Source organism: Chamaea fasciata, unplaced genomic scaffold (genome assembly GCF_029207755.1).
Source record: "Chamaea fasciata isolate MVZ Bird 193981 ecotype frontalis unplaced genomic scaffold, bChaFas1.0.hap1 SCAF_1, whole genome shotgun sequence".
NCBI classification, from domain to species: Eukaryota; Metazoa; Chordata; class Aves; order Passeriformes; family Sylviidae; genus Chamaea; species Chamaea fasciata.
The window spans coordinates 33,011,376-33,083,464 of NW_027094086.1; the positions used below are offsets into that span (position 1 = coordinate 33,011,376).

At 39.8% G+C, this 72,089-nt stretch overlaps 1 protein-coding gene across 1 annotated transcript; it reads left to right on the forward strand.

Annotated features, from left to right (window-relative positions):
* The first annotated feature begins 26,590 nt into the window (after nucleotides 1–26,590).
* On the forward strand, nucleotides 26,591–29,298 carry MSC (musculin). Its single transcript, XM_066205004.1, is given in 4 exon segments — nucleotides 26,591–26,653; nucleotides 26,656–26,766; nucleotides 26,768–27,304; nucleotides 28,053–29,298. Coding segments are annotated over 4 exon segments (798 nt in total). The 3' UTR covers nucleotides 28,140–29,298.
* The last annotated feature ends 42,791 nt before the right edge of the window (nucleotides 29,299–72,089 follow it).

Genomic DNA, 72,089 nt, shown 5'->3' on the forward strand with positions numbered 1-72,089 from the left:
CCAGCAGCTCCCTCTTAAAGACCTTCAGCTTCATGAGCCGGCATCATCAGGATAGAGATGCTTCGCTGTCAAGGGAGGAGACTTCAAGGTTTCTAAATTAAAACCGAAGTTCCACCTGGATGCTACAGAGAAGCCAAAGGTATCAATAGCAGGCAGAGTCTAACAGAGTCACAGCATCCCTATTTACCAAACAAGCTGCAGTATTCCAAACTATTCAGAGTACAATGCTGAATTTCAAGTGCCTGGCACCAACCCAAGCCTGTAGGGAAAACTGTGTGGAGAATCATGTTAGGGAGAGCAGCAGTCACTTTGGAGCAGGAGCTTGCCAGTTTTGGGTGGAGATGTGCCATGGTTGCAGCTCATACCAGGGCTTTCTGCAGTACCTGCCCCAGACTGTGTGCCAATGGTGACTGCAGTCACCTTCTTCTCCTGATAATCCTACCTGTGCATTATTTAGATTCTCGTTCTGATTCTGTTTAGCTGACTCTTGCTTCATTCATCCTGAAAGGAGTAGTTTGCTCTACTATGCAGGCCCAGTCAGTCAAGAAAGTGAATTCTTTACTGTGGGGATGGGGAGGCACTGGCACAGGTTGCCCAGAGAGGTTTTGAATGCCCCATCCCTGGCAGTGTTCAGGGCCAGCTTGAATGGGACTTTGAGCAACCTGGTCTAGCAGGCGTCCCTGCCCATGGCAAGGGTGTTGGAACAACATGATCTTTAAGGTCTCTTCCAACCCAAATTATTCTGGGATTTTATGGTGATGGACATAGAAAGGAAAATTATACCAGCAAAATTAATCGACTGAAAACTGACTCTTCTCTAGCCCTCTGGCACGACCATGACAAAACCAATCAAATCAATGGACAAAACAGGTCATTACATAAAAGAGATCCGTGGGTTTTTATAATTTGAAATATCTGAAATTACTTTTATTCAGTTTAACTTATTGAGACAAAACCTCAACATTTTCTCTTGTCATTACTGACATTGGAAAAAAAGAAAATAACCTGCACATACTTTTGGAAATGTGCTCACTGATACAGATCTGATATGACTGAAATAAGTGTAAAGTCAGTTATTTAACCAGTATGCTCAATCCCAAACTATTTCTTAGGGCATAATGTGGCTGAACTATTCAGCTTTGTTCAGCTTGGTTGAAAAGAGCCCTTAGGCTATGTCTATTTTAGTAAATAAAACATTCTAGTGAGTTAATAGCTTTAGAAAGTCTTCCCAAGAAGTCAAACTCAACAGATAATGTGGTTAAAAGGTTACAGGAATTGTTTTAGTCTGGACCAAAGATCACTCCCTGGCATCACTTGGGAAAATTTGCAGGTCATGGGCACTTCCTGGAAAGTAGCTGCATAAGACTAGCCTATTTTGAAGCATGAGTGGGTTTAATAGCATGGGCACAGGTTGCTCTGTGCTAGTTGGCTTCACAGAAAGAACATTTTTGTGTAATTCTCTACGATAAGTAATGTCTTAGAATTCTTTGGTCTTGAAAACATCTAAGTTATTAAAATGCAGATGACTGACAGGGTTTTGATGTCTCCAACAGGTCCATGCCCAGTAACAGCTCAGATCTCTCCTCTTGCCTCTCTTCACCTGTGACAGCAGGAGTGCCAAGTGGAGACTTGCTCTTTTCCCCACAGAATATCCAGTTCCTGGCTTCCTCATTTTATTCTCAGGAGAGGATTCCAACTTGACAGTTTGGAAGCCCATTTTGCCTCTCACAAGTCCCTGACCGAAGAACCTGATGTGTTTATTTCATATCTTGTTTGGTCAAAAGATGTTTTCTGCTAGTGCTTGGCGAAGGTTTCAAGGTGTCTGAGTGCCTGAGCTGCCTTCTACCTGCAGTGGGAAGATCCCCAGGAGTCCTTCCTGCAGTTGCTCAGCTGTTCCTGGCTTAGCTCCTGTAGGTCCTGTTTCAAGTCAGTCTTTTCCCAGCTACTGTTTCCTGGAATCCCCGCGGCTGCAGCAGCTGTTCACTTCTCTTGGTCTCCCTTTTCTGAGAGAGGTTTGTCCTTCCCACCAGCTGCCCTCTCCCGTTCCCTGATCTATCCAAGTCCCAGCCCCACACCCTTATCTTTTCCCAACTTCTCCCACAAACACTTCTCAAGCCCAGCCACTTTCCCTCCACAGCCAGCCAGGAGGGAGCTGGCTCTGCCTTTGCAGCTCACTCACCACCTTTGGAACACCACCATTTCCCTGCCTGTGCAGAGAAGGATCCCATTCATAGTCCTGTGTGATCTTGTCCAACATTACACCCTTGTCCAGAGCATTTTGTGTCAGAAGAAAGTCCAGCTGAGAAAAGGGACAGCTATGCGAGAAATATTGAAAAATATTTTGTCTCTTTTGCATAAAAAGATGAATTTAAAATGCAGATTTTCTGGTCAAAACCCTCTTGGGTGAAATATAAACTGCTCTAATAAGCAATACACCTTTTTTGGCTAGCAGTATTCTGCATACAGAGAGCAGAAGTGTGAAGTTGTGTTAATTTTTATAATTTTTAATAATTATAGCATAATTAACACAGATTCTGCTAAACTGTTATGTTGAAATAACTCCTGCAAACCCAGTCAAAAAATGTAGTAAACCCTAGTTTTTTAGTATAGCTACAGAAGCAAACACATGGGGAATATCTCATAAAGTTGTTTTTAGAAAAACAAAAATATGTTATCCAAGAAGGAATTTATTGAGTACAGCTGTTTCAGGACAGAGTTATGGTTTTAATATGACATGCCTAATTTTATTTTACTAACTTTTATTTTTCACTTGAAGTGTTTGTTTATTTCAATTTTTGCCCCATATCAGAATATTTTTGCTGTAGTGATTTTGTAATTTTAATAAATGAATCATAATAATGGTCAATTAACCTTTCTGCAAAGGCACTGTACCAGGTTTCATAATACTGTGAGAAAAAGCAAACTGCATACAGATCTGAAATCTGTTAAATCTTGTTAAATCACGTTTGCTTAACTCTGGATTTAAACTCTGGATTAAAAAAAAAAAAAAAAAAAAGGTCTTTTAGTCTTCACAGAATATAGGCAACAAAGAACATTTGCATTCCCTTCATAGGTAAATTTTTAGAAGAGGTACAACTTCCTGCTAAGGGCCATTTATAATTGAGGGATTCCTGAAATTAAACAGTTAGATGCAATAACATTTGTTCAAAGTTGAGAAAGAAATGGCAATTTGCCACATTCTTAAGATCATGTAATTGAGTGAAATCTGGAATTTAATACCTCAGCAGATGACAAGTTCAAGGATGACCCTGTTTTACAAAAGCCCAGTTGGAACGCATAAAGCCATCTGATTTTGAGTTTTCATGTGAAACATTTTAGAGCAGCAGGATTAATGAATGTATGAGAATGTGTCCTTGGATTAGAATGCATTCCTTTAGAATGAGAATAAGAAATATGAGAAATATTAAAAAGAAAACAAATGCAGCATTGTTAATTTCTTGCTATGTGACTAAAACACTTGTAACTAAGTGTCTATAATATGACTTCAGTAGTGGCTCATTTTCTCACAATGCACCTGCATGTCTTGGAAACAGTTGTAAACAGTACATGATTCTGCTAAGAGACAGAGCCCATAAACTGCCATTAAACTCTGCTTAGTCTTCTGTAAGTGCTGGTAGATTCCTCTTCTGGAACTAACAAGATAATAAATATAAGTCTTCTCACGTTTCTAGTTTAGACCGCAGCATTTTCTATCTAAGAACAGACCTTTGTGAGGAGACGAAAAATATCATTTAAAGGCATGTGGAATAGTCATGAAACCTTGTATTTAGGGAACAAACTGGAGCTTTGGGTTAAATGAACACTAGCAGCACATTTGCCACACAGATCTTTATCACCACCGTACATTCCTCAGTTCAGCTAATGTAAGAATACCTGATAAGCCCAGGGGTTGGTGAAAAATATTTTAGATAACTGCTACATTTATTAAAAAAAAAAAGAAGAAGAAGAAAAAAACTAAAATAAAAATCTAAGCCAAAGAAAAATTTTCTGAATTGTGAACTTATTTTAAGTTCACAGTTTGCTTCAAAGTGTCCCAGCTGTTCTATTAGATAATTCCTTGGCTAAAGATCACTCTGTTAATAAGAATGAAAATGTTCACACTCTCTAATGACAAAGCATAACTACTGAAGAAAGTGAATTATTGCAAGCATTCAAGATGCCCACGATGCTAACTTTTTCCCATTACTCTATCTGTATCCTGAGCCAGAAAACAAACCATAACATGTTGTTGGGTTCAGTATTTTAGCAGTTTATATGAAAAAGAGGGCAGTGTCCAAAGTAACAGCACAAAAACTTCTGCTGATTCCAGAAAATAGATGTTCTCTAAAGAGTGGAGGGCTGGACACTACGTTCCTCTAAAACTTGCAGGATGTATTTACTGCCTCTTGTAATTGCCATAGGTCTGACCCTTCTGGAGTTTTTTCACTAAAGCAAAGTTCACTTTACTAAAATACTCGATCAAATGGGAAACATCCCGGCTTTTAAAATTCACTTCTTTGGAAAGACACTACAAACACCTACATAGTGGGAAGCACAGGAGGAGTTATGGCATCATTGGCGGCCCATGACAAAAACACAGGTGGGTGTGTTGATAAACATGTTCAAGCTGCAGCTGCTGCTGGTTCTGATGGGAAAAATGCTTTTCTGGGGATTAGGAATATACTGTAATCATGCCAGCCAAAACATGCATGACAGTTGAAAAGGAAAAGAGAGCAGCTATATAAGTGGCCGTGGTAGACTAAGTGCTGTCTTTTAAATTTGCAGAAGAAATACCTTCTTCGAGATTTTGTCTCTTTTTCCTACTGCCAATGTCTTCATAAGAACATGAAGATAATTATAGTAAATTGCAAATGCTTTTTTAGTAACTTGCTGGAAAATTATTTTAGGCCTGCTGGGATTTAATTCATAAAGTAGCCTGAACTCCTGCAGAGCAGAAAACATGTGCCTCTTTTTCCATTAGACTACTCAGGGAGTAAGGGGTGCTCATCCTGAGAAAGGACACCAGAGTCTATTCTGGGGCAATGAGAGATGAAGCATGCACTTGTTATTCTTTTACCACAGAAGACATTTCATACCACATATGATATGCATGGCTGACACAGAGTAATACTATAGCTACATTTTTCAGGCAGACAGAGTAGTTGATGTGTCTTTTTCCAGGGCAGATGTTTTCCAGATATGCTATTGTCACTCATTAAGATAGTAAGTAAGACTTGTATGAGTTATGGTATGGTAAATACTATATATGCCAGCTCATCCGTAAAATACTATGGATTTCTTAGATAATTCTCCTTTTGGCCAGCTTTAATCATTTCAATATGACTGGTTTCCTTATGAACCCAGCACAACTTTTATATATTCCAGTGACAGTACAAGCACTACATGAGAAACAAACTGACTGGATTTTTTTATGGAGTTTTTGAGTTAATGTATTTATTCTATCCTGCTCCTGATCATAGTCTTTCACTTATGTCAGAGGAAATGGAGAAAGCTGCAATATTTTACTACCTTAATTACATTATCAGCAGGGATGGAACAGTGTCCTTCCTTTTGCTTTCTTTGCCACAATAATGGCTGCAGAACCATCTTTTTGGCTTCTTTTTCATTATTTGATTTTATTTTGGGAATATCAACTCTGTTTCTGGATAGATTCTCCAATTTTCTAGGCTGGTGCAAATATGTTTCTGTTCCACAGAAATGTAAAATTGCTGGGGTTTATGATGGTTCTGTTGTCCCAAATGAGGCAAAACTCGAATTTACAAGACACATCATTGAATTTACAACCTCTGTGCTGCATCTAGAGAGCAAAGAGATAAAAGTGGTTATCATCCCTGGGCCTAAGGAAGGCTTGGGGAGCCGGAACACACCAAGTCTTCAGCACAGTTCTGTAGCCCCAGCTCTGAGACTGCACAACAGGATAATCTGTGCATATTACTGGAATGAATTTAAACTCTTTTTCTGTTTTTTCCAGAGGGAGGTCAAAGGATTCAGTCTGTATCAGGGCTGGACAGAATATTAAAACTGCAAGTGCATAACAACTTGTCGCAGATAAAGAAACGTGGAAATACGTCCAGTGCCCCAGGTTGAATGCATTTGCTTCCATCAGACCTGGGGAGTTGGCACTTGAGACAATTTCAAGGAGTGATTCAAGCCTTTCTGCTCCAAATGTCGCCCCTTCTGCAGGACGGCAGTGCATGACTCTGACTCAGAAGCTGAATTGCCAGCATTCCCCTGGAAAGCTGTGAGAGGTGGCTACAGAATATCTCCCTCCCTCCTTCCTCCCTCCCTTTCATCTTGCAGGAGATAACTAGTGGCTCAGGAGACTGCCTGAATTGGCTTCCCTGTCTTGATGTTTCCCTCTTGTCAGAGCTGGTCAGTCTGTTTTTGAAATGGCTGTCCCCCGATTGAAAGGAAGGGTGATCCTTTGTCTGGCAGGTTTTGTAGCTCGATGTTAGATTGCATTCAGACAGAGCTTACTGAATGAAATATGGGGTGCTCTCTATCTCTTCCGAAAATTAAGTGTCTCCAGTGCAGTTACCTCTGCAGTCACCCACCATATCCACGTAGTCACCATCAGATCTTTGTAGAATCAATGAAGACAATACAGCCAATTCAAGTGTCAGTCAGCTTGCCTATTGAAGCTCCATGTTTTAGCAGGAAATTAGTAATCTAAATGCAAGGCAAGGTTTGTTATGCCCAAGAAAATCTGAAAGCACCATAAACTATGTTCTAATTCACTGTTCCTCTCTTTAATTACATCTGTTCTTCAGAAGTCTTGAATTTGTTCCTTCTTCCAATGGTTTTTGCTCCTTCTTTTCTACTTCCTGAGCTTCTGTCCCTATCTGGTACTATCAGCCTTCCTAAAAATTGTCCTTGAGCCCTCCTACTTTGTAGCAATTGCTCCCAAACCCCCATGTATTCATTAGTTCTCTCTCCTTTCCCTTGTCCCAGAGCTCTGGTTTTCACCAAGTCTTTCAACTGCATTTGAACAGACTTTCAGATGCTCCTGCTACCCTTGCAGTGTCAACGGTTAAAAAAATCTCCTCACCATTTCTGAGACTGGGTTCTTTATAATGACATGAAGTATCCCAGAGGCTTCAAATAGTTTCTGGAATTCCTCCTCCACTGAAGGCTGGGTTTCTTGGCTCGGCTTTAGGCACACTTCACTGTTCTTTTTCATGTTAAAATGAATATTCTAGACATGATCACAGGCTGTTCACGAAGCTAAAACATTTCTGCTGATCCAGTTTAGAACACATCCTGCTTTCCCAGTTTTGTCTTGCCCTTGCTGGATACCTTTTCTTCAACAAACAGACAGAAAAAATTGTCATAGTCAAGAATCATTTACTAAATATTACTAATAAGTAGATTTGTGTTCACTTGCTAGCCATGTCTTTAAGCTAATTAGGCAACTTAGGCTTCATTTCATATTTAGTGGCTCACTCCGTGAGAGAGAACAGTATCTTGCCCCATTTGCCAGGCAGCAGAGGCTCATCCTCCCTAAATCCTGTCAGGGAATGAAATATATTAATGCCTTTTTGTGGGTGTTATGTTGTTGTTGTTTTTGTTGTCATTGGTTGGTTGATTGTTTTTGTCAGAAGAAATTATTATCCCTTGTTCCCCTCAGTCAAAGCATTTGGACAGTCCTTACCTTGCTCTGTTTTAATAAGAAGTGAAATGTTTTACATGGTCGTGCTGATTTTACACTCTTCTTTAGATCTATGCTTTCATACACCGTCATGGAAGAAACACTGAGCTAGAGCATCTTCCTCCAGTTACTGGGTTGAACCCAGGAGAATACTTGTATGGTCTGGCCATATGCAAGTCTTCAAGGAGTGTCAAAGGAAACATATAAAAAACCAGCTGGTTGGAGTTGTTGGTATAATATTTTTGTCCTCCTGGACAGCCAGCAAATATATTTTTTGCAGCCCTTGATGACTTGATGTTCTTCAGGGGGACCACTAGATCTACCTGTGAGGAGGAGCTCAGTTTGTTAGCAAACTGCACCAGATCTTGGTGAGAAACTACGTTTTTGACTCATAAGCACTCCTATACTCTCTCTCAGTCAGGAGCAGGTGAATCCCCACACAAAATGTGTGATACAGGTGGGGCTTCAAAATCTGCAGCACAAATTATTTTGAAGTTTCTATTTAGAAAATCAGCTGCTAATACAACAGCTCTGAGTAAGGTGCCCTGGCCAGCTGGAGTTCATGAAGTGTTTGTAAGACATTTTTCAATGTGGTCATCTTGTACTGTACAGTGGGCAAATATTATTATGTGGCCATTCCCGCCCCCAAGATCTCACTTCATTAATGAATTTATGGACTCTCTGCTCTAACTTTTACTTCACAGGAGCCTCAGTAATAAAAGTTTCTGCACAATACACGTTCAAACTGATGGCAACTCTTTTAATGTACAATATGTGTCTAATTTGTTAGGGGCTGTACACAACAGATTAAAATATGTTTGTATCACATGTATGCATTTACAAGCGCAATAATCAAGAAGCAAAAGTAACAAAATTTTGGTGAAAAGAAGTTGGGTTTATGAAGAATCAAAATCATGCGTTCACTGTAATTTACATTTTCAAGTCTGAAAACAAAATCTAACCTTAGTTGTCACAGTAGTCTTCCTTCCTCACCCTTGTTGCCATAACACACATCTGGCAGACAGGTGTATGTTCTCAAAATCTGGGTTTTCTTAACATGTCTCAGATCAATCTCTAAGGATTTTTAATCACTGTCAGTGTAGTCAGGCTCCATATCATCCTCAATAAAAAAATGTTAAGCTTATTAACTGGCATTTGTTTTACAGGTCACCTTTGAAGAGTGTTCAATACGCTGAAGTTTGGCAATGCCTCTGTCTCCTGCTGCATCAATAGCATATCTTCAGAGTAAACACTAGATAGTGCAGAGTAGGAAGTATTGCAGATGCCCAAGCACATTAGTTTTCCTCCACATTATTTATTTGTCAAATTAAATTATCATGATAATAGATTTTCTGTGCAAAATTACCACCTGACTCCTCTGGTTCATCCCACAAACTGTTGCTGCTACTTTCATGTACTCTTCAGTGTTAGGCATGCTACGGAGTGAAGTTTTATTGCTGATTTTCAAAATCAGGACATAATTTTTATATGTATACCATTCTAGCAAGCACAAGGAGGAATAGTTCATTCAGTAGAAAAATATATTCTGCCATATTTTCTTCTTGCAGGAGAAATTACTGGAATTCAAATTACTGGAATTTCCATAGGATAAATGTAGTAGGGTGAAAAAGTAGGTCCATAATAATAATGATAGAAAGAAGCTACATTGTAGAAAAAATTTAAATGTAGGACTTCTTACTCAGTTATATTATTCTAGCTTCTTCTAAAGAGGTTGCTCAAAATGCAGGAGAGATTTTATCCATGTAATCATTGGATACCTTCTTTGCATGTGACTTATGCATGGATAATACTGACAGCCGCAAGCATAATAATTTGCCTGTAGGAGGAGATATCAGTGTCCAGAAGATTTTAATGAAGTGGGTTTGTGTGGAAATCCAGCACATATGGAGGCTCAGTGAAAATCATGTGCAGCTTGAAGTTTAATTGAGCTCATTAAAACTCTTTAGTAATCTTCAGCACTTTCAGCTGTTTACAGTGCTCAGCTCAGGTGTATCAAAGAGCTAAACATCAACTCAACAATCAAGTGTTACCAGAGTGAAATCTGGAAGCTAATGGTACTAAAGAGACAAGTCACACACAGTCAGGCTTTGTACCACACAGCACCAGTGATAAAACTTACATCAGACTCATTGACATTATGCATATAGTAATATAGTCATTACTATACAAGAATTTTCCATATAAGAATTAACAAACTATACTAACCTTTAAAGATCTCTATATGGTTGGTCAGTCTTTTATCATTATTTTGCTCTACTTACAAACATAGGAGCTACGTCTGAAGCAAGTCTGAGATAAAGTTACCTATAATCTTCTCTCTATATAAACAAAAATGTATTTTATTTCATTACAAAAGAATAACCTTTTGTATTCTTTTTCCCAATTTAACTTCCCCCAAACTGCTAGTAGCAGTTTTTAATCAATTGGTACAGGGGTGTAACTCAACAGATTCCTCTGACTGACAGATCTTGGATCTATCTTAAACTTTTGTTTTTCATTGTCCCATAAATTATTGATATTCCAGACTATTCCTACTGTATGTAAAACTACTATGTCACATCCTCTCTAGCATTAGAATCTAATTCTAATTTCTCATAGAATCTCCTTTTTTACCTTTTCCCAAGCTTAGATCTTAAAAGATACAACTAATAAATTTTCCTTAATGGTAACACAAACAGAGAAGCTCTTGGCTGTCTTCCAAGTTTTTTCCCTGTTGTGCTAATGGTAATATCTGCTTTTATGTCCTTTCCCATTTCTCCATAATAGAAGAAATGGCAGCCTTGTTTTCTAGCTTGATTAAAATTCATTACACAGCCAAGAGATCAAGACTTTTAGGATGGTCTTTCCTCTCTTTTGAGATTCTGTCCTTCTTGCATAATGCTAGGTATTACAAATTGGAAATATAGTCCAAACTGATGTATTAATAAGTCACATGAGTGCTTTAATGCATCATTACAGAATAATTGGCCAACAACTGAAAGTTCTTTTTTTTTTCCTGAGTGCTGAATTTGATAAATTTACAAAAAACTCTAGTTTGTTTTTCATGAACGTAAGCAAAGGACCTACCAGTTCTATGTAATAAATTTCACTGCAGGAGCTGAAACACCTGCTACAGCTGCTGTATTTTACCACTGTAAGAAATAAAAAGGGAGAAAACTCTGATGTTTGTCTACAGCAGCACTGCTGGTCTATACCAGCCTTGTTCCAATACTCTCAGTGCATGGCAGCCAGCAGCAGCCACTGTAATAGAAGCTGCTGTGCTCTCATCTTACTGGGTTGATTTTAAGGAAAGAAAGCTGAGAAAGTGTTTAAAGCACTGACATTTTAGTATAAAAAGGAAGATTAAAGCATTAGGAGACTGAAATGAACTGTGCAACAAAACAGTTTGCAGCCTCTCTCGGCAGTACTTTCTAAGACACTGATGAGCAAATACCAACACTTGAAGAAACAAACTGACATAGGAAACACATGCAGAGATTTGAGGACGATCCATTTCCTGAGGGAAAAAAAAAAGGTTGTATCTGTTTAAGAAATAGTTACTTCTCACACAGAAAAATCTAATGATTTTCACAGAGGATAGAGGAATCATTGCAAATCATTTTGAACTTTATTGAGCCAGGAGAACACTGCTTCAGTGCCATGTGAGGTTGATATTCCGAAAGCTGTCAAGCGCCAAATAAGCAAGACACATCATGAATTAAGAGTAGAGAGTTGTTATACTGGTGTGCAACTTACTTGGCAGAAACACCTCCTAAAGAAGTCAAAACCTTCTTTTTACACCTGCACTAATTAGGTGAAATACTCTGTACAAGCAACAAAGCTTTGTCTCCTGTAATCGATTAATAGGCATTCAAGTATACATAAACTTAAATCCATAATCGTAATTTGCCTCCTGAAACCAATAAGGAATACTTCCAAGCCAAAGAATTTAAGAGCTATGTTTTTATTTTAATAATGTTATTATTCATGTGATCAGTGCATTTTAAACTGCCTATCAACCTCTGCTGCTGTTTTTTTGTCCCTGAGGAAAAGTCATGCAAAGGCGAATACTGCCAACACAAGGTATATGAGTTTGAGGTTGGCCATGTTGCAGTAGATGTACGTGTTGTCCTGACAGCAACATAAGACACCATAAACATTAAAAAGGCTTCTTGCCAAAAGTATAATGAAATAAAAGACCAGCATACAATGTAGGGAACACAATCTCTGTTAGGAACTGTGTGAATTTATATAGAAATCCACAAGAAACAAAGACAGTGGCAGGGACAATAAATTGTCCTATCAGGGAGGATGCTTTTTACCCTGGCATTCAATGAACTTTAAACACACTTGACCGCTGTAGTAGCTGTCAATCAGCTCAGCCACAGATCTTAAGTGAATTTCCTTTGTCTCCTTGATAAATAGTTTTTTGTAATTTTGAATATGGTGAACATTTTTGAACATTTGTCTACCAAACACAAATACTATCAAAGTTCCATAAGTGCTTAGTGATGTTCCCTCATGAGTTTTTATTTACTTGTGAAAATATACAAAATCTTAAGTGAGTCTTGAGGATCCACAGTTATCTGTGGAAGACAAACACAATAACACTGTCTGTAGATAGTGCATTTACACACTAGTACTCAGTAGCTCATTATGGTTGTCTTGTGTAGAAATAGTAGTACATGCAGACGAGTGTGACATTGAGTTTACTCACACTGAGTAACTGCTAGTAATAGTGAAGTCACCATTACCATTGATGTAAATCAATGAATGAGAACTCTCTATCTCTCTGTCAATGAATGAGCCTCTCTTTCTCCCAGAGAGGCTGGGAGAAAGCAGAATGAAAGCAGAAGGCATGCAACAGACTGAAAACACAAGGCTGACAAAAATTACATAGATTTCTTGTCGTCCTTTCATAAAGTTACCCTCTAAAAAGCCAACTATATCTGTTTAACCATGAATTTGAAAGTCATTAGCCATTTTTTTTAAGTCCAGAAATGAAAATGAATGTTCTTTCCAAAAATCCACCCGTTGTCATAGAGTCCTGCTAACTCGGAGAGATCTAAATTATCTCCATGTGAGAACCAGGGAAAGTAAAATATAAAATACAGAAATACAACCACTGTAAAAGTATGAACATATATGGATATGAAGACAGACAACTCCAGGGACTCTTGAAAAGATAGAGGCAACATTGAGGGACTGACCCTCAGTGAGGGTCATTGAGGTTCTGCAAAAGGTGTTCAAGTATTTGTCCAAATTGAAAAAAAAAATGTGTCCTCTTGTAGCAGAGAAGAAAATATAAGCATTAAAAAACAGAGATAGCAGGCCATAAGAACTGTGTCTGCACTGCTCTGAGGGAAAAGACTCAAGAGAAAAGGGAAGATGGGTGTGGTCCCAGATGTGCTGTGTGTTTATATGGCTGTCATGTGGACAACATGCACGCTGTTTGAAGGCAGGCAAGGAGGAGAGTCATGCAAGCACTCAGGCCTGGATGTAATAGATACTTAAGATGCTTTCAGCTACATTTGAGACTATGGCTCTGGAACAGATAATTTGCTGGAACAAACTATTCACTGTCTGAAGAGATAATGTGGTCTTTACAGCAGTCTCAGGATGCTCCCTAATATGTGGCAATTTCATTGAACTGAATTAAGCCAAGTTGGCTTAGTACAGTTTAAAAAAACATGTTAGAATTTACATGAATGGATAATCAAAAATCACAACTTGTTACCAGAACTGCTCTGGAAATGTAATGCATGTCTGGCAAGAAAACCAGGCACAAAGTGTTTCTGGATGATATTTCTACAATCACAAATCCTGTCCTGTTTGAATTTGGAAGTAGGACACCTCTTGAGAAAACAAATGAATGTTAGAAATTTTGTTCTTTCAGCAGTCAGAAAAAGCAATCCAGGATAGCTTCATGAAGCCAGAAAAGAGACAAGGGTTTACTTAACTGTGAAAATTAAAACAGGACAGGCATTTTAAGCTTTGGCTTGACATTTCAATTCAGCACTCTGTACTATTTTATTTTAACTTAGAGATGATTTTGTGTGTTGAAAAGGGTTTCATGTGTCATCACAAATCTTAGTTGATGACAAAGTATTTTGAGGAATAAGACTACTGTTGGGATCCAAACCAGCTTATGAAACCACACTGACAAACAGACGTGCATATGTCAAAGATTTATATTAGGAACAGTAGTTTAGAAAGCTTTCTTCTCAGCCAAGCTCTGTGCAAAAGTATATTACAAAAAAAAAAAAGAAACCCATCTCCAGAAGGAAAGATGCATCCAGTTTAGAGACATTAGTCATCCTGAGGCTCCATTGGAGTCCTGTATAAATGCAACAGCTACTGCTTGGATTTCCTCAAGAGCTGTTTTTGATGTCCATGCTGGCTGGACCTGACATAGGAAATTGATTTTTGGCAAGACACTTGTTTTAACCACAGCTATTCACCCAAGCCAAGCCAAATGTTAATTTTTCCAATCCAACACTTCATTTTTAAATTTTGAAATAACAGAAGGAAAATTCATCTTATGACACTGACAGAGGTGAAGAGAAATATTGACTCTTGATTTCCTCATTTGTTTAGACCACACAAATACAAATGTATTCTACAGCTGTTTAATCACAACTTTCTGTATTTCATATTTCAGTTTTAACATTATCAATTTCACAAAATTATATCTAATTAAATTTATTAATTTCATCCAAAATAGAAATTGTAGATTTTAATTAATAGATCACTGTTAGTAGCCCACAAATCATGCTAGGTTTGTGCCTTCAGTAAAGATATTTACCATCGAGAGAAAAGAGGCAAATGGGTGGAGATAGAGGACATTGCTGTTCAGGTCCCCTCTGCAGATAAAATTCTAAGAAGAGTATGCCATTAATTTTTCTCCTGGGAAGTAACAGAAAAGTCCTTATGGAAGTCATCCCACAAGTGTGGTCCTTCTTTCAAGAAGACTGCATAATTTAATATTGATGTTTTTATCATTTAATGATAATAATAAATTGGTTTTGCTTCTTATAAATTATTCCTATCAAATCCTGAATAAAGGGGTAAAATTAAAAGCACTTTGCACCACCCACTGAGTAACACTTTGAAGTGGTGACTTCTAAAATCTTATTTCTTAGTCTGAATGAGACTATGGACTGCTTTTTAGGACTTCATGAAAGATAACTATAAAAAGTAAGTTCAGACATAGGATGTATCCAGTGATGGCATGAAAGGCTCCTCAACACTTTTTCTTCCTTTTTCACTCCTCCCCTGACTTGCCATGGAAATCTCCTTCACCCTTTCAAGAAATCTTTTTGAGAAGCCTGTAAAGGTCTGCAGATTTACCACTGCCACCCAGTGTAAAAATACCCCCCGCCCGTCTCCGAGGGCTTTAGCTACCTCAGTTATTAGGAGGCTTTGGAGGGAATTATACCAAGGATGAGATAAAGCTATTAGAAGAGGCCCTTTCCCCAGGACCTTTGTCCCAGGCGTTTATTCTCTGAAATTCCAGGGGGGAAAGAGAGAGAACAAGGAAGGGCGAGGCATTATATAGCCCCCTGCTCAGAGGAAAGATAGTTGGACCATAGCCAATGGGGTCAGAGAAGGAAGGAAGGGTCACTCTATGTGGTAAGGAACTCCAGGGGGTCAGAAGGGAGAAACCATTCCCCTAGAAAATTGCAATAACCCAGAAGGCTTTTTCTCAATAATAATTTATATTTTTGAAGCTTTCAAAATTTTCCCTTGGATCAACTAAAAAGTTCTTGTAAATATCTTCAGCGAAGATCTGATTGCAATAAAACAAGCTGCAAGAAGAGCATCTACTTTCCAGCTTGTTTGTCTGTTCACTGGTTTCGGGTTTTTTTCCTTTATTCCTTGTTGTCATCCTCCAGACTTGGCTACTAGCAATTTTACACTAGATGAGAGAATTATCTCTGCTTCCATCTCCAGAACATCCCATTAAATGGAGCAATGAAAAATCGCTGGGCATCAGCTAGAACAGGTCAGGGACTTTTCTGGGTCTTGAAATACAAAGCAATAAGAATATTAGCAAACAGCAGTCCTTTGCTTCCAAAAATAAAGTGCTTTGACTGTTTAGGCAGAACAGAAATAGTGGCAAAACAAAACAAGTCAGGTGGGTGATTCTCCATGCACACTTATCCATTTGGATCTCTATGTGCAATTCCCTGAATTGCAAACCTCAGACTGTGACAGGAAAATTCTTCCTGCCTGCAGGGACAGACATGTTGGTGGCAACACTGAATGAAGAGGAAGCCAAGCAGTCTGGGCCTCTGTATAAGCATTGTGGCTTGCCAAATTCACAGAGTGACTGAAGATGCTCAGAACAAACTTAGATACAGAATGAAGGATAGTTAACTACTTGCTTTGTTTCTAGATGAGTCTGGAGAAGTAAGCTTATTTCCAGCTTACTTGTTTACTAGAAGAATGCTTTTAAAAGGGGGTAGCTAGAGGATTTTTCGTTCTGACATCCCTTGATGGACTACAAAGAAGTGATACACTTTTTGTAGAATACTAGTTGTTGACAGCTTTGTACAAGAAAAATTAGTAAGTGATTGTACATATGGAACTAATCGCTTTTCAACTGTTTTCCTGCAGAGCTACAATGCTTACATGCTTTGGAGTCAAGACTTTGGGTTGTCTGGTGCAGGGCCAGGAGCTGGACTCAATGATCCCGTCGGTCCCTCCCAATTAGGATGTTCTATGATTTTGTGGTTCAATATCATAAAAGAGCGGTAACAGGAAGTTCAGATGTCCCCATTGTATAGAAAAGTATGAGTTTCAAAAATAGACCTTTTTCCCACAAGCTACCCAGACAATAGAGAAAAAATGTTTCTATTTTCGCTTGCTTTAAATAACCCCTTTTATAGCAAAGAAGCACACAGAATATTCCAGTGCTTACTGATGATTGATAAAACTAAAGTCTCTGTGAAGAAACTTTAATTATAGGTGTCTTCAGGGGGAGAAAACTGGAACACTAAATTCTTGAAACCTGTTGTTACCTAGAAACAAGGGGTTAGTCAATGGCAACAAAACTAGTAAAATAAAGGAGTTTTTGTTAAATTTAAATAAATAAATTCTCTGAAGACTGAAGTCCTGCCGCAACAGTAAAAAAAGAAAATGAGTAAACATTTCAGTGATGGAGGGTGGAGTCTTTGATGTATACAGAAAATTCTTGGCTGATACTACTTAAAATGGTGAAACAGATTGTGCAAACCAGCATATGATCTTTCCATGTTTTCAGAGTAAGACATAAATAGTGTTTAGGGAAAATAATCTTTTACAAACAGTTAATGGAGTAATATCCCATGATAAAGACACTACAGGAAAATTATCTAAACTGTTGGTCATCTTGATATTCTGTTGCAGGTCATTCCCTTTGACTGTAGTGTCTTTCTGGAATTTACTTATAGTGCTTTGTGTCGTCCTTGAAAAAGTGGGGAAATCCAGAGGTGGAGGTAATTATAATGCCAATCTAGGCACACAGTGCTGTTCTCTGTTTCTTTTCTGATGAGGAAAAATGTATGCTGCAAAGCTTGGTTTTAGTGGAAAGGGATTAGAACCCAGACAACCGGGTGATCAGACTCAGCCAGCATGGATATATGAAAGGCAAGTCCCGATTGACCAACCAGATCTCCTTCTGTCACAAAGTGACCCAAGTTAGTGAATGAGAAGAAGGCTGTGGATGTCTTTTACCTGGGCTTCAGTAAAGCCTTTGACACCATTTCCCACTGCATTCTCCTGGAGAAGCTGGCAGCCTATGTCTTGGATGAGTACACTTGTTCACTGGGTGAAAAACTGGTTGGATGGACAGGGGAGAGAGAGGTGGGAAATGGAGTTGCATCCAGCTGGTCACCATGGTTCCCCAGGGCTCAGTATTGGGGCCAGCCCTGTTTAATATCTTATCGATGATCCAGATGAGGGAATCAAGGGCACCCTCAGTCAGTTTGCCTATGCAAACGAGTTGGATAAGAGTGCTGATCTGCTGGAGGGCAGGAGGGCTCTACAGAGGGATCTGAATGGATCGATGGACCAATGCCAGTTGCATGAGGTTGACAAGGCCAAGTGCCAGTTCCAGCCTCTGGGTCACAATAACCGCCTGCAACACTACAGGCTTGAGGCAGAGTTCCTGGAAAGCTGCTCAGCAGAAAAGGACATGGGAGTGCTGGTGGACAGCAAGCTGAACATGAGCCAGCTTGTGCCCAGGTGGCCAAGAAGACCAATGGCATCCTGGCCTGGATCAGCAGTAGTGTGGCCAGCTGGACTGGAGTAGTGATTGCCCTCCTGTAGTCAGCATTGGTGAAGCCACACCTCAAATACTGTGTGCAGTTTGGGGTCCCTCACTACATGATGGACATAGAGGCATGGGGGTGTGTCTGGGAGCTGGTGCAGGGTCTGCAGCACAAGTCCTGTGAGGAGCAACTGGGCAGTTTAGCATGGAGAAAAGAAGGGTGAGGGGAGACATTTTCTACCAGAAAGGAGGCTGTAGGGATATGGGGCTCAGTCTCTTTTCCCAAGTAACAAGTGATAAAACAAGAGGAAATGGCCTCAAGTTGCACCAGAGGAGGTTTAGACTGGATATTAGGAAAAATTTCTTCACTTAAAGGGTTAGCAAGCATTAGAACAGGCTTCCCAGGGAAGTGATTGAGTCACCAGCCCTGAAGGTATTTAGAAGAGGTGTAGACATGATGCTTAGTGGTGGACTTGGCAGTGCTAAGTTAATAGCTGAACTTAATGGAAGTATTTTCCAAACTAAATGATCCTATGGCTCCTGTCCCAGATCAAAGCTTGGATGAGGACTCAACGACCAGCTGTCAGTTTGTCTTCTGTCCAGAGCTGGGTGTGACAAACCCACAACCCCAATCCCAACCCAATAATCATAGAAAATACAGCACACAGGATTTACTATATACTCAATGCAGACAACACAGTCTGCACATATGCTTTAGTGTATTCTGCAGTAGTCTGAGTCTCCTATGAGCTTCTTAATCCACCCTTATTTTGTTCTTAAGTTAATAAAATTTGTCACCCAAAGTATTTAATTAAGCTTTGCTGCAGAATACTGGGACAGTAAAAGTGAACAAGGATTCCAAAGTCAGCTCATGGAACAAAAATCTATCAGGGTCCATTACATTTAAGAACTGAATTTTTTGCTTAGAAAATTATTGAAACTCAAATTATTGGCTGTGGAGAGAGTTTTCTGAAAATCACCCTGTTCTTGCTCTTTAAATACGCTCTTCTAGACATTTGCTTTTAGCAACTGAGACAGGACTGGATTGAATCGACCCTACAATTCTATATAATTTTCCCTAATTAATTGTCTTCCTAATTAAAAATAATCTTAATTTTTGATATGCTTAAAAGACAAGACAGAGGGTGGAATGTGTTACCCTATTCCAAGTACTTTATTCTTCCTGAATTTACATTTAAAAGGGAATAATGAATGAAAATGAGCATCGTAGCTGCTTGGAAAGAGTGAACAACACTATCTTGGTCAGATAATATTATTCACCATAGCGAGAATGGGGATAGGAACAGAAAGAAGAATAAAAGTAATGTTTTGTTTTGGTTTTTTGTTACATAGCCTGCTCTACTCCAGTTTTGCTGATCATGATAGCATTATAGAGGCACAACACAAAGAGAGACGTGTCACAAAGCCTAAGCGCTTGCTAATCTTCACCTCCACTGAAAGGCAAAGTTCTCCTAAGAAAGGTCTTTCTAATCATATTTCCTTCCACTTCAGGCATTATCTCTGTTTCTGCCTGAAACTGCCCAAGCACTGACATCTTGTTCATCTAAAGAACACAGAGAAAGAAGTGGATGCCAGTGCAGTATTTCATTAGGCTGCCTTAAGAATGCCTCCCACATTTTGACATTTCATTGATATTTTGACCTACAAACTGTAACCCTTGCCATTCACTCCTATCTGAGTTGTGATATCAAACTTTGAGGTGGCTGAAATCAATTATAACAAGGTTTATGTTAATTTAGCTACATCTCAAATGCTACACATAGCTAAGTGCAAAGACACTAGCTATCTTGAATAAGTGATAATTTTGAGGTAAAGAATGGCAGAACATGCTCCCTTCAGTCTTTCTATCACCCTTAAACCACAGTGATTAAGTAAAAACATGTAAAGGATTGGTCTTATGCATGTTGGACATGACCTTATTCTGCTCACTTTAGCTGGACTTGCTCCAGAGATGAAAACTCTATTTTTTCTTTTAATGTAGGATAAAACTAAAAAGTAAGTTATTTACATATTCTTGAAGTGAAACATCCCTTTGAATAGTTCTGTACTTCTTCCCTGGAAATCATCCATCATTACCACAAGTGAGTACTTCTAATTGCAGGGAATTGCAGCCATCATCTATCTTCACCTACATCTTAGTTTGGCACCAGATGAGCCTTAACTTGTTAAACCTTTCAGATGTTTTTGATAAAAACAATCTGTTGTTTCACTAAAGGCATCATAAAGTGTGGTTGGACCTGACTTCCAACATTTCTGCTTATGCTGAGGATGTAGGCTTTGCTCCACATTATAGTACAACAGATACATTTGTTCCAAATTAATAAATTATTAAATAATGAATTATCCATCCAGGTCCTTCCATTTCTGTTATTATATAAATTTATTAATACAAAGAGGTTTCCAAACACAAATACCAATCTTTTGAGACTACATAAATCTCTGCAGCATTTTCTTTGTAAATCCTGTCTCTGTTTAGGATAAGTCCTTCACAGGATTCCACTGTGAAGCTTTTATTTTTGAAGTCGTAAGAGAAACCATACCAGCATCCTTCCTACTGCTTCTTGGAATGCTCTTTTAGATCAGTTGAACACTTAATTTGTCTTTACAAGATATGATGAATAACAACCCTGTATATAATGGTTACACCTTCAAAGGTCTGTTAGTTGGTCTGGTTGTTCCTTTCTGCTTGTCTGGAATGCAAGAGCCCGATTTTTACCATAAAATGATGTCACAGGTTTTTTAAAACCTTTTTCACTCACAGGATATTCAGTGTTTGAATAACTGATTATAGGCATCTGTTTGAGTGGGGAGGTTTATCCACATCCTTGTACAAGTCTGTAATCTGATGAGCTCACTGAACCTGGTGATCATTCCCCCAAGTACAGCAATAAACATATCTGCTGTATCCATGTCCCACCAGTTCCTCAGATCTGGAGTCACTAATCTTTCACCTTACTCTTTCATTTTCTGCCAATAGCAGCCAAATAGTGCAGCCTTTATTTTATATTGGGTCTGTGTGTCAAGTGCCACAGAGGCAGAATGCACAGCAGTAAGATCAGGATCAAGATTGCATCCTAGAAGAATCACATATATTGAATCTAAAAATCATTGTCAGAACCATGTCTTGTCACATATCTCAGATCCAGAATTAACCCAGCAGTGATTGATGTAATTTTATCAATTTAAAATCTAGGTGTGTTATAGGTCCACCAATTTAGGTAGCTGGAAAACTGAATATTATACCCAGATACCCAGTATTCTGTGAGCGGCAGCAAAGAACAAAGTGATGCTATCTCTTACAAAAGGAAAAGCACCCATTCCACTACGGCCAGCACTTGAAGGCTGAGTGCTGGTCAGGTAAGGTGTGGCAGCTGTCCTGCCTGGTGTTCAGAAGACTGCCTAGCTGCCTTCCATAGAAAAATTTTTCCCTAGAGAAAATACGGAATAATTTCACCAACAACTGTACTTCTGTGACTGCAGCCTGCATGCCTTGTGCGCCCTTCACAGCCTGCCCTCAACACTGTTAATGACGTGATGCCAGAGTGACGGAGCTCTCACTTTGACTCTGGATAACTCTGGGAAGTGATTTTCCTCCTGCTGCCCCCCAAGCTGTCTCACCGGCTGTGTGGCCCCGGCTGAGAGCCCTCACTGCCTTCACCAGCGGTTCCTAGGGCAGCTGCTCTTCTCTGTCTGCTCTGCTGCAGCCCAGCCAAAGCAGCGAGTGTGCTGGAGCATTCAAGTATAATGAAGTGCTGTGCTGGTGTTATCTCTCCCCATCTCTTCCGTCTTGCTCTAGTGGGCTTCCCTCTCAGAGTGAAACACAAGGAGGAGACTAACACAGTGCTTCCTCTTGCCTGATGTTTGCTTGTTATTCCAGTTAATTTGCTCCAAGAGAAGAAATAAACTGGGCTTGAAACAGCACCGTTAATTCAGATCCTTCTTGACCAATTCCATACCTTCTAGCACCACTAAAAAAAATAGAATTAATGAAAAAATACTCTTTTTTTTTTATTATTAAAGAAAACCCCCACCTCCCCCGCCTCAATCACCTTCCTCCCCCTCGGCTGATTGACAAAGTGAGCAGAATCCGTGTTCTCACACCAACGGGTATCTATTACATGAGAACTTTCTTCTGGCGCCAGGAGGTATTTAGAGAGTTTGCCTGGCTATTCCACAGGGGAAATCGCGCTGAAAGTTGGGGATACCTGAGCAAAATCCACTGCTGGCCAAAATCCGGGCAAAGAGCGATCACACTCGATAATGTCTCGTTACGGTTATTGCACTAGAAATGCAGGGAGAAGAGGCAGCTAACAGGGAGCGGTTTCTTTCCTCGGGGAAGATGCGCTCATCTCGAGCTGCGGGGCGGGATCCCCTTTGAGTGAATTAGCGGCTCGAAGGATAAACATGTGAGGGTTTTTGGATTTTTGTTTGTTTGGTGGGAGTTTGCTTGGTTGGTTGGTTGAGTTGGGAGTTGTGACGGTGGAAGAGTTGTTTGTCATTTTGATTTTAAATTTAAAAGCATGTCCCCGCTTACGCTCAGGGTTGCTGAGCGAGAAGTACGAACCCACACACAGCCCAGGCGGTAAAACGACCCCCGCAGCCGCCGACACGGGACACCAGTGACTCGCTTCACTCCTAACGCCCAGCAACCCCCTCCGGCCGGGATTTCCTCCTGCAGACGAGGGTTTCCTCCGCCGGGTCGGGGATCGCCGGAGATCGCGGGAGAGTTCTCCCCGCCCCACCGGCTCTCGGGAGGAGAAACGGGACAGCCTCAGCCCGCAGGGAGCGAGGAGAGGGGCGGAGAGGAGGGGTTTAACCTCGGTTTGTGGTCCCCTCACCAAGTGAATCATCGAGCATGTCCCTTGATGGTAAGGTTTGCTCTCGCTAGGCAAAATAAATTCCAATAAATACTCTTTTTTTGTTTTCCTTCCAGGGGTTCATTTATCATCTCCTGTTTGCTTTATTTGACATGGCTTGACCTCCAGAGTAGTTTTTGATTTTGTTATATGGTGGAAAGCCCCCTTTTAGGGAAATCCATCCTACTCCTAGGACACACACACTCATTTCCAGTAACTGCTCGGTTTCTGCCTTCTCCCGTGATGATTTCGAGACCCCCTGGGCTAGCTCACACGGAAGAGAGGCGGCTGCCAGGGCTCCAGGGCATGGGCACCACGGTGGTTATCACCTTCGTAAAACGACAAAAAGCAAGGGAATCCTTTAATGGTGCCTCGAGCCGTGCTAGAATTCTGCCTAAAGACAGGGTACCCGGGGCACTGGCTGTAGCAAAGACCATCCCAGGTACAGGCGTTTTAAGGGGAGGCAAGACTGTTGGGGGAATGAGGGACAATCACACTTTTCCCTTCATTCGGTGCCCTTACCGGGAAATCTGAGCCAAGCAGAGCCGTCTTTGCTCTAAGTGGTACTAAGCAAAGGTTATAATTCATCCACCTGCTTTTCCTACTAGACCAGCCATCTCCATCATCCATCACTTCGGGGGACGACTTGCACGCGCTTTACACAGCCTGGATGTGTGTTGTAAATGCTTATGAAGAGATGAAGACGAACGCATTTGTCAGACGCTGTCCTCCCCTCCTCCGGACATCCTGCCTTTCTCAACACCGCGGGAAAAAGGAATAAAAAAAGCCCCTGATACATTTAGGTCTTTCTGAGAAAGTGTAGCGCACTTCAGGTGGGGCGAACTCGGTAACCCTGCTGAGTTCGAGGAAAGGACAAACGCCAAAGAAAAGCCGTATTTAAAGCACTTAATAGAGAACACATCATCTCCCTCCTCCACCCTGCTTTGTCGCTGCCAACACCCCAGAAGATGAGGGTGAAAGATAAGGGGCTTTCAGCAGTTCGCCCTGCCATTCTCGGAGATAACCCGCGTTTTACAGACTTGGCCACCGGACTTTTTTTCTCTTTTGTTTTTTGCTATAATTTATTCTGAAACTTAAGGAAGGGAATGAGAGGATTATACCCCCTATGCCTCATCCCAGGCACCCGTCGGGTTGTTAGGGCCGCGCTTTTGCTGGGGGGATGGCGGCTCCCGGTCAGAGGCGCCTCCCGGCCTGTCCGGGAATGTTCTCCGTCCTCGCCTGTCCTCAGCTGCGGCACGGAAAATCCTCACTTGCTGCAAAAAGTTAAGAGATCTGATTTTCGTGGTCTCCTCTTTCTTGGTTGCATTTATTTACCTAAATGCCTGGTGGAAAAGGGTGAGGAAAAAAGCCCACTCCGCCCCAGTGAGCCTCCCCAATTTCGGGAACTCCCTTCAGTGGAGAAAAGCCGGCTTTTGTGTCCTTCAGGGCCGATGGCAGATGAAAAGCACACTGAGAGGGAGTTTCTGCAGCTTTTTCTCATGCAGGAGCTGTTTTAGCTGCTGTTCCAATCCCTTTACACACATCCCCCAGACTTTGCAAACCCAGGCTGCCCCTGCACCTCTCCCAGTGTGCACGGAGAGACCGTGAAACAGGAAAGGATACTGGCCCCGGATTTTGGGCACAGTTCGTGGTTTTATCTTTTAACGGAGAAAGGGGAAAGGGACTGCACCTGATAACGGTAAAGCATAAAATGCTGCCTTGTTACACCAAGGGCTTTCCCTACTCAGCTCACAGAGATCATAAAGGATCAAAGTCTTGACAAATGGAGGCATGATGTAATGCCCTGGTTCCATCAAAGACTTTATGCTGAAAATGATATCTTCGTCAAGGTCGCAGAAATTAGCGGTTTGATAGATGTGACAGGAATCAGATCTGCTCGGTTACATTGGGTGTAAATCCGAAGTTAACCCTGACTTCAGATTTACTTCACTACATTTCCCCTTTACTAACCAAGAAGTAGGTAAAGACGATCTGAGAATTTAGCCCATCTTCCTGCCCCTCAGTCCTTTCATTAAATGAGTCGAGGTGTCCATTATATGTCGCCTTTTTATCCGCCGAGGCAGAGGTAGGCAGGAAAGGTGAGGTTCGGCACTGTGGCTTTTAAGACTGGGTACCATTTTCTTCTCTGCCTAAAGAAATTCAGTACTTTCTTCCATTAATCTTTAGCAGAGAAAGCATTCAGCCCGCACCTGTATAAACAACCCAGATGGGGAGAAAAAGTAAACCTATATCTCTTCCCTTGCAGTATCTTTATGTACTCATACATAAATATATACGGATAATGCAGTCTAATTGGGGAGAAAGAGCAACCCCCAAAGTCCAGCGTGCTGCCCTTTCACCGTGCAGCGTGTGGGACCCAGCCCGAGCATCTATCGTAGTGTCAAACCAAGTTCAAGAGATCCAGTTGCAAGATCAGCTGCCGGTATAGGTGGTTCAAGAAATGTCAAGTTTCACTTGGAAAGGCTGCCATTAAACCCGGCTCTGATGTGGCTCTGGCCCCAGCGGGTGAAGTCGGGGTTTGCGCAGCGCTAAGTGGCCTCAGCGAGCCCGCAGGGCTGGCGGGGAGGGGAGCAAAGCTCTGGGCCCAAAGGCCGATGGTGCCAGGAAAGTTGCGTGGCAGCAGCCGGGAAGGTTCTGCTCGGTCGGGAGGGAAATGAAAAGGAAAAACCGTGAACAAAAATTGCGGGACAAGCTCTTTCCACCTGTTGTAGTCATTAAGTTCTTTTCTGAGAACTGCATTTTTATTCTGGTTAATCGTATCCAAGTTGTGAAAGCCAGCAAGGAACCAAACGGTAGTTCTTCATGTGAAAAAAGGGAGGTTTTGAGGGAGGTGCGAGAGATAAAAGTTGATTTTTTAATATTGTTTGTTTGTTTGTTTAATTTATGCCTCTGTTGGATTTGTATGTCAGCATTTCCATTGGATGCGGGGTCCTCCATTCACCCGCGGACTCTATAATTAAAATTGAACTACGGAATTTGTTTTAAAAAACCTGCAAACAGCTCGAAAAGCAGTCTTTTTTAATTCGCTCTGTGACAGAGAGGTGTACATAGCCCAATTAAATGGGTTTTAATTGATTGCCCTGAGAAGGGAAAAACCCTCGGACAATTTATTCTTACTCGCTACTGTCTGGAGCTTCACCCGAAACTAAGAACGCTATCAAACCACTGTACGCACGTTCCCAGAGGGTTTTTGCATTGCTCCCCACACACCGCACACCCAGATCCCGGTGCCGCGTCTCCCGCTGCCTCCGCCCGGCCCGGCGGGGGCACCGGCACCGCACAGCCGCTTCCAAAAGCTGGGCGGGCAGGGAAGAGCCCAGCGGCTGGGGCCCCGTCCTGCCGCACCACTCGGCTGCACCGGGGCTCATACGTTGGGAAAACCCCATACCCTCGAAGGAAAGGCAAGAGAAAGAGCGGGGTGGGCTGGGAGCAGAGTCCCGGGTCGCGCTTAACCCTTAGACTCAGGGAGCGGTACCCTCCTCCCTGTGCGAACACTGACGGGACCAGCCCTGGAGGTATTCTCCGTTCTCCGAGGAGAGGACAGGGGTCTGTCCAGCGGGAAAGGCGCGACGCCCAAGAGCAAAAACACACACGGAGACATCCCGCGTGTCCGTGTACCCCCATCTGCGTGTGTGTGCCCCCACAGAGGGGTCTGGTTCTGCGCACCGCCGCGGCAGCCCCGCGGAGCTGGGGAGAGGCACCGCCCCCGGCGCGGGGCTCCGCAGGGCCCGACCCCCGCCTCGCGCCCCTCTCCTCCCCTCCGCCCGGCGGATGGTTCGCTCCGCGGACACCCGATATATAGCGCTGTCAAGGGGTGCATCCCCCCTCCGCGCCCCCCCCCGCGCCCCCGCCCCGGCACGGACTCTCCGCGGCGGGGCCGCCCCGCTCTGGACCGACTGGGCTCGGCCGTCCGTCCCCGCCTGCCTGCCGCGCTGCCCGCCTCCCCGCCGCCCGCCCGGGACCATGTCCACGGGCTCCGCCAGCGAGGCGGAGGAGCTGCCCGAGATGGACCTGCGGGCGCTGCAGCTGGACTACCCCCCGCAACCGGCCAAGCGCCAGCCCCGCGGCGAGCTCTACCCCTCGGGGGACAACTCCTCGGCGGCGGAGGAGGAGGAAGAGGAGGAAGAAGAGGAGGAAGAGGACGGAGAGGGCAGCTGCGCGGCAGGGCCGGCGGGCAGCGGCTGCAAGAGAAAACGGGCGAGGGGCGGCGGCCCCGGGGGCAAGAAGGCGGCGTCGGGGCCGCGGGGGCCGCCGCTCGAGGGGAAGCAGTCTCAGCGCAACGCGGCCAACGCGCGGGAGCGGGCGCGGATGCGGGTGCTGAGCAAGGCGTTCTCCCGGCTGAAGACGAGCCTGCCCTGGGTGCCGCCCGACACCAAGCTCTCCAAGCTGGACACGCTGCGCCTGGCGTCCAGCTACATCGCCCACCTCCGGCAGCTCCTGCAGGAGGACCGCTACGAGAACGGCTACGTCCATCCCGTCAACCTGGTACGGCGCGGGGGGCGGGCGGGGGGCGGCGAGGGGCACCGCGGGGAATCCCCGGGCACGGCTCGGTGCAGCCCCGGGGCCGGTGCCCGGGCAGGTCGGCGGCGTTCAGCCCCTGCCCGCCCTGGAAGGAGCGGCGGGGCGGCCCTGGCTGTTCCGCAGATCCCCGGCGGCCCTCGCACCGTGGGCGACTCCGGGGCCGCTCTTGGCCTTCGGTGATGGCGGGTGTGTCAGTCCTGGGGAGTCGGAATAGGGCACCCTAAAGATTACATTCCTCTGACATTAGGCAAGCTTAGCGTCCGAAAAAGGAGTAACTCGGTCGGCGGGCTGGCCTGCAGCACCGGCATAGCGTCATGAGTTCATCGGTACAAAATTAAACGCCCGATGGTTGTCACAGGGTAAAACATTTTCTTATGTACAGCAGAGTTATTGTTTTGGAATAGATTATATGCTTTTCATTTATTAAATGACGCCAAGAGTTTCAAAGCAAGATAAACATTGCAGTTTGGATGTGAACACTGTTGCTGACCATTGGAGACCTTCTGTGGAGCATTTAATTATAATGAAAAATGTAATGAAAATATTTGTTAGAGGAACTCAGCTCTCTCTGTGCTTCCCACAGGGACTAAAACATGATGACGTGTTTGCGACCGAACCAGAGTTAGACATCTATCAGTAATAAAGCTCCAGTTTCATATGAGAATAAACTTTCTTTTAATATGAAATATCTTTTTTTTTTTTTTTCTTACAGACTTGGCCGTTTGTGGTTTCAGGAAGACCTGACTCTGACACCAAAGAAGTTTCTACTGCCAGCAGATTATGTGGAACTACTGCGTAGTCAGACTAAACTGAGGATTTATTATTGTTGATCTTTTTTTTTTTTTTTTTTTTTTTTTTTTAATGGGTTGGATATTTTCAAGAGCTGTGATTTATCAGCTCAGGACTAGAAGATGGGGAAGACCCCCATCTCTAACAGTGTTAAATTTGCATCCCTCATCATTCTTTCCCCTTAGTGTTCTGAGGGTAGATTATTTAAAGCAGTAAAGAATGGAGGTTGTTGAAATTAGAGGTTTTATGAACTGACTGCAGCAGCTGAAGTCTAAGACTTGGCTTCATCATTCTTACCACTGCCTGAGGACCTGCTGTTCTGAGGCTTTTAAACTAATGGAAGAGGAATATAATGATATAGAATTAACAGCATGGACCAAAATACAATTCTACAAACTAACCCCAAACAGTGTTACTTGTATTGTAAAGCAAAACAATATTTTAAAGTAGCTTTGAAAGTCAGATAGATTTATAATATATTTTGATGGCTTTTGTATTCATGGGTCTGGTTTACTGCAACTATGCAATTAGTCATACCTTTTTCCTTTTGATCCCTTTGATCAGAGTTTTCTTAAAAATGTGTAAGTGGACACATTCTGCTACAACCAATTGGAATTAAAGTAATTCCTTTGGTTATGTCTTGAAATGCCACATGTAAGAATGTGGGACTGTCCCTAGAAATGTGGTGGAGTTTCTGTGCATTAATCTGGAAGGGAATTCTGCTTACTGTAAGGCCAGGGTGCATGTGTTGTAAAGATTGTTTGTATGATGCTGCAAAATAACAAGAATTCACAGTGTTTTAAATATTTTTCCTGTACTGTTATGCTTATCATTGAGAAGTTTACTCTCAAATGAGATAGTATGTCATTTCCTTACAGATTCAAAAATTGTAATAAAAGAGGATGCCATCAAATAAGTTGCAAATGTAAATAACTCTATTTTTTTATAAATGACATTAAAAGCTTTGTTACAATGACTTACTGGTACTGTGATAGTGTGTGGCTGCATCCATATTCGAGCGTCTTTGTAATGCATGGTCTTGAAACCCACTTTTGTAAACACACTTATCTTCCCCATCTCTTGAGGGCAGATACATCTCTAGCAACAGAGTCGGATAAGAACACTTTTACCCCAAACAATTCATTCGAGGTGCAGTACTATATCAATCAGCAGGGATGGCCAAGCTTTAACAACTTTCAGAATGCTCTGTAATATTCTCTTCTGTGAAGCAGAAGAATAAATAATTGTAGATTAAGAAAATCAATGTCATATAGTGTGATAGCTCCTTTTCCTGTTCTTTTGCACTTCCGTCTGTAATGTGTTTTGCTTTTCTCTGTATTTTTGTGGTGGGAAAATCAGATGAGTTTTCCTAGTTGAGAACAGAATTTTCCTGTTTTAAGATTAAAACTCCTGAGATAAGATTTTATTTTTTTCATAATATTTTATCAGCAGTTAACTCACAGTAAGGGAGAAAACTGATTTGCTTTACAGAAGAAAAAGCCACCTCTTCCTAATGTAAGCAGTGAGGAGGAAGAAACATTTGTTTAACAAGAAACCATTTAACCTAATTTCTTTTCAAGAAATCCTATGTCTTGGATTTGGTTTGAAATACTGCATGGAAGACTAAGTCTGACTATTGGTAGTATCCTGCAAATAAATAGGTGAACTGCAGAAAATTGGTTTGCTTCTTGTGAAATGTAAAATAATCTAGAGACACTGAAAAATAAAATGAAAGCACAGTCCAGGATCTACTGAAATTGTTGCTTTCAGTGATTTGGGGGAAAGCTGTGCAGAGACCATAATATAATTTAACTTCCATTTTTTTTTTTTCCAGAGAAAGTCTGTGAAGGAAGAAGGCTATCCTAATTTGCAGTTAATGTAACTGAGGTGGGACTCCGCCTCACTTCCTCTAGGAAGCTTTATAAAAAGAAAAGAACATAAACAATAAAACAAAAATGAAGGACCTTTTGGAAGGCATAAGGTATGAGAAAATTCACACAATGTTTATTTGAACCCTGAAAAAACGATTATTCAGCAGTTTAACTAAGGTACCACTTGAGATAATCTCAGTTGTGATACTTAGCTGGTTTTGGCCTTGATCCCAGCTGTAATTGGTTAACGACTCTAGGAGATCAGAAAAACAAGGAAAGCTGGGGAACTTTAAATGGTATAGAAAGGTCTGTGCAGTGTGATGGGAAAAAACATTCAGTGTATATTCCCAAATACGAAGTGGCTATGTTAGGTAAATACAGTTGATCAAAACTGGGGGTGAGGAGTATGACATGAAGAAAAACAGGATTGCTTCCACCCAAGCACCACACTGCATGCTCTCAAGTACATTTTTCTTTGTGGCTGCATAATAAATAGAAATACTTTCTGCATAAAGTAATGAATGCACTTACTGCATTTGTTATGGGAACAGACACATCCATATGGTAGTGGTGTCCCAACAGACTGTCAGTGGTTTTAGAACAGAAGTAAACAGTGGCCAGAGGTGATATTTCAGGTCAAAATCTGACCTGAGAAATGACAAAGAGAAAATGACAGCTTTTAGATACTGAATGTTGTACAAGACTCAGTTTTTTTCTTTTGCATACCTCTATACAGAGATCTTTGTATTAGTTTATACTTATTTCTCTTAATACAGCAATTAAGGATGTTTAGATTTCTCCAGTAAGGATCTGATGTTTTAAATCATTAATTTTAATCCTTGGGTTCATAAATATTGTTTTTAAAAAGTAAATTAATCTTCTTCTCTTCCTGTGAGATGCATTATATGATTAGATGATTAAGAAAAATATTAGGCAATTGAACAGGTTCCCCGTGGGTTTGTCCTGGGATGAAGGCTGCTGTGTTTCCAGGGAAATGCCAGGTAGGTCATATATTCTGACATTCCTCACCTATAAAGACACACCAAAAATACATGCATGCAGTTTTGAAACATTTTTTTATACTCAGATAAAAGTCAGATCAGTTCGTTACATGAATGAGGTGAACAAAGCATTCTAAAATACTATTTTAAAGCATTAATGAAAGATAATAAAGGTCCTTCTCTTTTTTTTAAATTAAGTTTTTGACAACCTGATATAGTAAATTAATTTCATTCATAAAATCTGACTGTTTGGTTTGTCTGGATAGTTACAAAGGTGTGTGGAAGGGAGACTTAAAAAATTACCTCACATATCTACAGTTCATGGGCACAGAAGGTAAGAAATACAAACATTTTTATTAGACTTGACAAGTTTATGCTTGATGATTTTGGGTTATATTAATGTTCCTTGCACAAGGTAAAAGATGAACCCTTCTCGATCCAAAAAGTTATGCAGAATTTGCTGAAGCTGTTTTACAAATAAAATGCCAAATTACCTGCAACTGATATTCAACTAAAACCTGCTTCATGTGAAATCTGACTGGCAGATTATTTCCATTGACTTCCAGGGTAAACAACCCATATATAAAGAGGAATACTTGCCTCCCAACAGTACTTTTATGACTTTAAATTAATACAAATGTTGTGTGGTACTTTGTCTCTATTCTGTGTGGGAATCTGATGGATCATTAGCCATCATTAACCTTTCCTTTCCAATGCATGTGTTTGCTTACACAAAGGAAGTATGTCTCTCATATTGAAAATGTTACAAATTCTGAGCAAAAGAAACATAGTTTGCATATAAAAAATACCTAAGCCATACTTTTCCCTCTTAGTATCTTTATACATGTCGTATTTAAAGGACACTCAGATATGCCAGGGATCTTGAAAAAAAAAAAAAAAGGGTTTTTTTTGCTAAGTAAAGGTGATTATGTAAGCAGTACAGTTGCCATAGGGGTCTCCCATGTGAAAGAGGGAGTTGAATAAATTAAGATCTCAACTGAGTATCTGAAAGTTGCTCTGTCTTTCTTTATTGACTCTAAAAGGACCTTCAGAGGACCAACTACATGATTCAGTTAAATATAGAATATTTTAGTTAAACATCTAATGTTGGGGGGGATATAGGCAGATTTAAATGTCAGAACTTTATATAAGCCAAGAAAGCTAAAAAGAAGGAAGAAGGGGGAAATTAGAGCCACCCAACAATACAAGCCTATAGTAACCTTATAAAGAAATAATACGTACAGTATTTTCATTAAATAACTTGAAAAGCTGTGTAGTGAGCACAACACATATGAATGGTATGGAAAACATCACCTCTATCTTACAGGAATTTTCACGGAAACAAGAATAAGATCAATAGATGGTAATCTGAAAATTATTGGATCACTTTTTAATTTTAATACCAAGTTGCTGTGATGGCAGAGGCTACATTATTAACACCTTACATCCCATAGTCAGTAAAACATAAGAAGTAAATGTAGGTATGACTATTCATAGAAAATTGGGATTGGAGCAGCACAAGCAATTACTGTATTCTTTGAGTTCTGATCCCTTCAAAGGGGACCAAAAAAAATCAAAAAACAAAACAAAAAAAAAACCCCAAAAAAACCCCACCACCACAAAAAAGAGCTACATTGCTATTAACTTTAAAAGGGGGAAAAAATCAAAGAGAAAATTCAACCCTTTTCTATAGGATCCCTAGATTAAAACTAAACTGTCAGATTGGTGAAGTTCTGTTCACAGGAGTAACTGGATACAGAACCTAACCAACCAAAATGTGCAAGTAGACCATTATAAGAAACCACTCCTCAGGAGTAAATTTGTCTTCATTCACTAGAAATGAAGTGTCAGCTGGAGGTACGTGGAGATAAATGTAAGAAATTCAGCTGTCTGTACAGATATTTGGATTACAAGTTTTGTGTTGAACAGCATGACAATGATGTTATGAAGCATGAACTGAAAACTCTCTTGAAAGACAGCCCTGAGCCGTCTTATCCTGGCTGACCTGTATCTATGTGTCATACACAGAATTCCTGAAATACAGTACCCATGTATGCAAAATATGATTTGTACCATAGCCTACATGAAACTTCCCTGTGGTGATGACACAAGTTATAAAGAAATGGTGTCCAGAAGCATTCCTGAGCATTGCATCTTCAGTGTCTATGCTGTTACATTGTTGGAGAGGTCCCTGCATGGTTTGTGGGTTTGGTATGGGACACATGCCTTTCTCCCAAGCACTGCCAAGACATAGTTTGTGAGTCGAGTCAGCAGTGGAAAAGGGTCATTCAAAATATACAATTGAAGTCACAGTATTCTGGAGACTGAGAGTTCACAGTCATAGGCAGCATGCACACAAACTAGCACAGGACAGGTGACCTCAAAGCAAGAGGAGAGTCTTTGTAGAACAGCCCTTCATGCTATTTAGTACTTTAGACATCACCTCTTGTATTTTAAGTGAAGTCTCCAGTTCACAGAACCTCCTGTGTTTTATATTTGGTTTAGATTTTTCTCTATTTTAGATTCCTCTGGACAGAGAAGACCATGCATTCATTCTTATGTATCTATTGCCAAGTCTTACATCTGACCAGGATATTACCAAGCATCGGAGCAAAATGAATGAAAATCCTGACATTACACTGTAGATCCTGCTGCTGAAGCTGAATAGAATCCTTAGGATTGTGAAAGTTCTCTAAGAACATTGAGTGCAACCTCTAACTGGGCATTGCCACGTTCACTACTAAACTGTATCTCCAAGTGCCACATATATATGTTTTTTGAAGACTTACAGGAATGGTGATCCCGCCACTTCCCTTAGCAAAATAGATAGGTGATTTAAGTTTTATGTCCAGCTCCCTTGTAATATATGCCCTGATGTACAAGACAGTGGCAAGTCTAGCAGTGGATTGAAAGACAGCAGATCATTTTTTTCCAGAGTATAGTTTAACACTAAAATGTCATTGTACATGAGGCATCAAAGCAATATAACAATCCCTATTTCCTCTTCCAGGTTTTCTCTGTGTCTCAAGTACTAAATATTAAATAAACCCCACTTTTTTCCCCACTTCTCAGATATTTACACTATCATTATTGTAAAGCCAACAAAAAAGCTCTTTTTTAATCAACATTTAATACACAATGGACAAATTATGATTTACAGAATTTTTCTGACTGCAGCCACTTTGGATACAGACACAGAAAGACACATTTCCCAAACTCTGGTAATCCCGCAAAAATATGCCTCTGAATGAGGGTGAGGAGACAGCCCCGGGTGGCCTTCAGCATCTCTGGCTGGCGCAAGTGTTTCCTCTCTGTCATCGAGGCATGTGCCTGGCTCTCTTCCGAGGCGGCTCCTGGAGAATTGGCAGCTGGCTGGGAGACATGAGCAAGAGGAAAAAATTCAGGTGAAACAAAGAGAAAAACTGATTTGTAAAGAGCCTGCAGATACAACCGACAGGGCTATGATGAGTTCGGAAAAATCTCGGGGTGGGATGAACATACTCACCACTTTAAAAACATTTAAGTACACCTACAGAAAGGACTAGGAGGAGGTTATCTAGTTATGCCATCTTAGAATAATAGAATGATAGAATAATTAAGGCTGGAAAAGACCTTTAATATCACCAAGTCCAACTGTCAGCTTGTGAACTTGTTCACTCATTCCTAAGCATTACTTTATTTAATAAAGGAATATCAGCATCAAATACTAGGAGTCCTCTGCCCCTCGTGCACAGCCGGCACCTCTTTTCTTGGCACTGGGCAGCACCCGCCCTCTTTAAAGGCGTCCTAGAGTGCCGCCTTCTGCCCTCGGCTCCGCAGGCAGGCAGGGCTGCTCCCCGGGCCGCTGCTGCCCCCTCGCTCCTCCTGCGGGAACCCGGCGGCGGGTGCGGTCCGGCCCGGCCGGGCAGCGCCGGGAAAGGGAGCGGCCCCGCAGGCGGGGCATGGGCGCCACCCGCTGGCCTCTGGGTGAAGAAGCTTTCCCTAATATCCGACCTAAACGTCCCCTGGCGCAGCCTCAGGCCGTTCCCTCGGGTCTTGTCACCGCAGAAAAGAGATCAGTGTCTGTCCCTCCTCTACCCCTCACGAGGAACTTGTAATTGCGGTGAGGTCTCCCTTCAGTCTCCTCCAGGCTGAACAGACCAAGTGACATCAGCCGCTCCACACACGGCTTCCCCTCGAGGCCCTTCCCATCTGTTGCCCTCCTTGGGACACTCTCTGATAGTTTAATGTCTTTTTTATATTGAGGAGCCCAAAACTGCCCCAAGCAGTCGAGGTGAGGCCACTCCACTGCAGACCAGAGCAGGACAATCCCCTCCCTTGCCCAGCTGGTGATGCTGTCCCTGATGCCCCCCAGGACACGCTTGGCCCTCATGGCTGCCAGGACTCTGCTGACTCAGATTCAACTTGCCATTGGAGGGGACCATCAGGTCCTTTTCCGTGTTGCTGCTTTTCAGCCTCTCATTCCCCAGTCTGTCTGTACCTCCAGGGTTCCACCACCCCAGGTGCAGAATCCAAAACTTTCTTTTGCCGAGCTTCATATGGTTGGTGATTGCTCAGAGCATTAGGAATGAATGATGTGAGGATCAGCATTAGGAATGGGAGTAGGAATGGTGTTAGGGCCCTTGGCATCAGCGATGGCTCCTTCAATAAGCCCATGGACAGTGAGGCCTGAGGAGCCTCCTGTAGGGGGTCTGTGTGTGCACGGGCTGCCTACCGCTCCAGTGGGCCCCTGAACACCCTGAATGTCCCTGGCACCCTGATTCCCTGCCAATGTGGTCAAGAGGAAACACAGGAACAGGAAGTAGGCACAAAGGTGTTGTATGCATGACTCCATTTAGTGTGTCACCAACTGCACCTTACCCAAAATAAAAGTCATAAAAGAAAATGGAAGGGAGAGGAGCCTCCCAGGATGCAGGGTCCAGCCTGCACATTCAGGCCTGCCCAGCCCAGCGTGGCTCACTCCTGACCAGTTTATAGCCACAGATTTTGTGTCTCCCCGATCAGGGCTGGGACATCTTGTGGTGAAGGACCCTCTACCACCTGCTCATGGTGTATTTTTCCAGCACAGGCTCCTTCGAGGCATTGCCTATTTATATTGGCTGTTTTATTTGGTAAGTAATGAAAGCCTGTAATCCTGTATGAAAGGGTCAGTATGGAACGGGACAGCTACATCTTGTGGTCAGAATGAGAGACAGGGAGTACTCTCATTTCCTGGGCTATGAAATAATATTGAACTTTTCATTTCTCTGTGCCGTGCTTTCATGATGGTGTTCAGGTATGTCTTGGGCTCCAAAAACCATTCAGAACTTCTAGGAGTGAATAATAATAAGTAAAAGAAATGGCAATATTTTATTACTATGACTCTCTTTATATGATTAAAAAGTAACAAATACCTAATTATAGAAGCATAGTCTTAAGTATGACAATCTGTACTGATGTTTTCATAGATAGAGTTGCCCTTTTAGTTCATCTCTCCCTCATTATTTTGCTTTAGATGAAAGAGATTTTCTGTGGCTCCAGTACAAGAGGCCGACTTGATTCAACCCCTTTGCATAAACTTCTGTACTTTCTAATGAAATAAATACAGTATTATGCACTCATTGCCAAATACTGCATTTATACCCAAAGTACTGAAGGAAGAAAGTGAGGCTGACCTGATTTCAGACATTCAAAGCATCCAGTAAGGGGTAATTTCTTAAAGTCAGCTCTGAAAAGCTGGGGCCAGGTGATGACATGGCAGTAGTAATGCAGGGAATGTGCCTGGAGTGGGAGGGACAGGAGTCAAACTCAGTCTTGCACTGTGCACCATAGCTGTTTTCATCTGTATGCTGTGGCAACAGGAGCAAACCTCATACATTCCCAAGGACCTGAAGCTGGCAACTTTCCAGCAATGGCTAGAATTGCAGATGTTCAAGACACTTCATATTTCTTCCCTTTATTGCCTTAAATGCAGGAATGAAAGAAATAAAACTTGTCCCATTGCTTCTTATCTGGTCTGACAGCTCCTCATCCTTGCACAGGCATTAAAGAAATAAAACATCTTCCTATTACAACTTAACCTACCTCACATCTGCTTATATTAGGTAGCGGCTTCAGTCTTATCTCTCCGAACACAGAACAAGGGGTGCAGCCTGAATGAAGAGGACAAGACATACCACTTTGTGAGCCAGAAGATCTCTGTCAGATAAAGAAAAAATGCAGAAGGTTTCTTCCTCTTCTATCCATAGACTGATTCAACAGAGAACTACTGGCTGCAGTTAGGAAGATCTACCCTTATGAGTACCACCCAGTATGAATTGTGGAAATGGCACTATGAGGATACCTAGATTTACTGTGTCCATGTTCTTGTTTATTAAGCAACAATTCCAGAAATCTGAGATGTCTCCTTGTACCTTCACCTTTTCACTTTGACTCTCAGCTGATAAGCTAAAATCTATATTGACTGGAAAATGTAGTAATGAAATACTGACTTGGATGAAAATGTTGACATCAGTGGGATAAGATTCATTCTAAGAATTTAGCACATTCAGATTTTATCTTTTTCCGCTCTTCTAGTTTATGTTAGGAGCAGTGATCCAGCATGAAAAAAAATACTGGTGTGGAAAAAACCCAACATTTTAGTATATCAGAAAAAAAAATTGTTCAGTTCCTGAAGCAAGGCACTTCTACCTCCTTAACCTGTATTTCTTTAAAATTTTAACAAGTAAGCATCTTTAAAGAGGGCTGATTCATCACTCATCTTAGCCTGATATTGCATTGCTTGAAGTCAATCTCTACCCTGTTAAGAATGTATCCCTGATGGTAAAGAGCTAAATTCTGGACAAAAGAAATCCGATAAACCCCTACAAACTGAATTGTGCCCTATTTATCTGTGCTCTCAGTATGCCCAGTTCCTTGCATACTGAGAGGACAGATAAAGTACAGATGAGATGTGATGACTGCCTCTCTGATTTTTTTTGGTTTTCCTTATGATTTTCTGACACTTGTTCCCCAAGCATGAAGTAGTACAGCTTCATTAGCAAGCTCCTTTCATCTTGCCACAGAGGATAGATTTTTACCTTGCTGAAAATGGTCTTCCAAACACGGGAAATTTGTCCAGACAGAGTTTCAGATTTTATCTATAGACAATAGATTTGGACTAAAGATCTTGACAATCTCAGATTGCAACAGACAGTAAAGAGATGGTAGTAGGATCCTTTAGGCAGCCTACTTTGTGTAGTCTATGAAAGAGCTGAAAAGCAAGATTGCCCCATCTGGAAGGTGAATTGAGATGTACAAAACCTTCTTCCCTCATCTGCCTCCTTAAATCTTGTTCACATTGGTCTGCTGATAACTTAGATGTCTGAGAAAATGTGGAATTGTTTTCCTTCCATTTTTCTTAGGTTGTCTCTTGGGGACAGAACAAGGAGACCAACCTTAACCTTGGGAAGGGACAGAGTATACTGCTTCCAAATCAATGTATCACTGCAAAGTGCCACGTCTCTGACACACAGTTCCTCCCAGTTCCAGTCTCTCCATCTCTGTTCTATGTTACCATATACAATGGACCTCAGGGTAAAAACACATTTTATCTCAGATTAAATTTTTATAATTTAGGATGTGAGCTAAACACAGCAGCAAATGTTTACATATCTTGGTATTTAAGTTCGCTTGAAGCAGTCATTCTACCACTGTAATAAATCCTGCTGTAGGATTAAATGCTCATTTGAATCTTTCCGTTTAATTATTTTCAGTTTTAATCCAAGAAAGCAAAAGGCCAAGAAAATCTTCAAATATGACATTCAAAATATAAATTGTGGGATCTCAGCTGAGTTCTTCACACCCTAAAACTATGACTGCTGAAAGTGTCTTGGACCCAGTAGATTTTAGAATAAAAGCCTGTACCAGTGCATAACCAAAGTGATGAAACAATTACAAGAAATTATTATTACAGAATATTTCAGAAGCCCTTTGTGCTTCAGATTATGTATTTCCCACTAAAGTCAGTTGGAATTTAAAAAAACCCAAAACTTATTACTAAAATTTTTATGCTTCTGTGAAAAAAGTAGTCTCTTGAAAGAGCAAATTCTAAATTTACTAAAATTACTATGTGGTTTACCCATTTCCAGTAAACAATGACACCAAGCAATATATTCATTTTTAAAATGATAGGGAATGTACGCACCCTCTAATTTTAGGTATACAATTTAGATAGGAGCTAAGATCACTCGCAGAGAAACTGAAGCCCTCCCTCCAGACCTATTTTTAATGACTTATCATGGTTTCCTTCCTTATATAAGTATATGTTTTGGATGCCTATATTTAAATAAATGGCCTTGCGGATCTGAAGCAGTGATACTGCTAAGCTAAACACCCCCAAAATGGGGTAACATGAAGGTACCTTCAGACAGCAGAGGATAATATGTGCCTGCCTACTGAGAGCTGGACATCCCAGAACCATAGAGGAGGTGTGAGATCCAGCTTCCCTCTGGCTTGGTGGGGCAATGGGAGGAAAGGATGAATTAATAAGCTTCTCCTTGGAGTCAAAAGGTGACACTCAGTGAAATTGCCTACTAGGAACTCCGAGTAGAGTGTGCCAGGCATATGGGTCTGCATGAGCGCATGTAGACAAATGTGCTCAAATCAAACCATATTAGAGCCATTATGCACTGGTCTGACCTTTTTAAGCATAACAATAACTTTGTTTCCACATTCACTGGAACCTAGAGCAATCCTTTATGTCCAGCAGTTCAATATTTATGTCAAAGGGTGCTTAATGGGAAGGCATTTTTCTGAGGAGATTGAATCTGTGATGACAGGAAAAAAAATTATCTTTCAAGAGGATGCATTTAGGCTGTGTGGGAACAAATGGTACAACCAGCATGTGAAATTTAACTGGACGTTCAAGTAATTTGGCCAAGGAATCATTTGTTCTTATTTCATGAAATCTGGAAAAATTCAAGCAAAGAAAGAGATTATAATGCACTCTTTGTAAGGGGCTAGTTCTGAACATTTCAATGTTCATATTTTGTCATTTTATAAAACCTAAGGTAAATAAAGCAAGTTTACTCATTTAGACTAAATCATGTAACTCACTCAGTAAACACTTGATGGTTTGATGTAATGTTTTTCTGCCTGAATTCCAGTAATAGTTTTACATGACTGCACACCACAACTTGCACAGTTTTTGACTCTTATTCAAGAGCACTTAGTTTAGAGTTTTAAAATACAGGCTGAAATTACCCATCATGCAGGAGGGTAAAAACAAATCCAAACAAACCCAGATAAAAATTCCCAAAATAAATTTTAACAAAATTTCCTACTCAAAGCAACACATTTTCAAAATAGGTACTCAAAATGCTGGGGTTAGAAGTTATTAGTGTCTGCACATATCAGCAAAACACACTGAATCCCACTGTACAATGTCCTGTTTCAATACACAGCACTCAATTGCCAGTTTGAACCAGCACAGTTTTCATCCTTTTTATCTGGCCCATAAACTTGGTCAAACATAATAATATACTAAGATATCTTTTCTATTTTTTCCAAATAAGGCATATGTCCAAACATTTTACCACTCTATTTGACATACATGAAAGAATATTTAACATTTATATTGCACAGAAGTTAAAAAAAAAATAAAAAAGATCAAAGCAGATAAAGTGTTCAGCTATCCAGAGATTGCTATCTGGGAGAATTTAGCTTTTCAAATGTTCAAAGGCATAAAAAAAATTTCTTTTATTTGCACATTCCAGGTCTTAATCCATAGTCAGACAACTAGATTTATTTTCCTATAGCTTCCACCCTCTTATGAAGCAATTTTAAGAACAAAAGACTATGAGTTACAGAAATTTAAAGGCTAAGGGTTGGGTTTGTTTTTTTTTTTTTCCTGTTGTGCCTGTAGTACTATTCTGTTACCTGAGCCTTCAGTTCATTTGATGAATAATTGTTTTGACAATTTAGGATTCTCAGAACACCTGTTAACGTGCATCAAAATCCACCATCAGGGAGAGGGATGCAGTTTTATCCATATAGTCTTTGCTAGAAATTTCAGTGACCTTTAATTCTAGTAGTGTCTTCAGAGAGCAGAATGTGCCAGATTCTTGTAGCCCATGGTGAAGTTACAAAGCAAAATGTTTGCTGTTGTAGCTGGAGAAAAAAGTTGTTGCAGTCGAATATCTGTGCCTTTTGCTTAGACTGTTTCTAAGCTTAAACAATTGCTTTTTCTATATGTTCTCACATCTCATTACATATCTGCTTGCAGTTTCTATTTTTTACCTCTGTTATCTTAAGAAACTGCTGAAATTTTTTCTTTGCATCTGAAAACATCTTTCCTTTTTAAAGTAATTTTAGTTTAAAACTAATTAGGTTAAGCTCAGGGAAGAGGAAAATCTCAAAGGGCAGATCAATTTCACTCTCCAAGCTCATGGGTAAATGCTATCTATCTAGACTGTAGTTAGACTGGGTCTGAGTTATGCTGCAGTTTTGTTCACCTTTAAACAGTTTGCATTGACAAAAAACACATTAGCATCTCTCATCTGACTGCATGAATTAAATGGTCCAGTTCCATTTCCAAGAGATTAGTCTGACTGAAGCCTATCTTCCAGAGAAGAATCAGGCTTCATCTCAGTGTAGCAAGAATCTACCACTACCTGTTGCAATTACTGCAGTAGCTGTTTAAAAATATGTGCATTATGCCAAGTCATCCATCCCTGGCTTTTGGGGTGTTTTGTTTTGTTTTGTTTTTGGTTGCTTGCAAGGCTTCTTATTCACCTACCTCTATATGATCTCCAGGAACTTTGTGGTAGGGAAAAATTGGTTGAAAGGAGGGAAACAGAGGTTGAAATTATGTTTTTTTTTTACTGCTCCCAGGGTGCACGGAAGAAGTACCTAAGTCCTCTTCTACTTTCCCAGCTATTTTACTAATCCTCAGCCCACTTACCTCAGGCAGTGATCCCCAGAGCCCCTTGCGGTCTGCCAGGAATAACAAACACAAATTTGATGCTGATCCATCTTCTACCTCTTTCTCCTGCTCTCTTCTGTAGATATAAATCCCAGTCTGTATCATATAATTCAGGAGAAGATGCAGCAGTGACCAGTTGCCCTCATGGTCATCAAATCTTTGATTTGGATCTGACTGTAGGGAGGTAATTATAGCCTGTTTGGGTGGAGAAGAGATATTACTGGGTTTTTGGGGTTTTTTTCTTTTAGAAAAAAAAAAAAAAAAGTATTATGACCAACTTTTGACTGCATAGAGGTAAAAAAATGGGATACATTTTCCCTTCTAAGTAGTGAGCACAGAACATAAATTTGCATCAATCTGTTGTGGTGTCTGAAAATGTTTTATTTTGGCAATGTGTCAAGCAAATTTCCTTCCTTCCTTCCTTCCTTCCTTCCTTCCTTTCTTCCTTCCTTCCTTCCTTCCTTTCTTCCTTCCTTCCTTCCTTCCTTCCTTCCTTCCTTCCTTCCTTCCTTCCTTCCTTCCTTCCTTCCTTCCTTCCTTCCTTCCTTCCTTCCTTCCTTCCTTCCTTCCTTCCTTCCTTCCTCCATTTCCTTTTTCCTTTTCTTTTGTGTTTTTGTGTTTTTGTCTTTTTGTCTTTTTGTCTTTTTGTCTTTTTGTCTTTTTGTCTTTTTGTCTTTTTTTTAGATGTTCTGTAAATATGAATAACTTTGTAGTGCATAGCTCTTTTGTGGAATAAAGCTAATGCTCTTCAGATTGATATGTTGAGACTCAAATAATTTTCATATTTTCTGACTTTGCCATGATTGCTCTTGAAGTCAACAATACCAACTTGAAATAAATTTCTGTGTCTTCCAGTTTCTGACTGAGGCTCCTTGAAAGGGAAGAGAAATAGTTCTATACTGCTACTACAAGAGTGGAATGTATATAAGTGATAGTAATTAATGGAGGTACAACACGTCCTTACTGCTCTAGCAAATGTGTGCCTTTCATTCCCTCTTGGCTATTAGAAACAAAGAAGTTCTCAACATCTATGGGCACACTGAAGAACACTTAACATGAATATTGCTGAAGCTTGGAGAAAAATAAAACTGTCTCTGGATTTTTGTATATGAAGGACAATAGACTTTAAAATAACAAAAATAGACTCATTTGAAATATCCAGATGTAAGCTAAAGAGAAACAAAACAACAACAACTAAAAAAGACTACAGCAAATTCTTTTTCATATAGGGTTTATCTATACCATGGAGGCAGATCTCTTAGTGAAGGGCTAAGTTTTATCAAATTAAGTTGGAGAAAGACTGACTCACTCTTCAGGAAATTTTCAGTCTCTTCCATTCTTTTCTTAGGGACATTTTGCTATATAGTAAATTGCTCTGAGTCTTGTGCATTGAGATAATTTAACTTGCCTAGTTTCTAAACAAACTCAAAAAGCAGACTTGAAACTATAAGAGAACAAGCTGCATAATGAGATACCAAATTGTTAGCACAGTGCTAGTTAGTATCTGTTTCATAAGGTGTCTGTGGTCCTCTGAGTAGAGCGTAGGGGTAAACAGGGTATGGATGGAGTAATTTTGTTCTTAGTGAGTTAGAATCAACTCATTTTCATCTTAAATACAACCCAACACTTCAGAATTACCATAAATGGAGATAATAAGAAGGTATGAAATCCATTTCTGAAATATATAACACAAAGAAAGGGTGGAGACAAAGCTCCTCTGTTTTAATCGTTTGTGTTGCAAAATGAAACTATCAGAACACAAGTCGGTACTGATAATCAAAATTAAATATATATGTGAAAGGCAAAATTCATTTTAAGACTAGCTTTTGAATTGTCATAGAAAATGATGATGGTAGGACATGTGGGATTTGTTCCCATCTATCACTAATCCATAACTTGGCAAAGAATTGAAAAGCCTGCTTTAAGGTGGTAGACACTGACTTATTCAAACTTCTTGCTTTCACTTAAATTACATGTCAACATGTAAGCAATGAGACTTCTCTCTGTTTTCCCCTCTAACCACAGCCTGTGTGTAAAACCAGGTAGCAGAAATTTTAGCCCACATCTCTATTAAACTGGGTAATGACTATTCACCATGCAGTTTTTGGCAAGTACAGACAGGGCAACTGTTCAAGAAAAACAAGAAATTTCCTGCTGTATATGAACTGCTCATAAACACTTGAGCCCTGGCACTTTTTGCTCCAACTCTGCAGGTCTCAGATGCCTAGTATTAATAGAGACTGCTAATTACAAGCAGTGTGGTTAAAGCAAATGCTTAGCCATACAGAACATTAATTGACACTGTTGTTGGGGAGAATGGAGGGCTGTGTGTGTGGGGAACCGTTTTCCCTGTGAGAAGGCTCAAGTCACTGCAGTTTTTGCTGGGTTTATTCATATTTTCCCAAAGCAAGTCTAGATTTAGACTACATTCTCTGCCTTAGAAGACCAAAGAGGGAACTGTGATTCCTTTCTGGCTCCCATGGTTCAAGGTGGGAGGTAGTCTGATAAAGGCTTAATCCCATCAAGTTTCCACAGCCATGCTGGCCAGGCCTTTGGGGGTGTGAAGTCAAGGTTCAGTTCACTGCCTGTTCTGTAGCTCTGCTACTCTACATTCCTGTCTCATGTATTGAACCTCCTGCCCCCGTGCTTCAGTTGGCTGTGCTGGGCATCAAAGCACCAAAACCCAACCAACCAGGATGTCCTATTCCTGTCTGAGTTCAGAAGGTTTATGCTAGTGGATTCCTATATACATCTCATATTTCTTGTCTCAGAACACAACACAAAGCACAAAGCCTGTCTTTGGAATGGGAGATTTACTGGCTTGTTCTGGCTGCTTCCTACCTAAGGAGCTGTCATTTTAACTTTTGACAATATTTGAAATCCCCTTCAGTCAATCTACCAGCATTTAGGATGAAATTAAGGATGATAGGAGTACCTTGGGTCAATAGGCAGGAGACTGTTGAAAATGAATTAACCAAAAAGGAAAGTACAAGACATGGTGGTCATATACATCATATACTTACACAGAGGAAGAGCTGTTAGATGTGATCACAAAGAATTTACCCTTTCCAACGTAAAGTGAGTTGACAGATAAATTATCACTACTAAAAGCAAATTCTTAGTATACTCTGTCCAGTGTCTTCTACCGGGTGGGAATTTTATCTATATGACAAAAATTAAAGAACAGAGGGAAAAAGTCAAGGAAATTGCTATAGAAATTAACATCTTGTCTGACCTAAGAAAGAAAAAAGTGATTTTTGCTTCACTTTTTCTGGAAGAATTCAAAAGGTTAATGACCCAAACAGACATATTTGTTGTTGTGCAGTACTTTTTTTCCTCTGAATTGCTATTGTACAGATAGTAAAAACAAAATGTTGCAGAAGAAAGGAGAAAATCTTTCCATTTACAGAGTGCTCTGTTACTTTGCATAGCAGAGAAGGGCTTAGGATCCAGCCAGTTTCTAACAGGAGTCATGGCTGATGGGCTTGTATGGTGACGCTGGAGCAAGACTGAGGGAAGGACAGCTGAGGTAGTTAACATCTTCCAGTCTCACTCTAGAGTGAAAACACTTAAGCACACTGGGGTGCATTCTGAGCCTCTCTGTTTAAGGTGAGTTGACTTTGCAGATGAACTGTGCAGTCTGCAGTGTGTTTTCTTGTAAACTTGCAGAGATGAAATGCCTGAAATGAAATGTTGTCTGAATATATAATTTATATATTAAATCCTAAAGGGATCAGCTTTACATAAAAACACTATAGTCTCATTTGATTAGTACTGATTGGAAAATGGACATTTTATACCTCCCCTCCTCCTGTACAGAGCACAGCAGTCTCAGGTAGTTTTAACTACATCCAAGTGCAGATTTCCCTCTGTACAGGAGAGGGCAGCCTACTCCTGGTAATAGTGCCTCCAGAGCCACGGACAGCTGGAAAATCTGTTACCTTATTTGTTATGCTTGACTGTAAAAATTACTGTGTAAATTGCAAATTAATCTTTGTTCATCATTTTATGGGGAACCGGAGGCTGCTCCAAGACTTCTTAAGGTTGAAGGAAAGTTACAAAATAAAATCCTTTGTTTTATTCATGGGAAATTTCTGTTAATGTGATACAAATATGTGGGTTTCCTCAGTGATAAATTGCTTTACAACTTGTAGTGTGAAAGCTGAGCTGAATCAGAGCCCTGTGTCTGGATTGATCTCATCAATTTTGGTTCCTCAGCAGGGATTTGGCTTTTGATCACACAGTTCTTAATAGATCCAAATATCTAGACACTATGGCCACTTGTGTTTAAATCCTTGCTGCTTGGGTTTATTTCATGCATTGCTTTTAGGTCTTAAAAGCTGAGAGGTGCAGCGCAGGGTCAGACTGAAGGTCTGCATAGTCTGGTAATCTGTCTCTGAGAGCAGTTATAACAAATGCTTAGGGAAGGACTATAACAGAGAGGGTGAACACAGAGGGGTTGTTGTCTGGCTTACCTTCCACCTTCCAGCAGTCACTGGTCTAAAACAATTTCTTGAGCCAGAGTTTGTGTCTTGAGAGCCACTCTTTCCTTCTTCTGAGGACATTCCATGTTCTCAGTATACCTGAGACTGGGAAGACAAGTTAAGTATTTTCCATCTTTAGTTTTAAAGGACTGTTTTGCTGCCTGAGAGGGACTTTCTCTGTTCCTGAAGCTTTCAGAAGTTAAGCCAGCTCAATCTCAGTCATACCCCGCTGTCTACTGAGACTGAGATCTTGTCCAAGTTTTATTTCCATCAAGTAACCTTCCTAAACTTGGGTATAAAAGAGATATCTATGCTATTGTCTTTAGTTATTTGTACAATACACTCCCATTGCCATCTCAATTTTACCCATTTATTTTCTATTTCAAGATATCTCATAATACTTATTTTTCTATGTCAAAGGTATCTGTTGCAGGAGTGTCCTTTCTGCGTTGATGTCGTCTCCAAATTTAAAAAAAAAAAAATCCTAAAATCAAACATCCAGCAAAAACCAGACTTGGGTGATCTGGTTTGCTGCAGTATGGAAGACTGAGTTCTTGGAGGTGGCAATAATCATCAGAAAAAATGCCACATCCCATTATACCCTTTAAAGAGAAAGGAGAAAGGACAGAGTCATTGCCAAGGCTGTTAACAGCAGTTAGATAGGGGAAAAAAAGGAAGTAAGAATGTTTGGAGACAATCTTCGTCATCTGACTTTGATCAGTCAAAATGTCCCACAACTTTTCTTGCTCATGACTCTTGTAATCAATACATGTTGTATTAATGTTGCACTTTCTGGCTACTTGGGCCTTGCAGTTCTCATGGATTAAGGCCACTCTTGCCTTCAGCCTTTTAGTCTTACATGTGACTTCTCTTCCTTGTTTAGAGTATTGTGAGGCACAAAAATGAAAGGAAAACTCATGAGTGTGGACAAGCTGAACACAAGTTGGTCTATGGCTGTTTTCTGTTCAATTTTTGCCACTAAGCTTAAAGCTCCTGCTATCCAACCCCGGGTAAATGCCAATATTCTTCACTGCAGAGCTGCCTTGCTAAAGAGAGAGGGTTCTGACATTGCTTGTTAGTGCATCAGTGACATTGACTTCTTGGCCAGTTAGTATAATAAGGAAGCATGTGACTTCTGGATTTTCCTCTCTTAAAGCAGCTCTCATGCAAAAAGGTGTTTGCAATGTGGGTATTTCTCAGTACACTCATTACAGCATTATGGTGATTTATGGATGATTTATGGACCAGCTAAGCCACAGTCTTGGTGTGAATGCCCTGGTTAGCTGTGGAGGTGATGTGTGCATAGAAGGCAGTGATTTTTCTCTAGGAGTAAGTTTCAAACCCACAAAGTTCAAATGGGTTCAGAATTTGCTCAAACACATTCTCACATTCCTTTATTTTACAGACAAGGGTAATGATCCTAAAAGCAACTGCCCTGCAGCATCAGTGGAGTGAAAAATTGAAGGGTTGTTTTCCAAGTAATCTGACTCTGTACAGCTGGATCAATAGTCAATATTGCCAGCGCTTGGCTGCCTTGCTTCTACCTATTTTTTACCACTGAATGTCACACTAAAGCCCAATGTGGAAGACCCTGCAGAATTTGGAGAGGAAAAGAGGACAGGAAACAATACCTGTTCTCAATGTTCTCTACTTTTTAGTATACAATATGTATTGAAGATTCAAACACTTCAGTAGGTTCATAAATTGGACAGAAATGTGAGTCCCTGTAAAATTAAGAGTTGATTCCTATTATTTGCAAAGACAGTGGTACAGCACAGCAAAATTATCCCAAAGCTGTCCAGGCTCATGTAGTTACACATTTGTAAAATGCCGTGTAAGTCAGTACTGACCAGTTTTTAAAGCTCAATTTTAACCTTGTGTTAATCTAACTTTTCTAGTTATAATTTATACCCTCTTCCCAAAATTGCTTGGGCCGATTTCTAATGTACTTACAAAAACCCCTCAAAAATTGTAGTAAGCTTGAATCAAATTGATGGAGACTTTGGAGCACAAAAGTTTCACAAGTTTGTGTCATTTTTTTTTCCTTTTAAATTGTAAATTGCCATCCAGTCATATTCCTTGAAAGTTTCTTCGATACAGGAGTGAGGTTTGTTTCCCTCCTCCTTTTAGCCCTCGGGAACGTCTGTTTCTAGGTAACATTGGTGTGACCAGGAGTTACCCTTTACAGCTACCTCCAACAGAGAGATAATGAAGACACAGTGGGTAATGGTGTCTTCTGCATCAACTGCTTCACGGTTGGCAGTGAAGGAAGCAGATCAGACAGCCAGGGCTTTATGAAGGTCAGACCCAGACCTAAGACCAGTCAATGTTACAAACAGCTACTTGTGACTGAGCAAGCCGTTTCTGTAGCAGCACTGCCCAAGTCACACTGCATGTTAGAACAGCAACTTGGCAGGGACATGGATATAACAGGAAAAAGTGTTGATTCTAGCAGCAGAGGGCTCCTGACCAGCAACATGTAGCAGATTTGTGACCACAGATGCCACTTGGGTGGTGCAGACTAGCTCAGACTGCTCTCAAGAATTTGTCCCAGCAGCTCTTTAGAAATGCTCTTTAGAAATTCCACCTGGCGAGACTTATAGCGTACCTTTTCAGGACATTGTTACTGACTTCCTCGAACATCTGTAAATAGCTGGTTTGTGTGTGTTCATGCACCGTGGAGGATAGAGTTTAGAATTTTTTACTGAGGTTATCCTTTTAACACAGGGCCAGATTGTCAGGGGGGCAGATCTATGCTGGGGAGAGCTGTTTGCTTGACTTAGTGGGTGGCATTCTCAGAGCTGAATAACAATTTCTTTGTTTTTTGTGGGTTTTTTTTTTTTTCTTTTATGGTACCTTGACTCTTATGGAAAGGACCCACTGTGTCCTTATATGGGTGTGTGTTATATATGGGCAGATTGTTCTCCTGAAAGTTATGTGTTCTCATTTTGAACACTACTTCTCTCCCCAGCCCTCACTAACATCTCTCAAAAATCAAATTTAGAAAACCCAACCCAGAAATATATGGGTAGGTTGACAATGGCTGCATTCATTTTGGAAAATCCTTACTCAGTGGCTAAAATGAAAAGGATCAGTAAAAAAAATCATTTCCAGTCTTTCTATATTCTGTCATGGATCCTTTTAGCTGCTGCTGCACAAGAAACAGTGAGAGACTGTAATAAGTCATCTCCTTTGCTACAAAAAACTATAATTTTGATTTTTGCCATGTCTGGATGACTTTTCTTTTTTTTCTGTTGTGACTTCACTTTCAAATTTAGACTCCACTGCACCAAAATTACAAATTTGATTGTTGAAAGCTAGAAATTAGTAATGGAAGTCATACTTTCTCAGAAGCAAGTAATAACTGGATTTTAATTCATACGTATCTACAGAAAAAATCAGAAAACAAAAATTAAACACAAAATGTAACAATTATGTCTTTTTTTTTTTGCAAGCAAAAGTAGTTGATTTGCTAGAGTTTAGTGGAACTGCTAAGAAAATGTGGAGATGTAATGAATATAGAGAAACAAGAAGATGGTGGATTGCTTAATATTTTAATAATTTCATTGACAGCTTTCAGTTAGGAACATTTGTCTTGAGGTTTTGAGTAATACTACTTGCATTCTTGAGTGATTTGCAAGCTCTGCAAACCTGACTGGTCTTTTTTTTTCTTTGTCTTATTTAATTTCTGAAGAAAAGGGAAAGTAACATGAAGCAGTTTAATTACACTTAGATTCAGAAATCATATGTATTAGGTAGGAAATTCTAAAATATTGCATGTTCATTGGTAACTTTTCACTGGGTGATCATTCCCTTGACATATTATTTAGATAAAATTTGCCTCCTTTCTGTTTGCTTTCTATACTCAAATATTCTGGTTTTCCTTCTCTCTTTTTTTTTCTCACTGATACTAATTAGCATTCTCATAAACTCTGATATAGTATTTAGCATGCAGTGTTAGAAGAGCTACATAAGAGGTATCAAAGTACATTGTACTTAAGTTCCTTATTTAAGTCTACATACGACAATTTTTTTTAATGTAAGCTTGCTTTCTATATGCACAACAGTTTTCTTAAGATAGCTGGGTGTTTTTTCTTTCTGTAAAATAAGATGCTTTCATAAGGGTATGAAATACTAAATTTTTGGTAAATGGATCATCCATTCAGTCACTTATGAAACTGTTGAATACAAGTCTGCAGTCTATTTTTGATTACTGCTGGTTTCTTCAGTTTCTCAGTTCTTCAACAGTGAATTTGGGTTCTGTGGAATGGAACACATTTGTTGTTGCTCAGAAGAAATGTGCCAGGGTATTTCTTCTCTCTGTCTTTTGGGATTTTTTTTTTTTGCTAACATAGTTATGGAAAATAAAAGGGTCAGCTATAAGGAGCTTGATATTTTATAGCCCTTTCTTGACTTTGCCTAACTTTTAAGAAACTACTTCACTCTTTTCAATCAAGATCTGTAAAATCTCAATTTCCAGTTTATGTTTAGCCTGTGCACTCATGGTTGTTTTCTTTGATATACCTGTACTACTTGCGTATTAGACAGATTTTTAAACTTTGTACCAGACTTAAGTTATAAGACATCTGTTCCATAAATGCACTGAAGCCTATGCTTATCATGGCACTATTGAACTCCAAAAGTGCTTCACAGCACTTTGATGGCTGGATGAAGTCTAAAGCTGCTTTAAATGAACACATATCTCAACTTTTTTTCAAAATTAGACATTATAAAAGTACATTTTAATGTCTGTTGAAAAGTGGAGATCTCAAAATGTTGAAAGGAATGATGAGAGCAGAATGGGCAATCCTGTTAGCCTACACATACTGCACTTAAGGCAAATGCTTCTTACTGAGTCTTTATTGTAGGTTCCTAATATGAAATTCCATGTGTCTGCCTTAATACAATTAGGAAAAAAACCCATCGTTTTTAAAATTGTAATTACTTTTCTATCATGCTCCTATATAGAGGGAAAGCTAGTTCGTGGTTTGAAAGAATGTCCTGAGTATTTGGTTGGTAACTTGGAGCAAAAGCAGCAGCAGAGGGCTGTGTTGGTGGTCATGCCTGGATATACTAAGCAGGTGCTAAACCTTGTGATCCCCTTGGAGGAAATGGTGACTGTATGCAACCTCTCAAAAGAGAAAGTACTGGCTAAAAACCCAATCATTTGGTGTCTTCTCCTCCAGGGATATGCTGCTTTTCAGATTATAGGGTCCTGATTTGCACAAACCCTGCAAAGCAAATTCTTTGGTCTTTTCTCTATAATGCTGACATTGAATTTTTACAAAGGTTGTAGTTCTGTTTTCAAAGACTTGGCTTGGGCTTCAGCTGCTCAGCACAAAGCAGTACAGAGTAAGTGGTGCCTCTGCACCATGATCAAGTTTCCTTTTTAAGACATTGGCAAAGGCTTCTCAGTAGCTGTTGATCCCAGCAGCTCATGTAAATCCTGCATGTACCCCATTCTCCTCAGTTATTTGCAGTACAGAGACTGTATTATAGCCAAGTCCTCTAAAGTTCTTCTCTTCTTTAAGCAACAGAATGCATCCACATTTTCTAAGTCTGCTTACATCAATGTGGGATTTGGCAGAGGATCCACTCAAGGAACAGGCTGAGGGTCTTCTCTCCTGCATTGGTTTTCTTTGGAACGGCCTACAAATAGTTTCCATTCCTTACACACAACTCTGGCTCCTCAGCTCACTAGAGAAAAATTAACTCACTGAGCTGTCCTTGTCCCCTTATGCCTAGCTTCCATTCCGTTGTGAGTCACATAGCTTCACTTTTTTTATCCTTTTTCCCCTCTTCTTATTCTTCTCCCTAAGAACAGCAATCAGTACAAAAAAATTTGTAATTATATGAACTTATATAAATGAGGCTCATTGATCCCCTGCAGCATGATTTACTTATGTCGATGAATGCTTAAGCAAGTGTTGCCACTGAACGACACCTTGAAACACGCCCTGGTCATGTGACTACTGTCAGTCCCCAAAACCTATTTATTTCTGCTTTTGTACCAGACCAGAAGAGTCATGCCTTTGCAGGTCCTACCTGTCTTGTCTAGCAGGTGTTAATTAAATAGCAGAACAGACTCCAGAAGCAAAATTTAATCTCTGACCTCTTCCATCTAGTACCATTTGACATAAATTACTACCTGTCGTGTTGTGCCATGCCAAATCAAAGTAACGTCACACTTTTACTAGATAACTACATTTACAGCAAAGCTATGATGCGCACAATAAATCCACTTTTTTCCTGTCTTGTAAAACATTGGATTTAGATTTTTCAGGTGAATGGTGGTGTGGTGACAGCAGTGGTAGCCAAGAGGTAAGACCTCACTGCCTTTGCATGGATCTTCAAAGAAGTTCAGGAACATTATGATTACCCTTGTGAGAAGGTAATAAAGACCACACTCTTCTGCCTTATAGACTATTTGGAAAGAGAACTTGATGATCTTAGAAAGGTCCATTATGATCTTCAGAGAGAAGGTGCCACAAAACTAAAACCTTTCCCTCATACTGTGCAAGATGGTATTTCAATGGTGTCACCTATCTTTTTTCAAAATGAAACTGGATAGCAATTTCAGAGTCATTAATTCTTAAACTTGCAGGAACCCCCAAAAATGTCTAATTTGTTACTACTATAGTAACTAATCCAGGCAGATCTGATCCACACATAAAAATTATGACTGAATTTAAGAATTTTTGCCCACTGGAAAAACTCAAAATTGCACTGATTCTTCAATAAAAGAATATCAGAAGTAAGAAAAACACAAATAATTTAGGAGAGAAGAAGATATTCAATCAAGATTGACTATCAAATAATGGGGGATTATTTTTTTCTGTGCTGCCACAAAAACAACCTAAATTGTCCCCTTCAGCATGTGGTACAATTGATCTGAAGTACTTCTGTTTGGCTAAAGACTCTTTAGACTTTTAGGTCTCGAAATATACTTATTAACCTATGTTAAGTCACTTCCACACTCACCCAAAGTACAGGGTGTAGAGAGATTGTGTGAAAGATAGGTACATACACATGAAAGTATTCTTGAATTTCTTTATTCATGCTTCGAGCTGGACACATACAAGCAACCTCTGACTTGGGAGCCATGTGGCTACTTTAACATTAGCATCTTTCTGGGTCCATGCCAGCATGACCTACAGAAAAGCAGGGCTAAGTGGCTCAGGCACATCAGTGTGCTAATCCACCACTATTCCTTAGTACTGTTAGTGCAGTACTCAGCAGCTGTTTGGCTAGCACAGTGTAGAAGTAAAGCGACTGGCTTCACCTGCAAATGTCTGTGTAGTCTTTTCTCCATAATGATCTGCTGAGAGTGGATATGATTCAAATGCTTTGAAGCTGCCCTGTATGTTTTCTTCATTTGAGATCAGTGAGGTTGTTGCAGATGTCTCAGTGGGACAGAAACTTCATGGCTGCCCACCTTGAGACTGACTGTAAAATGCTGGCTTTGATCTCAATGCCCTGAATTAACCAGAGCTCTAGTTATAGGTGGAATTGCCTCTCCATGCAGTCAGCCACAGCTGAGCTGGAGGAGGGGATGAGGGTGGGACTGTGCTCTGTGAAAATGAGATCTCACAGGAGTCCAGTTTCTAGTTTTGAGCAAGCATCTACAGAATACAAAACAAACTAAAATTTTTGAGTTTTTGTCATGGCAAAATCGGTCTGGGTATTTTCAGAATCAGCTAAAAGCATGTATTCTGGGGGTGTTCTGAAGTTCCTTTTCCAAAGCACAAGTATCTTAGAACTTCTCAGCCATGCTATTGTACCATTTGTTTATGTTGTAGCAGGAAGGTAATATTGCCCTTTTCACTAAATTATTTGGAAATGATTGAACCATTTCAATGAAATTTTCCAAAATACGTCAGCCCCAGACAGATACTTCTTCTGGGAAAGTTCAGCCCAAATAGTTAAAGGTTGACAAAGTTTTATAAATTACTTAAAACAGTATCTTATAATGGTAGATGTTGGGCAGCTCAGCTGTATTTATCGCTACCAACTATGCCCAGACTCCCTAAACTGTCAGAAAGTGTTTGTGTTCCAGAACATTGTTTCTACAGTCTATTTGAATTGGCAGATGTTTGTTTTTTAGCTGCCAGTATTACGTTTTGTTTGAGATAAGTGAGGTGCTGAAATTGCAGCTCAGAATGTGCTTGGCTTGTAGCAATTTCAATTTATATCACAACTGTGACAAAGCAAGTGGAATCACATTTTTTATTTTCTATTTTAAGGGTAGGGAGTTCTGTGCTGGACAAACCGAGGTCTGCAGCACACACTGACCACGTGAAGGTTGGTCTGGGATGCCTTTGCAGAGTGTTGGATCCAATCCACATGGAGTGAGGCCCCAAGCAGGTGCACAGAAGTACTCACCTGTTGAAAGGGTTTGGTCCAACTATTTAGATTCTGTGTGAGTGAGCTGACTGGGAAGCATGAAAGATGCATCAAACTGTGAGGTGTGAGGTTGTTGTTCTGTTAGTGGCTGAAGTATTGCTCATGTCTCTGTGCCTCTCAAACAAATCCTGTCAGTGATTTGGGTGTTCTTGTTTTTTCTATTGCCTCCTTACAGATTTCTCATCTATCAGGCTGGCAAAGGGAACTTCCCCACTCTGTGAGTTGTGTGCAGTTCCGGGAGACATTCTCAGTGGCTACTGTAGAGGTCTGAATGGGCACAGAGGATCTTTTGTTCTTCCCAAGGTACCAGTGGTGAATTGATTCACAACTGAATACCAAACACACAGGCTGAAAGGTAAACCTGCCACTTCCCAGTTAACAGATAAAAAACAAATCACTTTTCTTCTCAGAATCATCAAAGATGGAGAACGAAATTTTTTTTAATCAAAAGATGTATAGTTTTGATGCATATATATGCATAGACACATATTTTGAATGTCTGCGTACAAAATAAATAAATTTTTTTTCAAAGGATTTCAAATTCTCTTTAATTCTGATTCAATGAGGTACATTGTCAAGAAAAAAAGATTTATATTGTCACTTCAAGTTAAGAGAAATGCAGAATTCTAGAAAATAGAAAAAGCATTCTATTTAATGTTGGGTTTTTTTTCATTTAGTTTTATAGAGAGGAACTGAACAGTACATTTAAAAATCAATGGAAAAAGTTGCACAAGATGCACCATCTTATAAAAATCTTGGGCTTTTCCACAGAATTCCAGAATCCTGAAAAGTTACCAGAAAAGGGGAAAAATTATCATTCATTAATGACTCATTTTAGTTTTGATAGACATATTCTGACAGAAATACCTGTTTCTGAGTTTCTGCACACATAACTAATTATAGACATGTTGAATTTATCCTAAGAGCTGAGTGTTCATATAAAAGACAAGAGAACCCAGTGTGAGAGTGTTTCTTGTATGGCTCTGAATCTCCATGGTAATCCCCATTTCAACACTGCTGATCACAGTAACAAAGCCGTGGTAGCACCGTGTGCTGTGATATACACTGAGCTCTGCATGTCCTCTCCCAACACAGGTACAGCTGTGGCTGTGGGGCTGAAATGTGTTGGTTGAAATATCAAGCAGCTGCATTATGTCTTTATCTTATTTATAAGATATTTCGATTAACATATTTCACTCACCTGGGATCATTACTAAGCTCACGAGCGTTTCCTATACTGGTGTGCCCTCGCAATGTTTTTGGTAGATATGCTCTTCAGATGGTGACACCTGTGTAGATTAATTGGATCATTCCAAACTGGTCCTCATATTGCTCTGGAGGCCTGGATAATAATAGTTCCTTCCTTATGTCTGTGCTCTATTTTCATGTGAAATGGAATTTCAGTCTTTTCGCTAGACATCAAATGTTGTTCATAACAGAAATAATATTTCATGATCTAGGATATGATGTAGGTCTTGGAATGTTTGAAGTTACATTTCTTTATTTGGACATCTCCTTTAAAATAATGTTGCTGCATTAATTTTTCCATCTTTCCAAATCTTTTGTAATTATTTTTCAAAGAACTGTGATACTCTGTCTTTTTCAAATGCTTAGCGAGCAATGGTTAATAACACTGTTTTCATTTAAAATTGGGAAAAATTCCATTGAAAGACAGTTTTCTTGTTTGCTGAATCTTTCTTTGGTCTGAAATTCCACATGCCTGTATCAAGCTACATTTCCTGGGAAAGTCTGAGCAAAAATGCTTTAGCATGGGAAGATTAAATGGTATTTTCTGAAATAAAGTATTCTGGTACTAGTACTGGCACAACTAAAATGGCCTAAAGCAGCGTGAAGATAAGGAGTAGAAGGTCCTTTATCTCTGCGTTGTTATGAGTGCTCCAATGAAGCCATTTAAAATCTGGGCAGTGGTGTGAAAAATTCCTAGTGTTCTGTCTACCCTGAGCATGTATTTATATGCCACTGGACTGAATGCATTTTACTCTGTAAAACAACTAAATTTGCTCTTTCCAAGGAAGAAATTGCAGGAAGTTTCCTGAAAAAAATCAGGATGTACAACTCTCCCTTGTCTTAATTTAGACTGGGAATGCCCATGTCCAAATCTTCTCTCAGTATTAGTGAGATCCCAGCATAGCATGCTATGCTGCTTGAAAAGTTGCTATCAGATGTTAAACTCTGTTGAGTTCCTTGTTGAGGATACCACCAGGCTACTTGGAGGAGTGATGGTGTTAACTGGGGCATCAAAATCAGTACTGCCTTTACACTTGTTTTGTCTTTTCCCCTCACAAATGTTTTCTTTGGCATCATTACTTACAAAAGGAAGTGTCAAAAACAAAACAAAACAAAACAAAACCAAAAAAAAACCCAACAAAAACAACAGCAACAAAAAAACAAACAAAGAAACAAACAAAAAAGCCCAAAACAAACAAACAAAACAACAACAAAAAAAGCCCCAAAAAACCCAAAACCAACCAAAAAAAGAAACCCAAAAAAGAGATAGAGAAACAATAGTGCAAACAGCGCTAATGCAGCTATGCGCCTTCCAGGCCCTCAGCCTTCGTAAGGACTGATCTTTTTTTTCTCTTCTTTCATTGTCCTCTCATTCAGCCTTGCCTGGTGCAACTCACAGAGTGGATCTTCTGCCCCCATCACACACCTGGGCACATGCAGGAGTTCTCCCTCCCATGCCCCTTCCTCCCATGGCATAGGAAAGCCTGCTCATCCTTAACCATGGCAGGGGCTCAGGGTTTTCCTGCTGTAGCATTTCAATACTGCACACTGCTGCAAGACAAAGAAAATCTAGTCCTGGCATTAAGAAATCTTGTGCCCCTTGACACAGAGACCCCTGACCATCTCTTTCCATTTGGAAAACTAGTGGAAACAGCAACATCTGAGGAGACTGCAACAGGTGTCCCTGAAACTCAGAAGTATTTCCATTTAATTACACAGCCAGGGACTGTGGGGCTCATAAAGTTTCTGTATTTGCACCTTTGTTTGCTCTTTCGCTTGCTTAGAAATGCTACAGCTGCAGAAAGATTTAAGAAAATCTTTTCACCTTATAAAAACTGGAAATATCAAACCCTGGCAGGGTATCTAAAAGGTGAGCTTCTGGTGTAAGAATTTGTTTAACTGGCATTTTTAAAAGTGAAAGTAATAAACAACATGGAACCTCATTTTTGTATATCCTGTCAGGTTTTCAGGTGTATTGAAATGAGAGCTGAGTGAATACTGCTAAAAGGATGTTTAAACATTCATTCAAAGGCTTCAGATGGCTGTGGTAAGATTTTATGAGCTTTGCTAAAACATACAAATGAAAAAGTTAGCTGTCAGGGAAATAGCAACATTTAAATAAATATTCTGAGGGTTTCTGTAAAGCACATCTGAAGGCATATTCAGTTAGGGTTACACCACTTGCCAGCAGTCAATATTTGTATTTTCCTGAGGAAAGGCAGGTCATTTTGTGAAGTACTGATTTAGATGCTGTATCCATCAGGGTATATTCTGATCTGACATGATCAAAGAATCTCTAGGTGAAACCTTGACACATGCAAGAGATAGTTATGGAAAACCAAATGCCAACTCCTTGTAAACTGTGCAGCCTCCGTCCATTCACAAAACTACTGAGAGAGAGCTCTGAGCTCATGAATTGATGGATAATGCCTCTAAGTTACAGAAGAAATATATGAGTTCAGGTACTGAATGAAAAATGGAGAACTAGTCTGGTTAAAATTATATAAATTTTGTATCTGCTTTGATGCTACTAAGCAATCAAAAGTAATGAAATTTTATTAAACTATTAAGTATCAGAATTTTTGGTCAGAATTACATTGGATGCTCATTTTTCTCTTAAGACATTTAAAAACAACATTCCAGTATTTCCTTCTCTATCACAAAAAATTCTATCTAGAAACTTTTCCCTACACACCTGATTATTTTTAGATTATCCAACTCCCTGCAACCACTTAAGAAGTAGCAAAGTGCTTCCTAGAACCTTGTGTTCTTTTCCATCAGCTCACTGCATGTTTTCAGCACAGGTTGGAAGGAACTTAAGTCACTAAAGAGTCATCACTGAAGAGAGCCTAAATACATTAGATCTTAGCAATGGTTCTGACTGAGGCATATGAATCCCAGTTTATAATTCTTAAATGAGACCACAGCTCAAACTCTACTACCTTTACCTTCAAAATATACTTCAAGAACTATTTTGGGAAGGAACCAAAGATATGATGTTTCCTTGTAAATAGTAGTTTGATTGCACTAGTAAGATATGTACTCAGGGAAGTATTAGGAACATTTCAAAAATAAATATTTCTGTACTGTCATCCCTTTAGAAATATATTGCATGCCTTATAGGATTATTTTTCAAAACAAGTTTCTAATATTTTGCTTTTTTAATTCAGTACAGACATGTACAGGACTGGTACTAGTCATTTTAGGAATCTTTTATGCCTTTTCATGGCTCTTGACTGTAAATGAAAGAATTTTGTCTCTTTGAAGGTTGTACAAGTCATAAAAGTACAACTATAACACATTTAAATCTGTTCTTGAATAGCACTAAATGGACTTCTCTGTCTGTGTGTATGTATCCCTGCTTACTTGGAATATGTCTACATGCATGTATTTTGCAAAGAGAAGAAATGAAATTTGGGTACAGAATGTACCTCTGTTCAGTAAATTTAAAGCACTGACTTCATCTTAGGAAAGATTACAGAGATTTACAGATATGGATGTAGAAACCTGTCATTATTTGAACAGAATGGCAAGAATTTGAGTGGAAATTTAAACTATGAGATATTCATTCAATTGCATTCAAAATGAAAAAATTTTATAAATTAATGCTGAACTTTTGCCATCAAGGGCAATATGCATAGCCTATTCAGTTTTATTTTACTACAAATTCCTGGCAGATTTCCCTTTCAGAGTCTCATCAGCTACAGTGCTAAAGACACTGGGATCGTACATTTAGTCATAATTTTTTAAAACACATGAGCATAAGCCGGATTTTACAAGCTTTTTTTCTTACTATATTTCTTGTCCTAATGACAGATCTGAAACATCTATTATATGTTAAAGAAACAGCAAATCTGAAGTACCAACAAGAGGATACTATGTGTGTCTGCATATTTGCATGTGTCTGTCTTGGAAAGAGCTTTTTGAATGGCAAAAGCTTGCTAATATTATCTATTTTCCCACAGTTTTCTTTTTCTTCAGTTTCACCTGGCTCTGAGAGGATTGTAGCTCTTTGCAGAGTACACAAAAATCACACTTTTGATTTCTTTTTTTGTCCTAAACAAAAAGCCTCACTTTGATTACCCAGCCCAGGTCTGTGTGTTCATCCAACTAAAATAACATCTCCTAGGAGCGTTAATTTAATTTCTTTTTCATATTAGCTGGATCAGCCATAGGGAAAGTGGAAGGAATAATCCTAGATATAAGGTTTTTATTTGCCTCTCACTGGTCTTTCAAATTGGTGGGGAAAAAAATGGATGGCACTAGTTTCATCAGCAGCTCTCCCCTACTTGGCTTCATTTTTGTTTCGTCTGGCATGAAGCAATGAACTCTGTGAGTTATTACTGTCTCATGTCTCAGTACACAATTAATTTTTTTTTCCCATCCCAGACTGCCAGGGCCCGGCTTTCATCCAATCTTTACAAAAAGGCTTCTGTGTGAGGGGATGGTTTTCATTCTTTTTCCAATCATGAAGGCAGTAGTGTAGAATTTTCTTATTTCAGAAGATCTCTCCTTCTGAAGAGAAAAAAAAAAAATCTTGAATTAGTAATTTCTAAAGTCACGTTGTCCTGTAGGTAGGGCTGACTTTTTTAGAAGTGTCAGTGTGCTGCATAACTTTTTTCTATGCTTTCATAGGTGTTAATTTCCCATCCTGCATATTTTTCTTTGCTTGATTTATAGAAAGATAAGTTCATGGAAGTAATTGCCTCTTGGAATCTTTATATTAAATTGCAGGTTTTGACATCTAATTAACTCTTATTAACTTGAAGTTATTATCTTTAAAAATCTGAGCCTTTAATACACTGACACTTAGCTTTATAAAACTTCCCATAATTAATTTACCTGCAGATCTCTTTTGTCATCAGAGGAAAATGTGTGGCTTTGCTTTGAAAAGTCTCAACTGATACTCTGTATTTTAAGTCCCTATGGAATGCCAATGCTCTGGAGTCGACATAATAGATTACTCTTCTTCAAAAAATGTAATTCAAGACCTCATTCAAATTTGAGCTTCTATAATGGAGGTTTCACATGATAAACCCGTTTCAAAAAGAACCCAAGAAAGTATCTTTTGAACGGACTTTATGGTAATTCCAATATTCAGATCCTGAATTATGTAGATTATCCACTTGGTCTGTGAACAGGTTATCTATTTTGTATTCCTTCTATTTCCATATGTTTATTATTCCTCTGGAAACCATTGTGGTGGTATCCACTGCTTACACTTCTTTCTAGCTGATATTTCTCAGAAAGGTATAAGAACACTGTGGCAACATATTGGGAAAAAAAAAGAAGATGGAAAGTGAAGAGAAGATGGAAAGTGAAGAGAAGATGGAAAGAGAAGAGCATGGAATACATGAAACTGAGTAGAAATGTAACAAAACCCCTGCCAAACTTGCTAAAAATCAGGTCAGTTATGGTAATCTGTTGGCAGTACTTGGTTCTGTGCTTAAAGATGTAACATCAGGAATAGTCATCCAATTCTATGTAATTCTTGAGCTAGATGATACGTGTCTATGCCTTCACTAGTGAATTTCCATAGCTGCTTGAATCATCTGGATATGCCTAGGTTGTCACATCTTTGACCACGTTTATCAGTTAGATTTTCATTAAGCCTCTTTCTGCACACTAAATACTTGCCTGCCTATCTGTGGATGACATCTGAATACATCTTTAAGGTACAGACTCTTTCAGTGGCACAGACTGGATATGAATGTAGGAAGAGAATAAAACTGTAAATCATGTCCAGATGTATTAGAAAAATTTTGAGATACATGAAGCCCTTCTGAAAACTAGTTTCAGTCTTCTGTATTTTTATACTCTTAACAACACCTAAAAGACACTGTTCTCTAGAGCCCCTCAAACAACTACTAGGAATCCTTCCTCTAAGCCATCCTAGGACATGTTGGAACTCTCGTGAATTTTCCCTTTCACTTCTGAGAAGTTTTAAACCTCTACACATTGCTTGATGAATGAAAAAAAACAGTAAAAAATACTGACTTGAACTGACACAAAAAGGATTGAAAGAACACAGATTTCCCCAGCTAGTGAAATTTTATCCCAGTGATGGGAGGTGAAGATTCAAAGATTTCAGGCCGAGTGTAATGACCAGGTTGCCCCAAGCAGCCTTACCACAAGCAGCAGGTTAGACTAATTGAGATCCCTTCCAGCCTGAGCTATCCTCTGGTTCTGTGAGCCTTTGGGACTCCTGCTCCAGAACACGACTGAGAATTATGAAACCAAATCTTCCCATAACTGGAAAAAGCCTTTGTCTTCAAGAAAGCAACACACTTTCAATGCAACCTTTCTTCTTGATGATCATCTGCTTGAGGAGCTTCCTGTTCTGAGTACTGGGTTTTGTGGTTCTCTTTCCTAAAATGCTGATTTGCCCAGCACAGTTTAGAGTGTGTAGTTACAATTTCCATCAGGTAGTGAAAGAGTTGTACACCACAAACACTTCTGTTTGGTTATGTTGCTGCTTCAAATGAGGTAGTGGTGCAGTTTGCTGAAGCCTTTTAAACCATACAACGCCTAATCATTCCAACGTTTTTTTTCCTTTGGCATGAAATTTTTGTTTTCCAGAAATGCACATATTGCACAAATGCTAGTGCTGACCTATTCATTGCCACATTTCTACTTCCATTTCTAGTAAATACATCTAATCATTAATAAAATAAATCAAGATGGGAAAAGTGAAGAGCTACCTCAAATTAGGAACTGAAAAATATAAATAAATAAAAAAAGAAATATTATTAGATTTTCAACCTCCAGTCTTGCTTGAAGATAGCAATAGAATGTTTCAGCAGTGCAGAATATATCTATCTGTTGACTATCAAGTATAATTGTTGATATTATTTCAGAGAAATTAGGTAGAAATATTTGCCTTGTTTTAAACAGGTCATAATTGGAAGGCTCTGTGAAAAGCTCCAATAAGAAACAATCATGTTTAAAATTACACAAATTAATACATTTATAGAAACAGAATCACAGTCAAAGGTTGGCAATGCTTTCCTTGCTGAAAATAGGATGCATATATCACTTAGGACATAAACAGATCTCTGACATAGTAAAAATTTCTAACAGATCTATTGTCGCACAGCTGGCCTCCGCATGCATCCTGATCTGCAGTTTGCAAGTCACCATATTTGATCATCACCTCAAGGTCAATATGAAAATGTTGCGCTGTTTTGATCTGTGGATTTTCAAGGACTTCCTGACGTGCTGCAAAAGTGACATAGATGTCATTCATGAAGATGATACTGTTACCTGCCTAGAGGTAGAGCAGCTGCTCTAACAGCATAGTCTCTTTGTTTTTCAGCTGATGTTAAGAAAAGGTCAGGGTAGAGGCTGCAGAATGGAGTCAACTTGCAGCACGGGATAGTGCTCAAGGTACTTCCTTTCATTCAATTTGGAATGTAACTACTTGTAAATTGGCTGGTATTTTGTCCCTTACTGCTAGCTCTTTGTTATGATTGGTTAGTAATTATTTGACTGAGTGAAACAGCTGTGTTAATCTGAAAACAGAAGAGGAATAAACACGGAAAAGTTGTTTAAATATGATCTAAACAAATAGACAAGTAGGCATTGCCTGTGTTTTTGCTATCTTGCTGACAGACTTAGATGTGAAATAACCATTCGAAAAAACAACGTAGTTTGAAAAGGACTTATCAGTGTAAATATTCTGAGGTATTTATGTAATCCCCTACCAAGCTTGTGAGAAGTATAAACCACCTTGTAGTATTTCTAATATAGTAGTAATAGAATTAATGTACTTAGTGTATCAGCTAGTAAATTAGGAACAGAATTTTGTTTTCTTTCATCCTTTAGTGCTGATAGTTGGATTTCTGCAGTAAAATGTCATATATGAAGGCTCAAATTTTCTCAGCAGTAAAGCCAAAATTGATTTTTTTCCACCAAGAGGTAAGATAGGGCCTGTGGTGAAAGTAATGGTAGAAATACAACAAACAAGGGTGCAAAATCCATTCTTGGTGCTTGCGGCAGATGGAGATGTTGATGAGCACTGGTGGCTGCTGGTGCCAGAGGAGGCCTGCCCCAGTTCTTAGAAACAGCTGCTGCCCCATCATGGCTCTTTGTTGTCATCACAGTAGCAGCATCTGGGTTAGATTTCCAGTGTTTGGGCTGTGCAAAACAAATTACTTGTTATCCCTAGCAATGTGCTGTCATAGTTCTGAGTGTGTTTTGAGGTGACTTTCATGACCAGAATGATGAAATGTTATGTTACTAGCACATGAATGCAGACTGGTATTTCAGGAATAAAGTAGTTGGTGTTACAGATTCCCCACTGAGAAACTGTGTCCCAGCTAAAAATGTGTTCCTTTCCTTCCTTCTTTTATCCCACCTTTCACAGCAACATCAGCATGATAGAAATGAAAATCCCTACACAATGGAGGTAGAAGCATCATTATAGGAGGTAAATCTACAACAGGACTCAATCTTCTTCAAGATGAACTTAAACAAATTTCAAAACAAAGTGTGACTTTTCAAGAGAGGGTAATTGACAATCAGATTTCCAAGGGATCTTGTAAATTTGTCACCTGGCATTTTTAAAACAAGATTGTTTTCTTTCTAGCATAAGCACTCCATTTTAACCACCTAGCTATTGAGTTCTGTATGTTTTAGGGAAAAAATAATTATCTTCAATGTGGGAGCAACAAGGAAAAAAATTCGAATTTTTGCTGGACAGTTCAGACTAGTGATTTCTTGTGAGTGACATGATTACAGCAGTCCTTTCTAGGACTAATAATAAGATTCTATAGAATATGCACATAGCTGACCTACTATGAAGTCACAAGTGTCCACAGAGGTCCTCAGTACTTTCACCCCTAGGCAACATTGCACAATGGCTTATCATTAAACCTGAGGTGATTGTCAAGATGTTGCAGAAGTCAGTTCTTCAGTGCATTGCAAATAGCAGGAGAAATCTTCCTTTCTTCTGGGTTCCTCACACGGGTTCCTCACACAAGTTCCTTGCTGTTCTAAAGTAGTATCTCCTAACAGGCTAGACATCCTTCATAAAGACCCTCTCCAGGCAGCGAAAGTCAATTTATTTCTGGTGTTTATTCTGTTGTTACTATTATTATGCTGTTCCCTGGTTGGAATATACTGCCCACACAAAATTTTTGGCTCTTGCCTTTTTCTGGGAAAAGATGGAGTAATATTACACCTAATTTGCTAGAGAAACAGAATTTTCTCTTTGCACCACTTATAGCTACTAGTCTCCTGCACTATTCAAAGCTGCTATCATAGTGGAAACTGGACTTACTTCAGCTGTTTGGGCTTTGTCATGGTTTTATAATAATAATTTCAGGGCCAGGGACAAATTACTGAGATTGCTAATGATACATGTACAGATTATTTCTTACATTCTCATTTAAGAAGCCCCAAAGAAAAGTTCCTTATTATTTTCTTTACTGGTCTGTACTGCAGACAAGGAACTCAGGTGAGTAATCACTATGATAGGTGAGAGTGCCCATTTGAGAAAACAGGCTCTAGGCCTAGCAGCCCTGAAAGCAAAGCATCCTAGCCTCGTGTGAAACCATGGATTCATCAGAATTCAACAACTTAAAGTTATTTGGTTTTATATACATTCAGTCAAATGATGGCAAACTTTTATCTGTAGTGCAATAGATCCTTGGGAGTTTTATATTAAAATGGGAAGAAAACCTGCTGACCCTAATGGGTTATTACTCAAAAAAGCATCACTGTTGGATCCACACAGAGACTTTTAAAGACACCCTAAACTTTTGATGCAATATATTTCATTGAAACAGTCTTTCTTTCTGGCCAGGGATAGTTGTCTCTAACTGGAGACCTTCAAATTCAGGTCATCGATTAACAATTTTTATTATAAGCAAATTCTTTTTCTTAAAGGGAAAGAAAACTCAAACTTTTCATAATTTTAATTTTTCCAATTCCTAACTTTTTCTCTGAAAGCTGGAATGCATTTGGGTTTTTTTCCTAGGAATACAGATAAAGTATTTCCAAGTACCTGATTGAAACTCAATAAATTAACTTTCTTTTTTTAATAATAATAATAACAACTCTAGTTTCCCTTTTATATGCAAATACACAAAAAATTCACTTAAAAATGTGGGACAAATAGTCAGTTGGAGGATAGAAAAAACTTTATCCACCTGACTCCATTAAGCAGGAGAAAGGGGTTAATGCTTAACTGTGCATTTCTGTGAGGCATTTGTTATTCTAGCAATTAAACACTTACAATAAGCACTATATATGTCTTCACTGAATCTTAATTTAATCCTCACCATTTGATGACATGTCAGACCTCATCAATTTTACACCTTTTTTCCCCTGGAATGAGTTTTCATTTACCAATTTCAATCCAATTACTCTTGCTCTCCCATTTCATTAGGCCTTGTAAATGTGATCCCGAAATACTGCTGTTAACAACTGCTAGCAAGACCTCATAAATATATTTTATAATTGATGGATGTTACATAACAAATGAATGCCTTAAAAATCATGTTGAAAGGCATTAGAGCAGCATTAGTCCTGTTAGAGGAAAAAGTGAAAACCTCCCTCTCCACATCTGGAAATAAATTCAGTTCGACAGTGTTTTCACTTGTTGTTAAAAGTTCTCTGTTTGCCTGTTGTGCTTGATAAATTATTAGAGATGACAGATGGCATTTGACTTAAATTTACAGTCAATTACATATTCTGAACTCATGCAGAAATTCAGAATTGTACTGAGGCAGACTGAAAACCTAAAAAAACCCCAGAAAATATAAAATTTAGATATTGTATGTAATGTTACAAATTTGTTCACTGAAACCCAGCAGAGGTCATAATGTGTGATGATGAACACATATGCTAATATTTGGAAAGCCCAGGTGGAGTATGAATACAGCTTCCTCAAGAAGGATCACAGTTCAGCTGCATACTCAGTTGCTATAGATATGCCATTGGAGGGTGGCTTCTGCCAGGTTTATGAGTATATATTTTCACATTTGACTAAGTCGATTTGCAGTAACCGGTTGGCTTGAAAACTGCTCAGGGAGAGGATTAATACAAATATGTAGAATCATAGAATTGTTTCTGTTGGGGGGGACCTTAAATATCATCTCACTCCAACCCCCCTGCCATGGGCAGGGATGCCACCCATTAGATTAGATTGCTCATAGCTACATCCAATATGGCCTTGAACACTTCCATGGATGCAGCATCCACAACTCCTCTGGAAGACCTGTTCTAGTGCCTCTCTATCTTCTGAGTACAGAATTCCTTTTTAGAATCTAATCTAAATCCCTCTTGTTTCAGTTTAAAACCATTCCCTCTTGTCCTATCACTACTTGCCCATGTCAAAAGTCTTTCCCTTTCTCTTTTTTATAAGCCCCCTTTAAGTACTGAAAGGCCAAGATGAGGTCTCCGAGGAAGGCACTGCATGTAGTGTAAGCACTCCCTGGGCTGAAAGAGGTGACTTTTGTATACAATGTTTAATTAAAGGACTAATGTTGGAAAATCCTCAACCATGCTTAATATGTCTACAGTAAAGTTGTAAATTTGGCTCCTGACATGGGTGAGGCTTGGCATGCAACCACTTGGGCTGGAAGGGGTCTTTGAGAACCATCTAGTCCATCCTCCTACTCAGAGCAGGGCTACCTTCAAAATTAGATCAGGTTGCTCAAGGTCTTTCGAACACATCCAGGAACAGAGATTCCACAACCCATTCTAGTGCTTTATCACTTGCATTACAAATTTCTGATTTTCTTACATCTAGTGAGAATTTTCCTTCCTGCCAGTTATGGCAATAGCTCATTATTCTGTTGAAGCATGCCTATGAAAATAGCCTGACTCTGTTTTCTCTATGGGTCTTCTTTAGATAAAAAACTGAAACTTCCTCACATTCTCTTCTCCAGGCTAAACAACATTTCTTTCTTCACCAGATTTTCCTAGAGCTTACTGCCCTCTAACATCCTCACCATCATTGGAGACTTATTCTGGGCTCCTCAGTTTGCAGTCCTCTCTCTTGCAGAAGGACCAAAGTCTGGGCATAACACCTCAGTTGTGAGTCACTAGTGTCAGATAGCAGGATTATTTCACAAACTCTGCAGGTTATGCTCTTTCTAACGTAGTGCACTGCATCAGCAGCCTGTATTGTTTCAAGATCGCACTGCTGACTTATGTTCAAGATGACACCCTCCAAAATACCCCAACTGCTTCTGCAAATCTGCTTTGATCTAGTTGGCCCCAGCCTGTAGTAGTGCGTGGGGTTATTTTTTGCCAGAGAAAGGATTTGGCATTTCCCTTTGTTGAACCTCTTGAAGTTCATCTGTATAGTTGTCCTGGTCATTGATGAAGATATCAGAGACCACTATAAAGATAAACAGAAATGAACATGAGCAGTGCCATATCCTCTGAAGGATGACATTCACAATCAGACTCCAACTGGACTTGCAACAATTGACCATGACTCTCTTTGCCGAGTGTATGGCCAGTTTTTCAGCCATAATATAGTCACCCCATATGATCCATCGCTCCTCAGTTCAGCTAAGGATGCTGTCAGAGACAGAACTGAAGGTTTTCTGCAGTCCAGTTCTGCTTTTTCCTCATTCACAAAGTCAGACATATAGAAAATAGTCAAGTAGTCAGGTGTGATTTTCTTTGATAAATCTTTGCTGACTGTCCCCAGTCACCTTGTATTTCATGCCTAAAAATGGCTTCCAGAAAAGATGTACCATTACAGACACTGAATTTAGGATTAAAAAGCATCCTCCTCACAGCTTGGGTTTGTTTTTTTAATACTGACATGGCATTTGGCTTTCTACAATATGCAGTAGAATACTGCAATTGCTACAAGCTTATCAAATGTCTTTCAATTACTTAAACCAGTTCCTTTGACATCCTTGAATACCATCTGATAATCCTTGATGGACTTCTATGTCCAACTTACTTTAGTTGCCCTAGGTTTATCTTCCTCTGCTTTGGCTGATATCTGTCTCCCATAAACTCTTCTGTAATGAGTAGAGATCAGGAAGGTTTGTGAGTAATAAAGACCAAAGCAAGGAAGGTATTGCTACCTAAGTTTTTCCCTTGTCCTTCAGCACAAGATGACCTGTTGCAGTAAGAAGTGGAAATTTTTTTGAATCTTGCTTTTGCTACCAATATACCTATAGAGGCTTTTCTTGTTCATGTTCTACATTTCATTCCAGTCAGCCATAACCTCAGCCAAGTTTTAACCTTATTAATTCTATCTCTGCTTTCTGTATGCCTCCTTGCTTGCCTGTTCCTGCTTTCATCTCTTGGGCATTTCTTTTTAGCAGTTTAACTCAGGTTGCTCAGCCAGCCCTTCACCTGGCATGCATGCACATGAAGTTCATGGCTACTCAGGTCTGAGTGGATGATTCTTGTTCTTTGAGGATGATGTCCTTGAAGACTGGCCTGCTCTCCATGGCTCCTTTGTCTTCTTCAGGATTGTCCCAGCCAGTTCCCTGAGCAATCCAAAATGCATAGTCCAGGGCTTTTTTCAACTGATTGGCATGTTTAGTTCTCTCCAAATCTTAAATTCTACTATCTCCTTGTTAATGCTGCAGCTATCACATCTCCATCCAGTTCCATCTTAACCATGAGTAGTGGGTCCATAATTATGAGCTCCATACCTAGTTCAGCACCTGTATTAAAAAAAAAAATTGTCTCTGATCATTTCCAGAAACCTGGATTACTTCTAGATGCTGGGAGGCAGAGCTTGTGATTGTGAGATTTGTTCACTTCCTTTATTTGGCCTACAGCCTTACAACCTGTTCCCAACCATAGCGAAAAGTCTATGAATTCAAGACACTTCTTTGTATAGATGGCAAATGGCCCTTCTTGTCACCTTTGCCTGTCTTTCCTCAACAACCTGTGGCTCCCAGACGCCTCTGGGACTGAAAGACCACGTTCTTCATTATAGCTTTTATGCACATATTTTCTGTGTTTTGCCAAAAAAATCTTTATTTGAACCATCAGCTAATGTTTGTCTAAAATAAATTCAGAACACTTTTCTCGTTTTTATCCTACTCTCTCTCACACACATCGTTTGGACATTTGTAAGCAGGGGCTCATGTCTTGCCTGTCAGATATTGCATTGCTCATAGTGCACCAAATTCACCTCTGATAAATCTTCAGGCAGTCAGCAACAACATCGCTCAAGGCCTCTGTGACAAGCCTCAATTGCAGTCAATCCACACAATTGCTCCAGGTATTCCATCTTTGCAGAAGGTTTGTCCCTGTATATTTTCTTGATTTATTTTCATCTTGCACAGAAAATCTCCAATATATCATTTACCATGAAACTGGCTGTTACAAGAGATGAGATTATGAAGAATAATTGCTAACAGAAGTAAGCTGCTTAAAAATCATTAATGCAGCTCAATGAAAATGGTTATTAATCTTCCCTTGAGAAAAGTGTTCTATTTAAGGTCCGTGAGTTTTTTTTCCTAGAAGTTTTCCTTCTTTACTTTTCTTTCTGTATTCTTTCTCAGCACTAAAGTTGATACTTGAAGATTTTTCTGGTGTTGTTGCTTCAGGCTTTAGCTGTCAAACAACTTTAAGGGATTATGTGTTAATAACAGGAGCAATACTGTTTCCAAAGGTCTAATAAATCAGAGCAGCTGTCCACTGCCAGGGAGTCCAGTGTGCTCCTGCATGCAGACTGTGAGACCTAACACACCTGCACACCCAGAGAGGGGCAGCTTTAAGTCCTTGAGCTTCTCTAATGATATCAAATAGACCATTTACTAGTGACTGAACATTTTGTGATAATTTCTGATGAATAATTACTGTTAGAAAGAGCCTGGGTCTTTCATGGAAATGAGTTTCCTGCCTGTCATATAAATAGAACAGCCATAGCATAACTTTCTCAACCCCTGATATAAATGACTTCTACTGCTTAATGTTGAAGTAAATATTTGCATTCGCTTCTTCCCAAGTACAAGTTATGGATTATTCAAAAGTTCTATTAAACAATAAGACACTTAACATGCTTTTTTATTTTGGCAATTTTTATTTATTTTTTCTAGCTTTCAAATCCAATTTGCTATACATAAAAACAAAAGATCTTTAACTGTTTTAGGATCTATTCCCATAATTTTGCAGCCATCACAAAACATCATTTCATCTAGAAAGAATTTAATTTTTATACCTCAATAGCTGAAATTTTGTTAGAATGGACAAAAAAACCCAAAACACTACACATACTTTGTACTTTTTAGTCTCGCTGTCCTCCAGATTTGCAAAACGCTCAGATCTTTCAAGCCAGTATCTGTTTCTGAAAGTAAATATTTAAATGGACATGCAGAAGTGGAATTTAACGTCATAATTTTGAAAGTTTGTTTTGGGTGAAATCACTCAGCTTGTTAAAAATATAATGTATGTTGAATGAAGGTCACATTTTTAGAATTTAAGATGATAATATGTCAAAGTAATTTGAGGGAAAAACTCCTATTATCCTGGATAATCATAAAAAAAAAAAATTAAAATTTTCTTTTTCTGAAATAGTATTGTACCAAGTTTTGGCAACATCCAGAATGTTAACTCTTGTAAGGCAATGAAGACTTTCATAATAATGTCTACTACACAATATTTGAATTAAGGCTTTGACAGGATTTATATAAGGATATGTCACATGAATCTGTGCATCTGTGACCCCAACCATAACTAATGCATTTGCCTATCTACACAGTATTGTGGGAATATTGTAGACAGGAAATTAGAGTATTATAATTTCTGCTAAAAGTCACATGGGAATATTTTTTTAAGAGTCATTGTGAAGAAGTGCATCTAAAGAGACATCTGTTATAACATCCCACAAGGTCCACGAATCTGTACCGTAGTAAACTGTATCAAGTTATCTCCTTTCGATAGACAATCAGTACACCTGAGAGCCAGCCTTTCCTGACAGGGCCATTTCATCTGATAGAGTATCAAATGGCTTGTTGAGTATTCTGACTTCAAAGCCCAGCAGTGCTGATATCTTCAAGGTGGTCTGTAATGCCTGAG